Raw genomic sequence first — 72,089 nt, forward strand, 5'->3', positions numbered from 1 at the left:
ATGTAGCCTTGAAATAAATGTATATATACACAAAAATTAACTATTTAAAGAAATTTTTCATGGAAGTGGTTACCGTATTTCTGCATCAGGTAGGGCAGTAAGAGAATCAGATGCTCGTTGTAGGGTAGACTTGCAGGAGGTGTTATTCTTGGTTATGGTGAGGTTGTAAAGGTCTGCTGCTGAATCCTTGTAGAGGTTTTTGGGTATTGATTTTCTCAATTTTATCTTGTCTATTTCCATTTACAAGTAATTTTGGTGTTTTTCATCTTGCATGGGACATGAGTGCAAACAATACGTCAAAGCGTGCAAAGAGCCTAAAAACTAGTGGTAAGATTGTTCGTCAATTCTTTGCCAACTTGACTTTTTCATGTATCTCTATCAAGAGTTGTTTTCTCCTCACAATTTCTCAATATTAAGTTATATGGCACTCTCCAAAACTTTGGCCTTTAGAGGCTGTTAGTTAATATTGTAACTATATCAGGATCACCTCCGAGATCTTTAGTTTTTGCTCTAACTTATACTCTATTAAAAGGGAATAATGACCGCAACAGAACTTCTTATTGTATTTTTGTTCTCTTAAGCACCACTAACTAAATAAAAATCCACAACTTTATTTACTGGCCCAAAGTGGCAAGCCCACCAAAAACAAAATTATAGAACTTTAAAAGGGCAAGTCTACTAGGAAAGCTCCAAACAACCCTCTTTTTCTGCAAATTTGGGAAGTCTCCATCAAATTCATCTGAGACCAGACCGAACAAATGGTAAGATTTAGTCCATCTAAACCTTGTTTGCTCTTCTTATCTCCTTTATCTAACATTCCGTCTTCCTTGAGGTGCAAAGGTTTGTGCGATTGTTTCCATGATCTCAACCATTCAAGAATTTTTTTCCGTAACGTCTTGCTGCGGTACCTTCCTTTGAAAGTTCTAAGCCGACTTTTTCTATAGTCTTCTTGTACTGATAAATTTTTTATCTCTTTACTGTATTGTAAAGCTCTGCCACTAGATCTGTAAAGTTCTATAATATTTGTTGATGAAATTGTAAATTGAGATCAACTTCATTGAAAATCAACACTTGTGACTCATTTGAGTATCTTGGATTTTACTATTCTCGATGTTTGGTATGTTTCTGAAAATTCTAGTAGTTCTCATGTGATTAATGTCACTGCATTTTCTTGTCCCCCATCCCGTTCTTGATCTATTTTCTTTGTTCTGATTCTTAACGTAGGAAATTATTTCTTTTCTAGGTTTAAGATTTTCCTACCCGGTCTTGGTTATTATATAAAAGAATTATAAACAAGTCTACCGCCAAATTAGCTAATAATCAGCAAAAGTATTACCTTCTCTGTTCAAATGTTGAATCCAAACTTGACAATCTTGAGAAAATCCCCATATGTCATCAATTATAACCGCTAAATTCCAATGCACTTTCCATACCCTTGTGAGAAATTTGATTAGCACTTGTGAGTTTGTTTCTAGATGTGCTTGTGCATTTCCTTTTGTAATACAATGTGCCAAAGCCTCTCTAATTAATATTGCTTGTGCTGCTAGATAAGTCCCTTCTTGTATCTCTTCCCGTTGTGCATAAATTAGATCGCCAATAGAATTTCTAATGTTAAATCAATAAGTAATTCTTCCTGGATTACCTCTAGATGCACCATCAGTACTGCATTTAAGAATTCCTTCTATTGGTTTTAAAAGATACTGGTGTAGAAAATGTAGTTTTGGCTTATACTTCTCCAAATATGAAACCATTTAGGCCAGCATGGTGGTAAATCCTGTAGCTTAGGGTAGACACATCTCCACAGTGTCCACAAATCAGAATTGAGCTTGTAAACCAAGTTGTCGTAGGATGATGGATGCCATATTTTAGACTATTTCTCCTCTTCCATAGGTTCCATATCATCAACAATCACTTGTCTACCATTTAATCACCACTTGTGATACCTGCAACCCTTCAATGTGATTACCTACAACATTACAAGACATTCTCCCCAACTTTGCAGATGTATCGGAGGTTAGAAAAAGGTGAGACATCGTCTCAAATTTAGGATGTGCGCAACACTAGTATCTTAATACAATAAATGCCCATGCTTTACACCATTTTTCAACAGGAACCCTGGACTTCCACATTCTCCATAAGAAAAAAGATTGTTTAAATGGAAGCTTTTAAATTCACATATTTTTGAAAATATCTTCCTCCTGATCTTTGTGCCTTATGTAGAATCCTTACAGAGAAATCACCACTAGCCTCAAGCATCCAAAATGGCTTATCTAGCCTATTTGTTTGCTTTTGTAGTGGAATTGCCACTAGCCTCAAGCATCCAAAATGGCTTATCTAGTTCAATTTCATACTCTGTTTCCTCTAGAAAAATGCGATAAAATGTGATAGAGCATGGAACGATATCCAAGCTAAAACCGTGCTTGTTTATCCCTCTGCATTAAACCATGGTTCACACATGAGGAGTCTCATATGATAAAAACATTCCTTTGCTTGAATAAAATATGGAGGTTTTGCATTACTTGGACATAATATTCAAAAGTTGTGAGCGGAATCAAAACGTGCCTATCCCGTAAAAACCAATCTTGCATTTTGCCTTTGGATTTCCTCCATTTTAGGCCATCCATAAGATAATTTGCCGATGATAGCAAACTGTAAGTCCTCTTGTATAATCATATTATTCTCTTCTTCTTCCTCCCATAAAATAGTTGGCTCGCAATGTATGTTGTGTTTTAATAGGTTTAGGCTTGACTATATGAGAACTTCAGAACTAAGCGACTTCAAATAAGATGCTTTCAATGGAATTGGTGGGATTTCACCACCAGGGAGTGGTAGCCAACCATTATTGGCAGTGTCAATAGCGCTAGGCGGCGTTGCTAGGCAAGCTAGGGTTTTGTTAGTAAAAAATAGGGATCCTAATTTTTTCGAAATCCATTACGTGTGGTCTTGTGTACATATGCCAAAAATAATCTCGAACTATTAAAAATCAAACTAAAGTATCGTTTAAGTCGTACTTTATCTTGATCCTTTCTTCTAATGTACTTATCTCTAAAGTAAATCTAACTTATTATGATCAAATCTAGAATTTTTCATTAAAAACGCTAGTGGTAATTCTCTTATTCTACACTCCATCATTTGAAATTGCATTTGTTTGTTTTATTCTAATAAGTTCTTTCGTCGCTTGCCGGATTGGTCTTTGAATGGCATTCAATTTCAAGTCATCATTGGGTACAATGGAAGGCTATACTAATTAGTTGGGATTAAGTTTAACTCATGTTAGTGTGTTTACTTTAGCTCTTATGCTCTCTAGTAGTTTGTTAGTCTTGTTAAACTTACATGTTAATAGAAAATGAAGAAAGAAGTTTTAGTTCTATAGAAACTGAAAACATTATAATATTGGATTCTGGAAGTTGCAAAGGGATGGGGTATCCACTTTTGTATACAATGCCACTAATAGTTTGTTTTATTGGAGCAAGGGTGTATCTATTCTTTTGGGTTGCATGTTACAAGCAATAAAAATTAACATCCTTAAAATGCAATCCGACAATCATTGGGATTAGTAACTGTCGGGCTGAGGACATCGCTCACATGCATTCTCTAACTTTTGATCTCTGTAGGATTATTATTCTTCTCAAGACTAACTTCATAGTGAATAGGCTTACTACAAGATAAAAACTAGAAAAGGCATACTATTGTTAGAAAATGGATCGATATCTTGTACAACGGCAGTTTTTACAACCCAAAAGAAAAAGAGTACTAGGAACTACACTAGTATTTTTATACCTCTCTCTGTTTATGGTTCTTCCTTTTCTGATGTAAAGACAAATTTCTTTCCATCTTCCAGGTTGGATGTCCAAGTTGTTGATGTTGGACCCCCCGCTGATTGGGTGAAAATCAATGTTCGTGCAACAGTAAGTTCCTCTAAGAAGTAAAAGAATTAAGAACCTCTAGATTATGCATTTCCATTTCTCTCATGTGATTTGTAATGATTTTATTTATACAGAATGATTCCTTTGAGGTCTATGCATTGGTGCCTGGGCTTTTACGAGATGAGGTATAATACAAATTGTGCTACTTGTTTCCACTGAAGTGCTTTCAATTTGTTGTCTTGTGTGCACTCTTATGAATTGTTTATGTGTTTTTATTATTGCTTAGAATGATATAGTTTCTGATTTTTGCAATTGGTTTTGGGTCAATGTTAAGTTAACAGTTTTAGCTTCATCTAGTTAAAAGGAAAAACAACCTTCTAATAGATGGTGTTAATATTTTATTTTTTATAAATTAATTACGCAACCTTTATAAAAAGATATGCATCTCCAGAAAATCTTGTGCATATATTTTATTTTTTATATTACACTATAGTAACTTCTGATTGAGACTTAGATAATCTGCTAGCTTTTACAAACTTGTATTTTACTATTTAACTGATTCACTTAAGTTTTACTGTAAAAAAATTTCGCAAAGGTAATAATTTAACATCATAAGACCACAAAAGTTTAGCTGGATAATTGTTTCAACTTGTGTTGCCTTTTGTTTCCATCAAGTGCATTCAATTTGTTTTCGTCTTTTTACACCATCTCAAAGATCTAATGCCCATATATCTTAGTAAACATAGCTACGAGTTCAATCTGATCCAACTGGTCGCCTGGTCATTACCGGTCATCCACACCAACTTGATAATCCTTGGGGTGTTACTTCCTTCAAGAAGGTACTCACAATGCTATTTATTTAACTAATTTTGACTTTGCTAGAGTAATACAATCTTTGCCTTACCTGCATATTTTTGGACTAGTAATTTTCTCTGCCAAAGAGAAACAGTCATGCAGAAAACTTGATATTCCTTTAATGGATCTGCAAACTATATCATTGTTACGTTTCTATTTTTTTATCACAACACTTTAAGAAGTGAATGACATTCAAAAGGTTCTCCATTTGTAAGTTGGGTGACATAATTTTTCTTTCAGGTAGTCATCTTACCTTCTAGAATTGATCACTTTCGGACCAACGCTATTCTCACCTTTCATGGGTGTCTTCATGTTCATGTGCCCTTTGCGCAACAAAATCTATGAGTTAACATATTAGGAGTATTGGTAGTTGCCCAACATTGTGAATGCTTGGCCATAGTTGTTTAGTTCTTGTTGATGATATTGTGCGTCAAAAACTTTGAATGGACAAGGAAGGAAAGGAGGTATTTCGGCTAAAGCCGCCCCAGTAGAAACTTAAATTGCTTTTCAAAGACCGATGGATATGTGATGAACATAGATTTGAGTAGCATGTTGTTTTGATACTGAAACCTATCTCTCATTTTATAATTTGACAATTATATTATAATCTCTAAACACATACTTTCTTGAAGTAGTCTTTCCGAAACACTATTTGAGTTTGCACACTAACCAAAATATGCAGGTTTTGAAAGTTTAGCGAATCAGGCTCAAGATGTTTATCAAAATATTAGTAACAACATCTTCATTGTTGGGGACTGGTATAGCATCGCTAAGTACCTAGCATGGAGTTCCTCTCCTTATACGCTCCTTGCATGTGGTTTGATTTTGCGATTTGTTAGGGGGTCTCAACTCCCATCCGATCTCCCCATCCTCCCTCCAAATCTTTTTTATTTCTAAATTAAGCCTAGCCTACTGTTTCTTCTAAGCATTAGGAAGATGATAATGGAGAAGATTTGCTTGATAATGGAGAAAAAATGTAGAGTTTTGCTGGATGAAAATTGCTTATTAGGTAGCAGGAAAAGAAGAAATTTAGGGAATAGTGTTACTTTTTGGAGTTGTCTGGAGAAAAATTGGGTTCTATCAATGGGGAATATAATGTTTAAAACGAATAGGAAAGAAAGAGAAACTAGTTTGGAGAAAGTCCTGTTGGGAGCGTTACCCAAGAATAGGAGTACACCTTTCGAATTTGGGGCACTGGGTGGGAAACAAAAAAAATAAAGAAAAAAATTAGCAAGGACATGAATGCACTTTGTAGGCTAGCCTATACGACTCTATCTAAATGTAGGGTGTTTCGTGTACTGAGCTGTTTGTTAGCGTAAACGTATATTAAAGAACAAGGAAGAACAATAATATTTAACGTGGTTCGGATAAAGATGACCTACGTCAAACATAGAAAAACTTCTCCAATATTTATTTCACTCTATAAAGAATACAAGTGAAATACTACAACAGAGAGAACACAAATATCTACAAGGCAAGTGAGAGGATGATATGAAAATGAATTAAGAGCTACCTATTTATAAGAATAAATTCATCATATTGATGTCATCCATGACATCACTATGTGTCAAAAATGTCAAGGTTAAGAAAATGAAACCATTTTTGGTTTACCGAAATTTCACCTACAAAGATACCAACTTTATTTTGTACTAATTATATTCCTACCAAATATTCATGTTAATTCATCTTCCATTTAGTTTCTTCCACAAGAACCAAACCAACTTTTTCAATCTCCACCATGGTTTGTGTTCCAAGCATGCATATAAACAACTCCGGCCAAAACTTCTAAGCTTACAGGACAATCCCGTTGTAACAAACAAGAAGAATCAAAACTTGTGATGAACATACCAGCTCCACCTAGCAGTTGCTCTCTTAGAGTTGCATCAATAGATGCATACTCCCACCAAGTCCTTGAAGTGTGCAAACTTGGAAAGCGGGACTATTTTGGTCAACATGTCTGTAGCGTTATCGTCTGTTTCTCAACCTTGATATCTCCCTCTTTTACGACATCTTGAGTAAAATCAAATCTCTCATCATTGTGTTTGGTGTGATCATAAAATATTTGATTTTTAATCGAATGAATAGAACTTTGACTATCACATCTTAGAATTGATTCCAGCTGAACCGAACTCAACTCTGCCACCAAACCTTTCAAGCAGATAGCTTCTTTCAATACCTCCATTGCTTCCATAAATTTTGACTCTATTGTAGACAAAGCAACAATCGATTGTAAAGTCGATTTCAAACTAACGGCACTACCAACGAGAGTAAACATGTGTCCAGTTTTGGACCTTCTTCTATTAAGACCCCTTGCATAGTCAGAATCTACATAATCAAAAAATTGAAATAACTTCACTTTTCCAGAAGGTTAGGCCAACGTAAGGAGCTTCTTTGAGATATCTCAATATCCACTTGACAACCTTCCAGTGCCTTTTTCCTGGATTTGCCATGTATCTGCTTACCACACTTACAGATTGAGCAATATCTGGACGTGTGCACACCATAGAATACATTATTCTACCAATTGTGCTCTCATAAGGAGCCTTTGACATATGCTCCACCTCATCCATAGGCTAAGGATTTTTAACTCTGATTGCTTGAAATGACAAGATAATAGTGTACTTACAGGCTTCTTCATATGAATATTGAATCTTTCAAGAAATTTTTTGATGTACCTCTTTGAAGAAATATGTACAACACCATTTTCTCTTGAAATCTCCATTCCAAGGATTTTCTTTGCAACTCCCAATTCCTTCATGTCAAATTCCTTGCTGAACAGTTTCATTAAAGTATATATCTATGTGATGCTATTAGTAGGAATAAGCATATCATCAACAGATAATAATATATAAATCATATAGTTACCAGACATCTTCTTGTGATCCACACAACTGTCAAATGCACTTTTTAAAAATCCATGTTTAGTCATGAATACATCAAACCTCTTGTACATTTATAGGGGATTTCTTCAAACCATAAAAAGACTTCTTCAGTTAGCATATACTGTCTTCTTTTCCTTCAACTAAGAAACCTTCATGCTTATCCATATACATTGTCTATTCAAGATCACCACGTAAGAAAGTATTTTTGACATCAAGCTATTGAAACTCTAAATCAAATTGTGCATCCAATGATAGTAGCACGCGAATTGAGCTATGTTTCACGATAGTAGAGAAGACCTCATTGTAGTCATTTCCCTCCGTCTGGATGAAACCCTTTGCGACCAATCTCGCCTTGAACCTAGCATCTTCCACTTCTGTAATACTTTCTTTGTTTCTGTAGAACCATTTGCATCCAGCTATCCTTATCCCCTTTGGCTATTTAACTAAGACCTATGTCTCATTTTTGTGAAGAGACTCCATATCTTCCATCATGTGTATCTTTCATTGTGCAGCATCTTTGCAAGAAGTTGCTTTAATATACGAAGAGGGCTTGAGATGCTTAGTCTCTTCTTCTGCAGCTATGAACGCATGTGCAATAAGATTTTCTTGATCAATAAGATGTTCCTATTTCCGTATCTGCCTTTTGTCCCTTCTCTTAGAAATTGTGTATTGTTCATTGGCAACAAGTTCTGTATGATCTGAATCTTTTGACTCATCAATTTGAGTCTATTGATCTCAATCCTTGGTAACCTCCACCGGTAGCTCCACATGCACGTTGTTCTCGTCTCTTGGTAACTCCACATAAACTTTACGAGGATCAAGTATAAAGGATTCATCCAAGGTAACATCTCTACTAGCTAAAAATTTTAGTAAAGACAAGCACCAAATTTATTACCATTTTACTCCATCTACATATCCTACGAATATGGATTTTTTATCCCTTCGTTCAAGCTTTCATTCATTAACATGATAATAAGCTGGACCCCAAAATATTTATAGGTATGAATAGTTATAGGGTTCACTTGACCAGACCTCATTCGGAGTCTTAAAGTCAATCGCTGATGTTGAAGACCAATTGACAAATGAGAAGTAGTATGAACTCCTTCAGTCTAAAATACTTTGGACATACTGGCTTGTAAGAGTATACAACGAAACTTCTCAAGAAGAGTTCTGTTGATTCTCTTGGCAACTCCATTTTGTAGTGGTGTGTGCCTGACCGTATTATGCCTTGCAATCCCATGAACCTTAAAAAAATCATTGAACTCTTCACTGCAAAACTCCAAGCCATTTTTTGTGCGAAGATACTTGATTTTCCTCTCTTTTGATTTTCAACCAAAATCTTCTACTCATTAAATGCTTCAAAAGCATCACCTTTTGTCTTCAGGAAATGCACCCAAAACTTTTGTGAAAAAATCATCAATGAATGTGAGAAGATACCTCTTTCCTCCCTTCGATGGAAGCTTAGAGGGACCCCATAGATCTGAATGGATGTAGTCTAGCACCCCTCTGGTCTTGTGTTTGCCAGTGCTGAAACTGACCTTTTTCTACTTCCCTAAGATGTAGTGCTCACAAAGTTCATGTGTGCTGATCTTTTCACCATTCAAAAGTTAGTGGTTGCTCATCATCTCCAATCCTCGCACGCTCATATGTCCTAGTCTCATGTGCCATAATTTTGCCTTGTCATTATTAGATAACTGCACTGTAGATGTATTTACAGAGCCAATAATGGTACTTCTCGCAAGTGTGTAAAGTTCATCCTCTAGCTTGGCCTTCAACATGACTCAATACCCTTTAGTTACTTTCATATTTCCTCCTTCAAACATGTACTTATAGCCTTGTTTATCAAAAGTAACCAGGGAGATCAAATTCTTCTTCTCATCAGGAATATGACGGACTTCTGTAATAGTCCTCACAATTCCATCATGGCATCGAACACGAACTGAACCAATGCCAACTATTTTACAAATTGCAATATTGCCAATTAGTACGATTCCTCCACTTGACTCAATACCCTTTAGTTACATAATCATTATTGTTATCATGTACTAGCTCAACAATGGATACACTCGCCTTTTCTTGGACTTCAAAATAGGGCAATCTCATTCAAAGTGCCCCTTCTAGTGACAGCCCCAAAACTCCGCATTCCTTTTTTTCACACGAGACATTGATCTGTACTTTAATTTTCTCCTTTCCTGTTGGCTAGTACGACCTATTACAAAGATTACACTGTCTTCATACTTTTGTCTCTTTCAAAATGCATTTTTGAACATCACAAGTGTTAAATGTTTGCCGCATCATGGAATTCTCAATATCACGATATTTTCAAGTCAATGAAAATAGCAAAGAACATATAAGCGTCTCCTCATCCTGTTAATTCCAACAGTTTATAAGTCCATCACTAATTTATTGAGCGCATCTATATGGTCTTGCAATAAAGTACCTGAATGCATCTTAATTGTATGAAGACACCAATGTAATAACATTCTTGATGTTTGTGACTTGTCCTAGTAAGGTCGTTCTAGCTTTTTCCATAACTCCTTGGTCGTCTCTTCAGTATTTTTACTCACTTCACAAAGTACGTTATGTGCAAGGTACAATTGTATTACACTCTATGCATCTCCTTCAATCTTCTCCTTGTCGGAATCCGATATCTTATCAAGGTATTTTCCTCCAATAGCATGGATTGAACCTTCCCTCTGCAGTAACGCCATCATCTGGATCTTCCATATATTGAAGTTGGTGCGCCTACTAAATCTATCAATATTGAAATTCATAGAACTCATCTTTACTAGTTCTTCCTTTTCTACTACAATGTATTTGGAACTACAAAAAACCAAAGTAATTCTTTTTTGATGTGGAAGTTTAGACTGTGCTACAACCACTGAGCATACTCAAATAAAACCCTGGCTTTGATACCAATTGTTAACGGGAATGTGAAATTTAAGATCAAGGAAGAAAAACAATATTTAACGTGGTTCGGATCAAAATGATCCTACGTCCACCAAAGAACAACTGCCCCAATATTTTTTCACGCTATAAAGAATAAAAGTGAAATGCTACAAGAGAGAGAACACAAATACCTTAGAAGGTGAAAAGGCAAGTGAGAGTATGATATAAAAATTAATTAAGACCTACCTATTTATAGGAATAAATTCATCCTATTAATGTCATCCATGACATCACTGTGTCAAAAATGTCAATGTTAAGAATATGAAACCATTTTACGATTTACCTAAATTTCACCTACCAAGATACTATTTTTGACTTTTATTTTGTACTAACTATATTCCTACAAAATATTCATGTGGATTCATCTTCCATTTAGTTTGATTCCAGAAGAACCAAACCAGCTCTTTCACTGTCCTTTTGCAATATTGCATTTATTGCTTTCTACAGTTGAGGTCACTGCACTGAGGTGTGATCACTTAACTTGGTGATGTAACTCAATCTGAGATACTTAAAAGGTTTAGAAAGGAGATTGACGTGTATGTATAGGTAAACTGTGAAAATATATCTGTCAAGCTACAGATCATTTTGCAAAAATTGACAACTTCTTATTGTACATATACAGAGTTAGAAATGTGACGCAACTTGCTTCAACATATCATAGAAACCTCTTTAGTATTTCTCTATCTCTCCTTGTAGTAAAGATAGTAAAATACTTCTTTTGATCATGAAAATTTTACTTTTTTTTAGAGCTGACCTTCAAGAAAATGAGATCTAGTCATCGAATATCAAAATTCAATTCAACTTGACTTGAATTATTAAGAAAAAGTTGATGATGATGATGAAGTTACTGCTGCTGAAGGGTTTTATGTTTTGTCTTTTGCTCAATCTTTTTCAATTGGTGATGGTAGAGCTTTTTTGTACTGGTTCTATTGTGTGGTTAACTTCAATTTCATACCTGTGAAAGAGCTAAAGAAGCTCATATTCAGGGAATTCAAAGTTTTATCTTCTCATGGATGAACTTGCGTGAACAAAATCTTATAGTAAAGTAAAAGAATAGTTCCCGAAAGGTTCAACAAGATATTTGACATTCAAGCACTCACGAATGCAAAAATTCTGAGTTGGTGTGCACAAACTCAATAACAGATTATATATCTTTAATTTCATTGGATATTAATTTCTCTTAGTTGAAACTAAATCAATGGCATATGTTGTGCTGGTGTCATAAAGGTAGATGATTTCACTTGATTGATACTATATATATATATATATATATATATATATATATATATATATATACTACCTAAAAGCATGAACTCCCAAACATGAATTTTGAATGACTATAATACCCCCAATCAAAAATACTCAATTTATTCAATTATGTGATATTAAAAGTTAATAACTTTTCACATTAATGGATTGTGATTTTTATAATGAGTTGTAACTTTTCCAACGGGTTGTGACTTTTTTGACGGGTTCTGACATTTACAATGAGTTGCGACTTTTCCAAAGGTTTGTTGTTTTTTCAAAGGATTGGGACTTCACCAAAGGGTTGTGTCTTATTCGAATAGTTGTGACATTTCCAAAGGGTTATGTCTTTTCCGATAAGCAAAGACATTTTGAAGGGTTGTAACTTATCCAATATGACACAATCAGAACATATTTATACTATTATTTGTTACCTATGAATAAAGGAGCTCCCGCACTTTTAAAGTACAATTTTTTTAAGGTTATATACACTTTTTCTCAAGAAATCTCAACTTTTATTTGCTATAGATTATTACATTTGAAACCCAAGGAAATTCTATGTACCACATAAGAAAGAGTTGATGAAAAAATTGTAGCAAATCATTCAATAATTCACACTCATATTTTCTCCTGGTAATTTTTATCATATACATACATCAAGATTATTTATATTATTTTAGAATATTAATACTCTTTAATTAGCGTACATGTTTTATTCATTAAAAAGGACTGATTTCCTACGAATAGTCGGAACAATTCTGCCTTGATATTTTTTCAGTCATAAATTACAACCATTCACTCCTTACAAATTCTTGGGGATTTTTTTTTGGTGACAATTTGAGATAATTTAAAATTTTCAGAAATGATTCATCTCCTATCCACTTATATGTTTCCCCGAAGTTCTTAGCAATGGAATTTAGGTATAGACTTACTATTAAAGACGAAAAGATGAGAACAAAGAAATATGCAATTATCTATAAACTTTGCTTAAAACATAAATCTTTTATAGATAGTTCGCGAGTTTTCATTTATTTTCTTATTTTGTTTCTTGATTAATTTCTTTTGTGTTTTCGTTCGAGAGAGAATTTATATACACACATTGTTGATTTTTTTTCCGAATAAAATAAATAGATAAATATGTAGGAGAGACAAATACAGAAATGCTACATCATTGGGGTAAGATATTTCTTCTTTGTATTTCCATTTCTTATGTTTTTAACATCAATTTGAAGGAGTTTCTTCCTAATTTTTCTAAAATATCGGGCATCAACGTAGTCCATTGAATTAGTAGTTTGATGTTAAATCAATTGTTTCAAAATAGGTTTTCACTTTTACTTATAATATGATAATATAACCATGAAAATATTTATTTTTAATAGATATGTAAGTAAAAATGAACAGAGAAGTGAAGTGTTGGTTGAAGAGATTTCAATCAAATGAAACAACGGGGTGAATATACAATGAACATATATTTTCTCCTTCCTTCTTCATTAGTTATGAATTTATCCACTAATTTTTACTTTTTTATACTTATATTTGATATAAATTTCGTTTTATTTTGTATTCATTTTGATCTAAGAAAATGTTATATCACAAGCTACACTCTTTGCTAGCTATGTACAAATGATAAGTAAATAGTGATTGCTCATAAAATGATCTTAAACCAGATTAAAGATTTTATAAAACAATACTTTAATTTTTTTCATATTTTAATTTTTTAATTGAAAAAGAATGATTTATCTATCATGATAGAACATCTATAAAATACTAGATACACTCACAAGACAACATCTACATGATATGTATGTTCTCATTAGAACTAATTATTGATGTAATATACTTTTCTCTATAACATTCTACTTATAAAAGTATTAGCATTCACTATATAGCTACATTTTTTGTTTTTGTAAAATTACATCTATATCATAGCCTTTTTCAAATATTAATTGAATAATAATATTTTGTAAAAGATACATCATTTTTAAAGATAAAATATTTATGACAATCATTCTTAGTGTGATGCACATATTAAATTTCAAATATTAATATCTACAAGAATAATTGTACTTATATAGTGTCTATCATTTACAGAAATAACCTCAAGAGGAAAAGTTATTGTTGACCATTTTTTTTATTTGGACACTATTTTTCTGTTTTGTTGGATAAGTTTGTTTACCAAATTCGGTAAATTAAAGAACAATACTATTTAACAATTACCACTGTCTTCCCATATTTAAATTTTTGAAATGTTTCAATGATATCAGACAAATTTTGTCTAAAAATAATTAACTCTATGAAAATCTGTATTAATCATATAAAAGATCTTTTCCAATTCTTTCAGTTATAATTATTTATTCAATAACTTTAAATTAATATTAATTCTATTTTACAAGTTCGTATTCAATATGATGTGAAAGACACCGTGAAACTAGTATATACATACATATATACATACATACATACATACATACATACATATATATATATATGTATGTATGTATGTATGTATGTATGTATATATATATATACATATATATATATATATATATATATACGTATGTTTAGAGGTAATTCGGAGTTGATCAAGATTGAATAGGCAATGTATATCTACTTCATACATAATTAAGCTATATTTGGTTTTTTTTGAGTATATCGTCATTTATCGGTACGCTATATTAAATAGTCATTACTCATTATATACTTTATATGACTTTTAACAAACTATAATATACATATCACTACATTAATTATCATTAGCGGCAAATATGTATTTTTAGTTGTAATTAGCACTTTTTTAATGGAACTCAACTAATGTCGATAAAGAATTTAACACTTTTTAATAATGTCAATATTTATAATTGCTAAAAGTTGTATTTGTTGTAGTAGTAACGACCCGCTAGGTCGTTTTGAGAACTTGGACTAGTTCGACTCCTTTTGAAAATTTAAGAGGTATTTTAAACTATTTGATAACTAGGAGTACTTAGTTGATACATATATCTATATTATAATTAATATACTTGAATAATAATTGGGTCAAATTCTCTTTTTTAATAACCCTTACCATTTGACTATATAATTAAAACAAATCAGTTAGGTTATTTTAGAAGAAGAACAAAAAAATATAAAGGTTAGAAACTACCTGGAGACGAGAGGGACCAACGGCTGCGGAGAACATTAATCTCCAGGTAAATCAATCCAAATTTGTAAAGGTTTATGTGTAATTGTATGGTACACTTGCATTAATATAATAAAATAAGATTTTGAGGGGATTAAAGTGTAATGTATAGTCACTGTAATGTTTTTTTTTAAACTATAATTTGGCATAAGATTTATTTGATAATGGCGGCCAATGATTGCTTAATCATTGGATACAATTGGTTATCATGCAATTATATGCATATTCCTTTACAAGTTAGACATTTGACAGTACCATTTGAAGAAAACGAAAAAAAAGAACGTGGTCTGCATTATCGTTTTCCTTGATTTTCTTTATTAATTCTTATTTGTATTTATTTTATCAAATTATGATACTAGTTTTTGATATATTGAGATAGGAAATTAATTATTGGGTGTATATTATATGATTTAGCATTGAATCTAGGGTATTTGGAGAGGTTAAGGTTAAGTTCTTGGCTTGAAATTTGACGAATTGGCATATAAATTATACCAAGATTTGACGCTTGATTAGAGATATGAATGAGTTTAGGGTCTATGATATATATATAATAATATGAATGTCTACAAACTCGCTTATTTATGAATATTGCATCATTGGTAGATCGTGAACATTACAAAACTTTGCAAAAAGGGAAGGAACTATCTTGAAGATTCGTGACACGAATTTTGCACTTGAGGTATGTTAAGACTTTTTAGACTTGTTGAAGGACGTTTTACTAATTAAAGATTAAAAAAATGAAAATAGACAAGGGGTAAGGGGGAAAGATGGTGGTCTCGTATCAATGGTGTGACGGGCATTGGTACGAGTACCGGTGTTATAAAAAGGAAAATTTCTATTATAGAATGTGGATTAGAATTTGAGAATGCCAAAGCAGATGGGCATTAGCTGATATATTATTGATTTGGATTCCTTGTGTGATTGTGTTTTATTTAATTCACCCGTATAGTTGTGATAATTGAGGTGGTTATGTATTATGTTCATATTGATTGATTGAGATGCATCATCATCCCCTTTATTGAAATAATATTGTGCACATGCATAGACATGAGACTGAGTATAAGTTGGGCACGTGGAGATCGTCCGTGCTGGGGATGGTGAGATGTTAAGATTGTAATTTGGGCACGTGGAGACCGTCCGTACGAAAATTGTTTGATATTATGATAGTGTGTTGAGATCGTCCGCACAGACACGTGGAGATCGTCCGTGTCGGTATATGGACCTCGCGAGTCCCCCATGGGTCATGAACTCTCGATGTATTTCCGAGGAGTATCATGTATATACGGTTGAGTGAGTACTGGGTATTCTGAGACATATCATTAGATGGCATCATATTGCATTGCATTTCATCCCATCATTCTTTCTTGATGACTATAGGTTTCGTTTGGTGTTTGGAAAATATTAAATGTTGATTTCCTTTATTGATGAAACTTAAGTAGTAAGTGTAATATATATATATATATATATACTTGTACAATCTAAGAAATTATTTTCTTATATAACTCCCGTCACTACTTCTTCGTGGTCGGTCAATGAGACATACTGAGTACACGTGGTTTCGTACTCATACTACACTTGTTGCACTCTTTGTGGTGCAGATTCGATTCCAAGTAGGAGCACATCTCGAGGAGCAGTTTGAGTCCGAGTTTGGAGTGTCTTGGAGTTGTGGTGAGCTGCTTGGCTGTTCCGTGGCCCACACCTCCCTCTATCTTTTACTTATTCTGTTATTCAGTATTCAGACAGGATATCCCTTATGTTAGATTTGCCTTTTTGGTTTCAGACTTGCATCGTATTTTAGAAGCTCTTGTACTCATGACACCATTTCTTGGGTAGTATTTTTTTTTCAGTTTTCCGCATTCGTACTTATAAGAACTCAGTGTTGGAGATTTGGAAATTTTTGTCTTTTCACTTCTTGTTAGTTAAGTTTGTTAAAATATGTTGGTTGGCTTACCTATTGGTTGGGAATATAGGTGCCATCACGACTCGTGATTTTGGGTCGTGACAAATTTGGTATCAGAGCTCTAGGTTCATCGGTCTCAAGAGTACAAGAGCAATGTCTAGTAGAGTCTTGCGGATCGGTATGAAGACGTCCATACCTATCTTCGAGAGGCTATAGGACATTTAGGAAATATTCTGTTCTTTTATTCCTTATCGTGCACACTTGACCTTGTAGAAGTTCTAATCTTGATATCTCATTCTCTCTCAGATGGCGAGGAATCGTACGTCGACAAGTGGTGGTCAGGATCCTAATCCTGCGCCTGCTTCTGGGAACCCTATCCGAGGTAGAGGGAGGGGACGAGCTCGAGGTCGGGGTAGGGGCCGTGTTGCAGCACCTGTGGATGTTCAAGTACCAGTAGCTACCCAGGGTCGTGATAGGGCCGTACCTCCTGATGCAGAGGTTATTCATGGGGATGTGCAAGATCGTGTCGAGGGGGATGGGCCAGCTCACGCTCCAACCAGTACTATTGTTCCCCCAGTGCTTCAAGATACCCTGGCTCGTATGTTAGGAATCCTAGAGGGGATGGCCCAGGCAGGAGCCTTTCCTGTCACTTCTGATGGCTCACAGACCCGTGTTGGAGGTCAAACTCCAGATCCGATAGTTGCTCCAGATTCTCAGACTCCCAGGACTCAGCCATCTGCCGCTGTAGCTCCTCGTTTGGATAGTATGGAGTTTCCAGATATGACATCACATTTGGTGAACAGGCCTTCTATGACTATTGATGAGCAAAAGATGTTTGGGAGGTTCAGACTAATGAATCCTCCTACTTATACTGGTGACTTAGCTGAGGATGCTTATGAGTTTATAGTTAGTTGTCATGAGAGGTTGCATAATCTTGGATTAGTGGAGTCTCATGGAGTTGACTACACAGCGTTTCAGATGACTGGCTCTGCTAAGCAGTGGTGGAGGGATTATATTAGTAGTAGGCCAGCCGGATCTCATCCACTATCCTGGACTGAGTTTACTCAGGTATTTCTATCCAAATTTGTTCCACGCAGTGAGAGGGAGCGCAAGAGGGCCGAGTTTGAGGGTTTGCAGCAAAATGGTATGTCAGTTGCAGAGTATGAGGGTAAATTCCATGCCTTGGCTAGGCATGCTTCGATGATACTTCCCACAGAGGCTGAGAGAGTGAGGAGGTTTGTTAAGGGGCTGATTATTCCAATTCGTCTAGGAGTGTCTCAGGTTGCTGCTTCTGGTGTTCCATTCCAGAAAGTGGTAGATGCTGCTAAGGAGTTGGAGATGATTCGACGTGAGGGATTTGAGCAGCGAGAGGGCAAGAGGACTCGTTATTCAGGTGATTATGGTGGTGCTCCGTCTAGGAGTCGGGGTTACTCGGGCAGAGGTTATCACCCTCAGTCTAGCAGACCCATTCATGCTGCCATACCAGCGTCTGAGGCTGGTTACGCTGGGCATAACTCTTCGAGCTCGGTACATACTTCGTAGGGTTCATCTTCTAGACCTGTAGTTCGTGGAGGGCATTCTGGACATTCCGGTTCCTCTCATCAGCCGGCGTCTCGTAGGGGTTGCTTTGAGTGTGGTGATATGGGACACTTTGTGAGAGACTGCCCTAGGACCAGACGTGGTGGCTTACATCAGGGTTCTCAGGTTTCGACTTCCAGGGCTGCAAAACCTCCAGCTAGGGGTGGTGCACAGAATGGTAGAGGTGGTTCTCATTCAGGTAGAGGTGGTTCTCCTTCTGGTCGAGGTGGTGGTCGTGGAGGTCCACAATCTGATGGAAGTCGTTCTCACTGTTATGCTTTTCCAGGTAGGCCAGAGGCTGAAGCCTCAGACGCTGTTATCACAGGTATTATTCCGGTTTGTCATCGACCAGCTACTGTATTATTTGATCCAGGCTCTACTTATTCTTATGTGTCCACATATTTTGCTCCTAGTCTGGATATATTGTGTGAGTCTCTTGATTTGCCGATACGTGTTTCTACTCCTGTCGGGGATTCTGTAGTTGTAGATCAAGTGTATCGTTTATGTACTGTTACTTTGATGGGGTATGACACTCATGCAGATCTAAAGGTCTTAGAAATGATAGATTTTGATGTGATTCTTGGTATGGATTGGTTATCTTCTTACCACGCAATTTTAAATTGTCATGCCAAGACCATCACTTTAGCTATGCCTGGAATTCCTATAGTAGAATGGAGAGGTACTCTTAGTCATCCTTCTAAGGGTGTGATATCATTCCTTAAGGCTCGTCAGTTGGTACAGAGAGGATGTTTGGCTTACTTGGCCCATATTCGAGATACTAGTATTGAGACTCCTATGCTTGAGTCTATTCCAGTGGTGAGTGAATTTTCAGAGGTATTCCCGACCGATTTGTCAGGTCTTCCACCAGATCGTGATATTGATTTTTGTATCGATGTGGAGCCAGGCACTCGGCCTATTTCTATTCCTCCTTATCGTATGGCACCGGCTGAATTGAAAGAGTTGAAGGAGCAATTGCAGGATTTGTTGAGCAAAGGTTTTATTAGACCAAGTGTATCTCCTTGGGGTGCTCCAGTATTATTTGTGAAGAAAAAGGATGGATCTATGCGTATGTGTATTGACTATCGACAGTTGAACAAGGTAACCATTAGAAATAAGTATCCGATACCTCGTATTGATGATTTATTTGATCAATTACAGGGTGCTTCAGTTTTCTCCAAAATTGACTTGAGATCGGGCTATCATCAGCTGAAGGTTAGGGCGGAAGATATCCCTAAGACGGCTTTTCGAACACGTTATGGTCATTACGAGTTTTTGGTGATGTCTTTCGGATTGACTAATGCCCCAGCAGCTTTTATGGACTTGATGAATGGAGTGTTCAGACCATATTTTGATTCCTTTGTTATTGTCTTCATAGATGATATATTGATATACTCACGCAGTAAGGAGGAACACGAGCATCATTTGAGGATTGTTCTTGGGATTCTAAAGGAGAAGAAGCTTTATGCAAAGTTTTCAAAGTGTGAGTTTTGGCTTAGTTCGGTAGCATTCTTGGGACATGTAGTGTCCAAGGAGGGTATCATGGTGGATCCTAAGAAGATTGAGGCGGTTAGAGATTGGGTCAGACCTACTTCAGTTACTGAGATTCGGAGTTTCTTGGGCCTTGCAGGTTATTATCGACGGTTTGTTGAGGGTTTCTCATCCATTGCATCTCGATTAACTAGATTGACACAAAAGGAGGTGACTTTTCGGTGGTCTGACGAATGTGAGGTTAGTTTCCAAAAGCTCAAAACTTTATTGACTACTGCTCCAATTTTAACCCTACCCGTGGAGGGAGAGGGTTTTGTCGTATATTGTGATGCTTCTCGGGTTGGTCTTGGTTGTGTGTTGATGCAGAAGGGAAGGGTGATAGCTTATGCTTCGAGGCAGTTAAAGGTTCATGAGAAGAACTACCCTATTCATGATTTAGAGTTGGCGGCTGTGGTGTTTGCATTAAAGATTTGGAGGCATTATCTATATGGTGTGCATTGTGAGGTGTTCACGGATCATCGTAGTCTCCAGTATATATTCAATCAGAGGGATCTAAATTTGAGGCAGAGGAGATGGTTGGAGTTGCTCAAAGACTACGATATGACTATTCTTTATCACCCGGGCAAAGCAAATGTTGTAGCAGATGCCTTGAGTCGGAAGGCGGTGAGTATGGGTAGCCTAGCCATGTTACAATTTGGCGAGCGTCCCTTAGCTAGGGATGTCCAATCCCTGGCCAATAGCTTTGTGAGACTTGATATTTCGGAATCTGGTAAGGTGTTGGCTTATATGGAGGCTAGGTCATCCTTGTTGGAGCAGATTCGGGCTCAACAGTTTGATGATGGTGATTTATGTAAGATTAGGGACAAGGTTTTAAAAGGAGAAGCCAAGGCTGCAATTCTTGATAGTGAGGGAGTCTTGAGGATTAAAGGTCGTATAGGTGTTCCTCGTACAGGTGATTTGACTAGATTGATCATGGAGGAGGCTCATAGTTCGAGGTACTCCATTCATCCGGGGGCTACTAAAATGTATCGTGACTTGAAGCAACACTATTGGTGGTGCCGTATGAAGAGGGACATAGTAGATTTTGTATCTCGATGTTTAAATTGTCAGCAAGTGAAGTATGAACACCAAAAGCCTGGAGGTATGACTCAGAGGATGCCCATACCTGAGTGGAAGTGGGAGCGAATTGCTATGGACTTTGTGGTAGGGTTGCCACGTACCTTGGGTAAGTTTGATGCTATATGGGTCATTGTGGATCGACTGACTAAGTCTGCACACTTTGTACCAGTTCAGACTACCTATAACTCAGAAAGGTTAGCCAAGATTTATATTCGGGAGATAGTTCGGTTGCATGGGGTTCCTATATCTATTATTTCGGATCGTGGCACCCAATTTACATCTCATTTCTGGCGGTCTATGCAGAAAGAGTTGGGCACTCGGGTGGATCTTAGTACAGCCTTTCACCCTCAGACTGATGGTCAGCCTGAGCGGACTATTCAGGTTCTTGAGGACATGTTGCGGGCGTGTGTGATTGACTTTGGTGGTCAGTGGGATCAATTCTTGCCATTAGCGGAGTTTGCTTACAATAATAGTTATCATTCGAGCATTGAGATGGCACCATTTGAGGCTTTGTATGGTAGGAGATGTCGATCTCCAATTGGTTGGTTTGACGCATTTGAGGTTAGACCATGGGGTACAGATTTGTTAAGGGAGTCCTTGGACAAGGTTAAGTTGATCCAAGATAGACTTCTCATGGCTCAGAGCAGGCAAAAGAGTTACGCAGATAGGAAGGTTCGTGATTTGGAGTTTATGGTTGGAGAAAGGGTTTTACTTAAGGTTTCACCCATGAAGGGTGTTATGAGATTTGGAAAGAAGGGCAAGTTGAGTCCAAGGTACATTGGTCCTTTCGAGGTTGTGGAGCGTATTGGTGAGGTGGCATATCAGTTGGCTTTGCCACCTGGGTTGTCAGGTGTCCATCCTGTATTTCATATTTCAATGCTTAAGAAGTATCATCAGGGTGGTGATCATGTGATTCAATGGGATTCGGTGTTACTTGATCAGAATTTGACTTTTGAGGAGGAGCCGATCACCATTTTGGATAGGAAAATTCGGAAGCTATGGTCCAAGGAGATTGCTTCGGTAAAGGTTCAGTGGAAGCATCGTCCAGTGGAGGAGGCTACATGGGAGACAGAGGCAGACATGAGGAGTAAATATCCTCATCTTTTTGAGCGTTCAGGTTAGCTCTTTTCTTTTCCGTTCGAGGACGAACGTTTGTTTTAGTGGTAGGTGATGTAACGACCCGCTAGGTCGTTTTGAGAACTAGGACTAGTTCGACTCCTTTTGAAAATTTAAGAGGTATTTTAAACTATTTGATAACTAGGAGTACTTAGTTGATACATATATCTATATTATAATTAATATACTTGAATAATAATTGGGTCAAATTCTCTTTTTTAATAACCCTTACCATTTGACTATATAATTAAAACAAATCAGTTAGGTTATTTTAGAAGAAGAACAAAAAAATATAAAGGTTAGAAACTACCTGGAGACGAGAGGGACCAACGGCTGCGGAGAACATTAATCTCCAGGTAAATCAATCCAAATTTGTAAAGGTTTATGTGTAATTGTATGGTACACTTGCATTAATATAATAAAATAAGATTTTGAGGGGATTAAAGTGTAATGTATAGTCACTATAATGTTTTTTTTTAAACTATAATTTGGCATAGGATTTATTTGATAATGGCGGCCAATGATTGCTTAATCATTGGATACAATTGGTTATCATGCACTTATATGCATATTCCTTTACAAGTTAGACATTTGACAGTACCATTTGAAGATAACGAAAAAAAAGAACGTGGTCTGCATTATCGTTTTCCTTGATTTTCTTTATTAATTCTTATTTGTATTTATTTTATCAAATTATGATACTAGTTTTTGATATATTGAGATAGGAAATTAATTATTGGGTGTATATTATATGATTTAGCATTGAATCTAGGGTATTTGGAGAGGTTAAGGTTAAGTTCTTGGCTTGAAATTTGACGAATTGGCATATAAATTATACCAAGATTTGACGCTTGATTAGAGATATGAATGAGTTTAGGGTCTATGATATATATATAATAATATGAATGTCTACAAACTCGCTTATTTATGAATATTGCATCATTGGTAGATCGTGAACATTACAAAACTTTGCAAAAAGGGAAGGAACTATCTTGAAGATTCGTGACACGAATTTTGCACTTGAGGTATGTTAAGACTTTTTAGACTTGTTGAAGGACGTTTTCCTAATTAAAGATTAAAAAAATGAAAATAGACAAGGGGTAAGGGGGAAAGATGGTGGTCTTGTATCAATGGTGTGACGGGCATTGGTACGAGTACCGGTGTTATAAAAAGGAAAATTTCTATTATAGAATGTGGATTAGAATTTGAGAATGCCAAAGCAGATGGGCATTAGCTGATATATTATTGATTTGGATTCCTTGTGTGATTGTGTTTTATTTAATTCACCCGTATAGTTGTGATAATTGAGGTGGTTATGTATTATGTTCATATTGATTGATTGAGATGCATCATCATCCCCTTTATTGAAATAATATTGTGCACATGCATAGACATGAGACTGAGTATAAGTTGGGCACGTGGAGATCGTCCGTGCTGGGGATGGTGAGATGTTAAGATTGTAATTTGGGCACGTGGAGACCGTCCGTGCGAAAATTGTTTGATATTATGACAGTGTGTTGAGATCGTCCGCACAGACACGTGGAGATCGTCCGTGTCGGTATATGGACCTCGCGAGTCCCCCATGGGTCATGAACTCTCGATGTATTTCCGAGGAGTATCATGTATATACGGTTGAGTGAGTACTGGGTATTCTGAGACATATCATTAGATGGCATCATATTGCATTGCATTTCATCCCATCATTCTTTCTTGATGACTATAGGTTTCGTTTGGTGTTTGGAAAATATTAAATGTTGATTTCCTTTATTGATGAAACTTAAGTAGTAAGTGTAATATATATATATATATATATATATATATATACTTGTACAATCTAAGAAATTATTTTCTTATATAACTCCCGTCACTACTTCTTCGTGGTCGGTCAATGAGACATACTGAGTACACGTGGTTTCGTACTCATACTACACTTGTTGCACTCTTTGTGGTGCAGATTCGATTCCAAGTAGGAGCACATCTCGAGGAGCAGTTTGAGTCCGAGTTTGGAGTGTCTTGGAGTTGTGGTGAGCTGCTTGGCTGTTCCGTGGCCCACACCTCCCTCTATCTTTTACTTATTCTGTTATTCAGTATTCAGACAGGATATCCCTTATGTTAGATTTGCCTTTTTGGTTTCAGACTTGCATCGTATTTTAGAAGCTCTTGTACTCATGACACCATTTCTTGGGTAGTATTTTTTTTCAGTTTTCCGCATTCGTACTTATAAGAACTCAGTGTTGGAGATTTGGAAATTTTTGTCTTTTCACTTCTTGTTAGTTAAGTTTGTTAAAATATGTTGGTTGGCTTACCTATTGGTTGGGAATATAGGTGCCATCACGACTCGTGATTTTGGGTCGTGACAAAGTCAATGTATCTTTCCAACGTTTTTTAATTATATGACTACATTTATTGTAAACTAATCACTAATCTTATCTTATCATATATTATTATAAGGCGAAAAGATCTTAACTTCGAAGTTGGATAATTTTAACCTTTACTAAATATAAATATTATTTAAAATGATAATTAATAAAATATTAAAAATAATTAATATATGGTATTAATTCATTATATTTCTATATAGAATTAATTTAGAGAATTCTAAAACGGAGTTTGGTAGAGTAAGTGTTATTTTTTAAAAAAATTAATTAATAAAATATTAAATAATAATATTAAGGTATTAATCCATTAAACTAAAATATCCGTAAACATTTAACAACAAAATGTCCTTTGAATTACTAGGCATGTTAATTTATGTCACATATATTTAGATTTTAGTCAAAAACACTACATATCCTAACTTTAACCAATCTGATTCTCATAACTAAATTTTTTGTATATCATCATTTTTTAAATGACTTTGCAATTCCTGACTTATAATTTTCTATATCAAAAAGTTGTTTTCATTATCACTTTATATATGCGCACACTTTGTTATTCCAATGTATAATTGTTGATGGATGATTATTGGTGGGTGTTTGCTCATAAAAGTCACTTTATGTTAATGCATACACTTAGTTATTCTAATGTATAATTGTTGATGATGGGTGTTATTGTTCATAACATATGCAACAAGAAAGATATTGAGATTTTAATCTTGAGGAAGTTCCTCCATTCTTTTAACTAGAATTCTTCTCCCTTGAAATTTTATTAATTAAAACTTGCAGAATTCATTAGCCATTTTATTGTTTTTAATCTAGTTTTCGAATTTATTTGGGATGAACATAATGTACATCTGTAGTTGTATAATTTATTGAGATGCTATAATAATGTAAAAAAATATAATAGATATTGATAAATTTTTATATAGTGTCTCTTCAAACATTATATGACATTTTTCTAATAATAGTTCATGTGAAATCTATGTAACAAAATGATAGAATTTCATAAAACTATTTGATATTTTATATGATTGTCAATTTTTTAAGTTTTAATTTAGTGTTATACTCTTTCTCTTTTTATTACTTAATTTTATGAATAATTATTTATACATATTGTAATTGTATTTAAATAATTTTCAATTATTTATACTATGTAGCGTGAAAACACACATATTTTTAATTATGTAGAAATCTTGTACTTATTAAAAGGGGCAAACGTGCAACACACGTTATCGAAAACTAGTATATGTATAAAAGAGAAATCTAGGCCCGTCTACGTAGCACAACCACAAACCATGATTTCCGTTTAATTTATTTATTTCCAAAACTAGCCTTCCCTTTCAATGAAAACATTTTACTTTTACGAAAAGTTGTGACTTTTTTGAAGAGTTGCGACTTCTATGAAAAGTTGTGAGTTTCAAGAGAAGTTTTGACTTTTATGAAAGATAGTTACTTCCCGTAGGGTTGTAACTTTTTTAAAGATTTGTGAACTTTTAGATAAGGTACTATAAACATTTCTTTCGCTCTACCCTTTGTTGTCTATAAATTAATGGATGTCCTCTCTTTTTCAAACAGCGAAAATTCTGAACTTCTCCTTCTTCTTCTTCTTCTGCACTAAGACATAGATAACTATACACTAAAATTAATTGTTCGTATTCAATATGTAGTAAGGATAGATTCTCAAGTTTAATGCAAGTTGTAAATACTTTTCTTAAAGTAAAAGATGTGTTTCTCGACACTGCGATTGGAATCAATGTATAGTTTCAGATTAAACTCGATCACTCTAGTATGTTGATTTTTTCCTTTCAAGCATATAATTAATAAGTTCAACTATTGTTCAATATAATATATTTTCCTTTAATTTTCCATTAAATAATTATTTATGATATATTTGAATGGGGAACTTTTAAATGATATATGTAATGCAAAAGATAGGGCTGAACTTTCTACATATTAGAATTAGAAATTTGTTCACTTTTTTCAGCCTTTTAAAATTTATTTATCCCTTCACCAACAATTATTTATTTATCATTTGATTCCCCAAGAATATGAAAGAGTAATACTTCCTGGAATCAAAAGGATATATGATATTTTCAAGTTAAAGATGATTAATTGAAGGATAAACGATAAGATGATATAATTATCATTCTCCTTTACATTATTATCGTTTGTCACTACCTAATTTTGTATGTAAAATAATATAATGTTTAAATTTAATAACTAATAGGTTGAATATTATCTTATAACTCTACAATATTGAAATCCCGCATGAGGCATGGGTAAATTTACTAGTTTATTATATGCAATTGAAGTTAATCCAAAAATATATTAACAAGACCAAAAGAAAACATTACTAGTAAATTAAGTACAATTTAGTCATTTTCTCAAATAGTCTCACAAAAGACAAAAGAATTAACCCATATCCTACTTTGACTCTTTAGTTACTTAGTGCCAAATATATTTGAGGAAGCAAAAGCCGCTATTGGAGGGTTAAGCTCAGGATCATTTTCTTCTTTGTTAAGCTACTTTTCTTTATCACCCTCCGATCTTGATTGTAGATTTCTATGTGTTGCAATATTTATTGGATTGCGGTAATATTTTTTACTCTCTGACATTACTTTTTTATATTTCGAGCGTTGCTATTTTTTTGAAAAAAAATGAAAAAACTAAACACACTTGAGATTTGGATGAAGTTTTATTATTTTTTTCTGATGAATTGATTGGCGGGAGGACATTTGTTTTTAGTTTTTATTTTGTTTAGAGTTAATATACAAGGATGAAAAACATGATCTTTTCTCAGTTTGTTTTTGTATCATGATCTCTGTTTTGATGAAACTAGGGTTAACGCTATTTTTGATGTGTTTGTGTGGAGCAATGCATGCTCTTGCAAATAGATTTTATGTGTAAGGGAGTTTGGCCATGAAAATTGAGATAATTTGAAAAAAGTACTTTTTCACTCTAAATCACTCGCAAAAACTCTAAAACAATTATATTCACAACCTTTAAAATGAAGTTATAGAATTAATTAGATATAAAGTCTCTTTTCTTGTTAAAAAATGAATTCGAAATAGAGGAATGAAATTTGATGAGGATCATATTGGAATATGCAAAAGAATATTTTGTTCATTCACATTACAAGTGTGCATTCATTTTTTCGGATTGGTTTTACACTATTCGGCTTGGATTTTTCGATTTTCGATTTTGTAAAAGAGTAATCCAATCCGATCCAAAATAAATTTGATTTTGTTTGATTTTATTCTATTCGGTTTCTCTTTTTCCGATTTGGTTATTCGATTATATTAATAATTTATCACATCAGCAAAGTAAAAATTATTTAATCGCGTAAGTATACTTTCTGATATAAATAAGAAATAAAACTTAAATCACAATATTTATGCGTATACCTATTATAGATGTAATTCAAACATAAAATATAAACATAATCATCATGAAAGCTAATAACCAAAAAGGGACAAAAGTGATCAACTACAACTTATTTCTAAACTAAACTATTACACACACGCACGCACGCACGCACGCATACACACACGCACGAATGCACGCACGCACGCACGCACACACGCACACGCACACACACACATACGCACGCACCCACCCACCCACACACACACATATATGTATATATATATATATGTATGTATGTATGTATAGATATATATATATATATATATATATATATATATATATATAATTCAGTTTTTTTTGAAACCTGAAACCAAACAAAAAAATCAAGCATCGGAACTTATTAATCCAAAAAATCAAAAAACCAATCCAAATAAATTTCAAATTTGATTTGGTTATTTGGTTTAATCCGAATAGTGCACACCCCTAATTCACAATCTTATCATCATATTTTATATTAAGTGCTAAGAACTAAGTGTATCATATAATACTAAAAGTAGTACGCTCCATAGTTGAAAATTGAATTACAAAAATATCCCTAATCATATTTAAAATAACCAGTAACTAATGTATCAAACTTTTTCTATTACAGCATTTATATATTTTGTCTTTTAAACTTCAATCAGTTATATAATTAGTCATTCTATTTAAAAAGGATGAATTTTTTTTTAGTAAATTACATAGATTTAAAGTTGATAAAATATGTAATATGCATCACAAAATTTATATTAAGTATTTTCGAATAAAAGCATGTTTCCAAATCTAGTATATATTTAAGTGAGAACAAAAAAAGTTAAAGATCTCGTGCATCTGATTAATATATCAACACCAATATTATTGTATCAGTTTAAGGGATTTCTGTAACTATAAACTTATAAGGGACAAATGATAATTTTACCTTAAAGTATGTGATTTATGACTTTTTCCCGTATTTTTTCATTCTAATTCTTTGTGATTATCAGGTGAGGCCAGTAAGGTCTTTCTATTTTTTTCTCGTGTACTTATCAAGAAATTTGTTGTATTATAACTATTATTATTATCTATGGCTCGAACTTTGCTTAATTTAATATAATTATTATATGAAAATCACGTGGTGAAAAAAACTTATACTATTTAATTACTCATCATAACTATATTTTGCAATAATTATCACTCATGACTAACGTTATACATTAATTACATGCGCTAACTTCGATTTGGTATAATTAGTCATGTTTGTATATGTATAATTCGTCAGAATATACAAATACATATTATGATATACAATTATCTAACCGATATACTGTCACGACCCAAAACCGGGCCGGGACTGGCACCCACACTTACCCTCCTATGTGAGCTAACCAACCAATCTAAACATTAACATTTCAATAACTTCTAAAAACTCAACAACTATTATTATCCCCAAAATCTGGAAGTCATCACCACAAGAACATCTATGATAAAATTACTAAACTAAGAGTATTCTAAGAAGCTAAAACAAATAAAAACTAGTCCATGCCGGAACTTCAAGACATCAAGATATGAGGAAGAAGATCCAGTCCAAGCTAGAAACATTAGCTCACCTTGAAGATCCGATGTGACGAAGACTGGCTAGAATTGCGGTTGAGTTGAAGACGACAGCACATTTGCTGGACTCCACAAATAACAAGAAGAAAACAATAAAAGTAGGGGTCAGTACAAAACACGGTTACTGAGTAGATATCATCGGCCAACTCAAAATAGAAAACAGTATATACCAAGTAATATCATAAAATCTACTATGATACTCAACATGTAGCAACAACAAGTACTATCTCATTAACAATTACCGTCAAGTTCACACATGAGGACTCAAGCCTCAATACCATACTCATTTGGGAATTAGATTCATTAGATTGAGTATATTAACATCTTTCAAGATTTATTATCTTTATTTCTCTTGTGTCAATACGTGACACTCCGCTCCCTCATATTCATTATTCCTCTTGTGTCGGTACATGACACTCCGATTCCCTAAATCTACGTGTCGGTTCGTGACACCCGATTCCCTAAATCTACGTGTCGGTTCGTGACACCCAATCCCCTAATTCTACGTGTCGGTTCGTGACACCCGATCACCTAATTCTACGTGTCGGTTCGTGACACCCGATCCCCTAATTCTACGTGTCGGTTCGTGACACCCGATCCTCTAATTCTACGTGTCGGTTCGTGACACCTGATCCCCTAATTCTACGTGTCGGTTCGTGACACTCGATCCCCTAATCTCATTCTATCAACTCATCAAGCCTTCTCCCTTACCAAGGCATCATCAATCTCATTACTTTAGTTCATCAAGCCTTCTCCCTTACCAAGGCATCATCATCAAAAAGAGATTAGGTTTTTATCAAGATTTGGGATTCAATAACTTCATCATGCTTAATATAATCACAATTATATAATCACGTTCATGCATGCATACAATTAAGCACATAGCAGGGTTTACAATACTATCAATACATATCACTCTCTATTAAGAGTTTACTATGAAAGCATGAAAACCATAACCTACCTCCACCGAATACTAGTGATTAAGCAAGAATTTCCCAAAGCCTTTGGTTTTTCCTCTTCGTTCGTCTCTCTCTATCAATTCTCCTTCTCTCTGTTTCTGCTCTTTTCTTTTTCTTTATTCAAACCCTCTTTCTTTTACCCTAATTAGTATATAATTAAGAATAAAAGATGGCAATAATAACCCACTAATTAACTTAAGGTTACCTCTTTTAACCTCCAAGTAATTAGACTTATTAGAATTAACCCACTAACTTTATAATTAAAGTAGGAATAGTCAAAAACGTCCCTTAAAACGTGTAAAGAAATCCGACCCAGACTGGGATTACGCAACCTGCGATGGCCCGTCGTGCCTGCGATGGTCCGTCCTGCAGGTCACCACAAGGTTCAGAGAATGAATTTTCACTGAAGGCTCTGTGACGGTCCGTCCTGCCATTCCGTCACGAAGTTCAGATAGTCAATTTTCAATACCCAATTTCAGAATTTCTAAGTGTTTTGAAACGAGACCCCTCGGCGGTCCGTCGTGCCCATGACGGTCCGTCGTGGGTTCCGTCATCTCAGCCTGTTTTTCCTGAAGTAAAATCTGCTGCTCAAAACGACTAAACAGGTCGTTACATATACATATCATTTCACTTCTCTCCCACTCTCTGCTCTCTCTTGCTCGCCTCTCTCCTCCCTCTCCCAATATCTCTTGCCATATATACAAATGCATATGTATGCTATACAATTATATACGTATACGATTCACGATCTCTCCCAATCTATGACCTCTCTCGCTCGCCTTTTGCAGTCTCTCTTTCCATATACATATTCAAATACATATGTATAATATACAATTATCTAATTAATATATATAGGAAATTCAACTTTCTGCCACTTATTTCCCTTTCTCTCGTCTCTCTCCCTGTCTCGCTCGCTTCACACCTTCATATAATATGTAGCTACAAATTATAATTATACAAACTATAACTATTGAGAGTAATTAGGCAATTTTTTTGTGGCTATATAGGAATGTTCTCCTATAATTAAGGCTTGTATATTGTAGGGTGTAAAGAGTATATATATAATTTCTGTTTTAGATTAACCAATATAAACTAGCTATAAACCTAAAGTCAAAAACTAAATTTTAAAATTTGAAATAGAAACTAAAAAATTTCAGTTCGATCATTTTTTTCGGTTAAACCATATCACGCCCAACCCTAAGTATATGTTTGTAATAATTTACATGTATGTGGCATTTACTTAGTCTCCAATTTAAGGATGCTTCAATCAATTTAGCAGAAGAAAATTATTAAACTCTTCTTTATCGCATGTTTATTCTCACTCTTAGCACTTCTATGCATATACAAAGTTGTGTAATGGTAAATTCAGCTCAATAAATTATCACAAAAATTTACTCAAATTCACCTTAACCTAAATAATCTCTAAAACGACATTATAAGTAACATACTCAAACAACTAGCAAAATTAAGAACGAAAAAGCACATTGATGATTCTTCAACACACATATTCATCTATTGAATGGCATATATCACGCTTAACGGGAAACAATGTGAGATCATTTGGGTGCGCACAGAGTGAAATTCCCTGCTCCTATGCAAAACCTCGCAAACCACATAGGAGAGGTAACCCGCACTATGCAATCCTGGTGCGACGAGCTCGACCCAGAAGCAAAACCCCTTTCTTTCACTGGCAAGGGGTTTCGAACTTGAGACCTCCAACATGGAAGTCCCAAGATCAAACCACTGGACCACCCCAAAGGGTAGCGGCTGCGGGTTTCCATTGTCATAAAAAAGTGAGATCATATAGAAATAAAAAATAATCTTCAAATAAATGTATTCAACATAAAAACAAAGAACAGATTCGAGGAACAACTTGGAAATGAAGAAAGGGGGGAACAGAGTGGGAAGTGACCTCCAAGGTCTACTACTATGTCCCTCCAATTTAAGAGGTAAGGTCTTCTTACGTTCTTCCCTCTGATACCCCACCTACGCCATAAATTTTGGAATCGCAATGGGTCTGTTGTTTATGGAAGACTCAGCAGATAAGTAAGCTTAGCACTGCCCTTCCAGGAAATAAGTGAGCGAGAAAATTACAAGTTAAAATCAAAATTCTTAAGTCGTGATGCTAGAAAAGTATTGTAATAAATATCTTGTTAAATTCTCAAAACTTAAAATTGACGAACCGAACATATTCATATACATGGTATATTGTTGCAAACCTCATTGAAGAAAAGTTTGTGATTAAATACATGGAGTATTACACTTATGATTTCACATGATAGAAAACTTTTGGGACCTGATTAGCAAAACATGACTTCAAATGACAAGATACCACTTGAGAGATGCATAAAAACTAAAAACGTAAAAATGTCAAAACAAAACTATCAGGTCAACAATGACTTTGAATGACAATATATTACACCATAGATGCCTAGCAGATAAAAATAAAAATGTCATGGATCCAATAGGTCCTAGTCCTTTCATTAGATTTCCAAGAGATAATTATGAAATGGAAGAAACACTGGACTACTACGTCAAAATCACTTCTATCTTACAACTCAACATACATCTCATAGCATGAAGAAGTTTTATTCGGGACATGCACAATTTCATTGCACCTTCAACGACTAAATATATATAATATCCAGAAAGCAGAATCTCCAGTACTGGAGCTACAATGTAATTGCACAAAGAAAGAGCAATATGTACCCTGAAATCAATTTTTTCAACAGCTCCATCACTAGACACATGGAATCAAGTGCTTCATCAAAATTTCGAGATGCTTCATCATGTGCTTCTTCCAGAGTAAAAACATTCATTAGTCCATGTTTTGAGAAAAAGTATCTCCTTTTTTTCCCTAAACTTAAGCTTTACTGAATCGAAGATACTAATTCCAAATCAAAAGTTACCAAATAAGCATATGACTCATCATCACAACCCATAACATAAAACTACTTCACACCTACACTTTTTAGAATAGTACCTATATACCACTTATATTCAGTAACTCCATTACATACATGTGAGACAGTGAGAGGAGATAATTATTCGTAGAACATCAAATTCTTACACATAGTTCAAACTCTATAACCGACACTCCCAATCTAATAAAATACTCATCCTGCAAGGTGATCATAGATTAATAATTACTAAACATTGTAGGAGAAAGCACATAAGATAGTACTAAGCATAAGAACACTCAAGTGCAATTGAACACCCACCCCCACAAAATAAAAAGAGGAACTTGTAATGTCAATCCAAAAACAAATATTCAAATACTTTCCAACATGCAAAAATGACTAGAATAGGTCAATGTAAAAAAGGAATCCAAGTGATCATACCAGGACATTTATCTTTTTAACACGCTCCACATCATACAAGGTCTTTTTCTATTTAACATGCTCCACAACAACCGATATACAATCCTCCTGACTTCTCCACACTTTTGTAGATCAATTCCACTTATACTAAATTGAATTTGTGTATTTTAGCTGGAAAAAAATTCCTTTTAATTCTAATGCTATCAAATTAGATAGAAGCGCTTAAGATAAAAGAGGAACAAAGCTTGACCAACAGTTACTCCAACACAACATCTTGAGGATGATAACTCTTAGCTAGAAAATTTAGACAACTGGAGCTTTAAAGAACAGTAGTACCCTATTTAGACTTTTCTGGAAATTGAATTACTGGAGCTTAAAAAATACAAATACCCAACACATGTAATCTCAAGAATTTTAACTTGAACTCAAAGAAACCAGAAATACCCCATTCAATGGACATATTTAGCAAAAAGAAAAACCACGACCAACGGAAGCCAAACAATCCTAGCTACTTCAAGATGCTAATACCTTCCTCAATTCCAAAAAATAGTGTACACACATCTTATATATAAGAGACCAAATGAGTAAATACAACTAACTCTATAAAAACAGGAGTCTTAACCATTATATAAGACTATAACTGATAGCTTCGTAGACACTCGTTAATCTCACATAGAGAGCAACATATAATAGGAAATGACTTTTACTGAATAGTGTTCTTAAAGATAAGATAAAAGGAAAGATGATCTGTTGTAGGTACCAAAGACGAGGTTTACATCATTACAAAGATTTTTCATATCCAACAATGGAAACTGCATGGTCTACCTTTACCATCATTTCCTCGGTTGGAACCTGAAAGAGATTGGCATAACCTAACAAGTCCTTGTATGCCTTGAGAAACCAACAAAAGTGAGAATTTACGGCAAATTAAATGTTCAAAACAAAATTGCAACATTAAAAAGTGATCCCCTGCGCCATAAGCTCATCCTTCAGATCTAACTTCCTCAAAAAAGGACGCCAAGCATTCTGCAAACGTTCTTTTCTGCAACTCACAGATCTTCTCATACTCCACATCTACATAGTAAAATCAGGAAACTTACTGATACAACTGCACCGACAAATCCAGACTTACAAAATTCTTCATATAACTAAAAATCATCAACCGTCTCTAAAATTGAGTTTGGGTACTTCTCAGGTGTAAATGAAAACCAGAGGTCTTGTTATTTTGATTACTAGATATGCTGTGAGAAACATATGGGAAGAATATTATTCAATTATGTATTTACATTGTTACATTGAGACCCTATTTATAGGCACTACTTTGGAACCCTTTTCCGACTAGGATTCCTATTCCTATTCTAAGTAGGAAATACTTGTTCCTATTCAAACATTACCCCTCAAGCTGGTGCATAGAAATCATATGTACGTAGCTTGTTGCAGATGTAATTTATATGAGGACATGTGAGAAACTTGGTGAACATATCTCCAAGCTGATCATTTGACTTCACAAATTTTATAACAATATCTCCCGATAGTATCTTTTCTCTGACTAAGTGACATTCAATCTCAATGAACTTAGTTATTTCATGAAACGCTAGATTTCATGCGATATGAAGAGTCGCTTGAAAATCACACACAAGTTCCACCTTATCTATTTTGCCAAATTTTAGTTCTCCCAGCAACTGCTTGAGCCAAACTAGCATCCAAGTTGTTGTCGACATTGCTCGATATTATAATTCTACACTAGATTGAGCAACCAAATTCTGTTTCTTACTCTTTCATGAATCAAATTACCTCCAAATAAAATACAATATCCATAAGTGGAACGTCTGTCAGAGGGTGATACTGCCTAATCAGTGTGTGTATATCCAATGATATGTTCATGGCCCTCATCCTGAAAGAGCAGTCTTTTACCGAGAGTTGACATTATATATCGAAGCATACGAACAACTACTTTTCAATGACTATCACAAGGGGAAGTCATAAACTGACTTACAACAGTTACGGGAAAAGAGATGTCAAGTCTAATCACTGTGAGATAATTTAACTTTCCAACAAGCCATCTATACCTTTTAGGAATACTAAGTGGCTCCCCCTGTCCCAGATGAAGTTTAACATTCGGATCCATAGGAGTGTAAATAGGTCTACATCCCATCATTCCTTGCTCCTCAAGAATGTCTAAGGAATACATACCTTTGAAATAATGATACCTGATCTGGATTGAGCAACCTCAATACCTAGAAAATACTTCAATTTTCCAAGGTCTTTAGTTTTAAAGTGCGTAAAAAGATGTTGCTTTAAATCAGTGATACCATCTTGATCATTACCAGTTATAACAATATCAACGTAAACAACCAAGTAGATACATCTACTTAATGCACAATGTTGATAAAACACAGATTGATCAGCTCCACTGCAAATCATGCCTAACTCCATAATTACTGTGCTGAACTTCCCAAACCAAGCTCGAGCAGACTCTTTCAAAGCATACAGTGACCTACGCAATCGACAAACAAGGCTACTAAAATCCCCTGAGCAACAAAACTATGTTGTTGCTCCATATAGACTTCTTCCTCAAAATCAGCATGCAGAAAAGCATTCTTAATTTCAAACTGATAAAGAGGACAATGACGAACGAAAACCATAGATAGAAAAAGACGAACAAATGCTATTTTAACCATAGGAGCGAAAGTGTCACTATAATTTAGCTAAAATATCTAAGTATACCCTTTGGCAATAAGGCGAGCCTTAAAACGATTAACCTGAATGTCTTTACCAATTTTGACTACATAAACCCAAAGGCAACCAACAGTAGATTTACCTACTGGAAGTGACACAGGTTCCCAAGTACCACTCTTATTTAAAGCAGACATCTCATATACCATAGCATAGATCCATCTAGAATGAGAAAGTTCTTCACCTGTAGTCTTAAGAATGGAAACAGAGGACAAAGGCGACACAAAGGCAAAATAGGGTGATGATAGACAATGATGACTTAAGAAGGTATTATGTGGGTTAGTATTTCGAGTGGATTGTGTAACTTTTGGAAGTGCAAATGGTGGGATAGGTGGAGGCAACTCCTTAGTAGGAGCATGGTGTGGCGCGGGACATAAAGCATCTTGGACTAGAGTTGTACATGTAAGGCGATGATAATTTAGTAGTGGTGACACTAAAACTGGAGATGTATAAGTAACTTTAGATTCCTCAAAGTTTGGCACATGTAAATCTTAAGGTATGGTTAAGAACATAGATACATCACGATGATTAGAAGATGCACAGAAAGACTGAGATTTAAAAAATGTAACATCAGTGGACATAACGTATCGATGAAGATCATGTGGATAACATTGATACCCTTTTTGGACTCGAGAGTACCCAACAGAGATACATTTGAGGGAACGAGGAGCTAGTTTGTCTTTTTTTGGGCTAAGCTATGAACAAAGCATGTGCTCCCAAAGACACAGTGGGGGGGGGGGAAGGATAGAGATGTGACTGAGGAAACAGTATGGAATGTGGAACCTAATTCTGAATAGAAGAAGAAGAAATTCTATTTACCAAATAACAAGATGTAAGAACTGCATCTCCCCAAAAATGTAGTGGAACATTGGATTCAAGGAGAAGAGTATGAGCGGTCTCAAAAAGATGTTGGTTTTCTCTTTCAGCTACACCATTTTGTTCAGGGGTGTATGGACAAGTAGTCTTGTGAATAATGGCTTGTCGAGTCATAAACTCTTGAAATTGAGAGGATAAGTATTCTAAGGCATTATCACTATGAAAAGTACAAATAAAAACCTCAAACTTATTCTGTATTTCACTAAAGAAACTTTTGAAAATAGAAAATAACTCAGAATCATCTCTCATTAAAAAACCCCTAGTACGTTTGGAATAATCATCAATGAAAATAACAAAATAACAAAATCCTAAGGTGAAACTGACTCTACTAGGACCCGAAATATCATAATGAACTAATAAAAAATAAAGTATGAACGACCCTCAGTACTATAAGAAAATGCACCACGAGTGTATTTTTCGAGTTGAGACGACTCACAATCTATTGTAGAAAACTAGACAAAACCGACACCATCTTTTGTTGCTTGAATAGACTAGGATGCCCTAAACGTTTGTGAATTAGATCTAGGGAATCTAGAACGGAGCATGCTGTTAAGGAATTTTAAGAGGTAAGATAGTAAAGGTCTTGTGATTCATGTCCTGTTCCAATCATCTGTTCCGTACTGCGATCCTACATGTGGAAAAAATCATTGAAAAAAATTATGCAACAATGTAGGGCTTTCGTCCAATGACTAACATATGCTAGATTAAAAGGAAAACTAAGGACATAAAATACCGAGTATAGGGTAACATAAGATAGGCGTTAGTCTTTTCCAACTCCTTTTGGTTTTGTCTGGATCCCATTAGCTAAAGTAATACCCGAAAGAGATTGTGAATAAACAATATCAGATAAAAGTGATTTATCACAAGAGATATAATCAGAAGACCCTAAGTCCATGACCCATGTTCCAAGAGTAATAGATTGTGACACACAAGCAAATGAATTACCCGCAACAAACAACAGGTTGTGCAACCGAAACCACTTGTGGAGAGGTTTGCATGTTTGCACGATACAAAAAGAAACTCATCATATTCTGTCTGAGAAATATGAGCACTATTGGATGGTTGGTTAAGTTTAGCACCATATTCTACTAGTGGAGATGTATGTTTACTTGCGCGATTTCGAAGGAACTCATTATATTCCTTTAGAACATAGGCTCATAACTGGGTGGTGGACCATGCAAAATATAACAAATGTCACGAGTGTATCCAGGTTTATGTCAATGACTACACTTTGATTGAGGTTTCCCACAATGCCCTCCCCCTTACCGATTCTCCATAGACTGGTATGTACGCTTTTCTGTTGTTTGAGATGCGAGAATAGAAGAGTCAACAATGGGTGATGAAACATCTTTGTGAATGAGAGGTGCAACAACATGAAGAAGACGAGAGAATAATACATGAATTGAGGGAATTGTAGGACTGGCTAGAATCAGGTCATGTACAAAGTTCTGGTCAGGGAAGAAGTCCAACAAGTGTAAGAACTAGCAACAATGTATGCATTTGCTCTTGTTTATTTTCTACGTTTGTATTGATGGGCATCAATGTTTATGTAGACATATTGGATTCCTGTTTCCTAAAGTTGGTCATCCGAGATATCACATCATAGAATTGAGATATGTCATTATTGTGGAAAGCACGTGTCTTTTCCCAAACTAAATAACATGTCTTGAATTGGTGAAACAAGTGCATCAACTTTAGAACCAATAGAGCGCCAAAGAGGACTATGTAATTGTGCATCTACTTTCTCCCGTTGTTCTTCAACTTTTGCACCATCGTCACTAGACTTTGTCTTTTCATCTACAACACAATGATTGTTTGCTAAGTGATATTAAAAACCTTAACCATTGCACCACAACTCAATTGAAGAAGCCCAAGCTAAATAGTTTGAACTTTCCATTGGTTCTAAAGTGATTTTAAGGCTTTAACTTCCAATCCATGTATTTTTGGTGCCAAAAAGAACACACCCCAAAGACATTTTTCGAAATTTTGTTGGAATAGAGTAAGAAACTTGCTGGAAACTGCCGGAATCCACCTACAGTAGCCTGAAGAATCTGAATTCACTAGAAACTAGTTGAAAATTGCTTGAAAAATCACCGGAAGCCTAATTCGAGTGATCAAATCTTGAAAAAACTGCCCAGGTTCTGGTTGGAAATACTGGGCGACCTAATGGAAGAAAATTGCTCAAAAAAAATTACCAGAGCAGCACTCACGTGTGAACAGATTTCGCAGGAAAATTTCCAACTCCGATTGGGGTGTGGGGGCGCTTAGAGGTTATTTTCAGATGAGTCTTGTTGGGGTTTTGTCTCATAAGCTTCCTGATCCTCCTGACGGTGTAGTCTTTTGTACAAAACCTTCAAAACAAAAGATGACACAAATCAGTCCCAATGTTGTCACCGAAATTTGAACGCGGTGACTTGAAGTTCTCCCAATGCTGTGATACCATGTGAGAAATATATGGGAAGAGTATTATTCAATTGTATTTTTACATTGTTACATTGAGACCTTATTTATAGACACTTCATTGGAATCCTTTTCCACCTAGGATTCATATTTCTATTCTTCTTCAATTCCTATTCTAACTAGGAAAAACTTGTTCTTATTCTAACATATGCAAAACAAGATAAAATTGCAAAACACCTTTTTCTTGCTACCTAGTGATATCCAATATGCAGATTGTAATGCAAGCAACACAATGGTAAGAAACATGGTCCACAGGTATTCACACTAACTATCCAATTGTTGTCCTCTTACTACTACCATGTGGCCTACATACATTCATCCAACAAAACTAAATCAATCAGTAGGATAAACAAAACAAGAGAAGGTAAGTAGCAATATCACGAAAAGAATAGGAGTGCTTTACAGGGCCTTCAAAAGAACACAGTTGAATTTCAATAAACTTATCATGTCTTGTCCATAACCATGGAGATCCTCACCAGTTGGATAACCAAAGAACATAAGTAGCATCAAGATTATAACATAACAAATGTGGAAACAAAAAAACACACTAAAAAGTGTTTCTACAAGTGAGAAGGGAGCCACTCTGATTATATGTAACCCCACAAACAATTATATTAAATAAAAAGAACAGACAACTAATTTCATACCTACACACCTTCCCTCTTCCATAATCTAGGCTTGGGACTGCCTGATTTAACAATCGGAGTTACAGGGGTTCCCTAAACAGAAATGTAGCATCAAATAAACCAACACAACTTCAAAATCAATTCTATCATACATCTCATACCATGAAGAAGTTGCATTTGCGAACTCCACAATTGCATAGCAACTTCAACAATTAAAAGTATATATAATATCCAAAAAATAGATTCTCCAGTTCAGGAGCAACAAAGTGTTTTCACAAAGAGAGAATAATATGTACCCTCATATAATGTTTTTGGACCAGTAACTACTACTCTTATATATCAGGTTGGGTTTTATTTGCCCTAAATTTCTTACCATAAATAGGTTTTCCTTGTAGGAAAAGGTTATGGATTGACTAATCCTTTTCTTGTAGCAAAAGGTTAAGGACTCTATAAATAGAGGCATGTTCCTTCTAACTTAATCAACATTCAAAATTTAGTCTTAAGGTCTTTAAGAGTTTTGGTTAGAGGGAAAATTTGTGGGTCACAAGCTTGATACGTTATCACTTGTGTGAACCTCCCATGTATTCTGAGTGAATTGGTTGAGGTTGTTTCCCTGTGTATTTTGTACTCTCATATTTATGGTGGATTGCTCATCTCCTTTGTTGACGTAGGTAGATTGACCGAACCACGTTAAATCTTTGTGTCTTTTGGTATATTTGTCATTGTCTTCTTACTTGTGGTCTTTCGATATTTGCATTGCTAGCTTCCGCATTTACACCTGCTTATTTACGATCCTAACAAGTGGTATCAGAGCTAGATTCAATGATGGAGTAAAGTTCAGTGGTTCGATAATCGATGATTGAACCAGGTTAGAAAGATGTGTTCATCTTGGCGGTGTAGTTCTAGTAGTAACCTTTTTGACAGTAATGAAGATTTTGTTGGAGAAATTGTTTTAGAGAGATTCTTTGTGTTGAGACATAAATTTTGCAAAGGAGATTATGGAGAGGAGAAGCAAGTTGTTGAAGATTATGTCAAAAATGTGGACAAATTTATTTTGTCAGAAATTCAGGCCAAGGGGGAGGTTTGTTGGGTTTTATTTGCCCTAAATTTCTTACCATAGATAGGTTTTCCTTTTAGGAAAAGGTTTTGGATTGACTAAAACTTTTCTTGTAGGAAAAGGTTTAGGACTCTATAAATAGAGACATGTTCCTTCTAACTTAATCAGCATTCACAATTTAGTCTTAAGGGCTTTGAGAATTTTGGTTAGAGGGAAAATTTGTGGGTCACAAGCTTGATACGTTATCACTTGTGTGAACCTCCATGTATTCTGAGTGAATTGGTTGAGGTTGTTTCCCTCTGTATTTTGTACTCTCATATTTATGATGGATTGCTCATCTCCTTTGTGGACATAGGTCGATTGACCGAACCACTTTAAATCTATGTGTCTTTTGGTATATTTCTTGTTGTCTTCTTACTTATGGTCTTTCGATGTTTGCATTGCTAGCTTCTGCGTTTACACCTGCTTATTTCTAATCCTAACATCTTGGACTTTTCCTGTTCTCGCATCTTCCAAATTTCAAGGTGCTTTATCAAGTGTTTCTTCGGGAATTAAACTTCCATAAGTCCATGTTTTTAGAAAAATAATGTCCTCGCTTCCTGAAACATGAGCTTTATCACATCCAAGATACTAATCCGCAAATTCCAATCCCAAACCAAAACAGAACAAATAAGTATGTGAGATAAGAAAAAGAAAGAGAGACTCAAATGATCATAACAACCCCAAACAGAAATCTACGTCACACTTATATTACCCATAGACCACCTACATTCAGTAACTGCATTTCATACATGTGAGAGGAGAAAATTATTTTGAGAACGTTCCGTTCTTATTATAATTAACACTCAATCACCTATACTCCCGCCTTAATAGAAGACTCATCCTCCCATATAGTGCAAGGTGCACATAGAATAATAAATTAATACACATTCTAGGATAAAGCACATTATACAGTAGAGAGTGACTAGAACACTCAAGCATAGTTGAACACCCACCCCCCCACTTAGAATAACCAGAAGAACTTCTAATGTTAATCCATTCTAGATGGTAAAATATTTTCAACATGCAAAGATGACTAGAATAGGTCAATGCAAAAATAGGAATGCACGTGATCACACCATGACCTTTACTGTTTAACATACTCCATATCATACTTCGACCTTTTCTATTTAACATGATCCACAAGAACCCGTTTATCATCCTCCGAACTTCCTCCCTTTAAGGAATGTAAATCCATTGAACTAACATTGTGTATTTTAGCCAATAAAGTCCTTTAGTCCTATCTCTATCAAAATAGCTACAAGAACTTGAGAGAAAAGAGGAAGAAAGCCGGACTCGCATGTTACTCCAAAGCAACATCTTTGAGCTGATAATTATTGAGCGTCTAATTCAAACAAAAAGATCTTAAGGGAAGTGCCGGATTCAAAGTTATCTGGTGATATTGGACAAGTAGTGCTTAAAGAGAAATACCCTACTCAAGTTATTTGGCACATTTAGGCAAAATTTGGACAACTGGAACCTAGAGAAAACAGAAATCCCACCGGATGAGATAAGACAAATGGAAGGAGGAAAGAACTCAAGGTGCTAACCCTCCTTATTCTGACCAAGAAGGGATGTTTATAGAGGGCAGTGGGATGAAGCAGTTGAGTACTACATGAAGTAGAAATATCAACTCTACACCCACAAAAGACAATTACAACTTTGTGAAACCCCTAAGATCATGTAATCAAAATTTACAGAACATTCTTATTATCACAGTATGCAAGACCTAATAAAAATCAGACATACCTTGATCCACTATCAACATCCCTAACAATCTGGCGGAGGCAGCCAACTAACAACTCCTCATATGACGGGGAGGGAAGTAAGAAGACAGTTCTTACCGTAACATGATTACAAAAGAAATTTTAAAAGAACTCCTAAGAAGCTGAATGCCTGAAATTATAGTTGAATCCCTCTTTACTAAACAATAGTTTTGACAAACACGAAACATTAGGGAATAAAACGAGAATCTCGATACTCATAAACTTCACTTAATAAACCTCAACACAAACGAACAAACACGAACACTACGTATTCACTGCCCTGCAGCCAATGGTTGTGTTCTGCAACAACAACAAAAAGAATAGTACACTTAAAAGCAAATATGGAAAACCCAAAACACCTAAGTAATCACTAGAGATTCCATAGACGAGACCGAAAAAAACCCTTTCATCGAAGCCCGGACAATATCCATATTGCATTAAAGACCAAAAAGTGGTAAAGGATCACATGTCGATTAACTAAATGTTTAAATTTACGAATCTGAACGCCCATGGTCAACCCAACCACAGAACCACAAAAAGTCTGATAACGAAGAAAATGGAAGCAGAGAATATTAGTAGCTAAAAAAAAAGATGTAAGAAGCATTTTACGCCACTCCCAAAAGATCTAGAGTTGGTCAAGTACTTATCAGCTGTCCATAGCATAAGAGAGTAAGAGACCTCATCATTGGATCATCAAAGAACACAAGTGTGTGTACTATGAACTTCATGGAAGAATAATACAAGACACATTAGTGAAAATATGTCCTAATTGAGAAACTTCCATACAATATTAGTTATTACAAAGACAAAGGAGTCATAAGGGAAAAAACTGAATTGAAAATTATCTATTCTCGATACGACTAAACTATCAGAACCCCAACACAAATGGAAAAATATAATAATTCCTAAGAACCTGAATGCCTGAAATCATAGTCGGATACCTCTTTGCCAAAGTATTGCCCTAATGATGCAACAGAGAAAATTAAAGCACAGGTAAACAGACTCATATATAATTCAAGGGAAAATGATAAAGATGGAAATTCGTCTATACCCATATGATAACTAAAGTATAACAACCATATGTAAAGATAGGTGAATGGAGAGCTTCAGTTGATGAATAAAGTCCAAGATAGTAGCACCACTTTTCAAAACTGTCTAAACTTGGTTTTGGTGGGGTTTCTTAGAAGATCTTGTTTTCACTTGTGCAACGTTCCTAATCACTCATCAATATAAGAAACCCAAGGAGCACGGAACGATTTCTGAAACAAGGAATTAATTATGTCTGGTAACAGAACTTGACGAGAACGGAGTGAAGAAACCACCAGTGATAGATATGTGAAGTGACATTAGTTGAATAAATTATCTGTTAAGACCATATCCAATCCCACGCTATTTTACTCTCCATTCTCTATATTTGGAGAGTAAAATAGAGAATTGGATCTCCAATCACTCTCTAAAAAGCTCTTTATTCTCTATTTATAGGGAGATGAATAGTAGTTCTCCTTGTTTGGAGAACTACTATTCACCTCTCTATTTCACTTTTTCAGTATTTTAATATTATTTCTACTATTTGTAACTAACATTTTATTTTTCATATAAGGCTATTAAATATATTTCTAATGTTCGTAATTCTTTTTAAATATGATATAACATTTTAAAAGGTATATTATTTAGTAGATACTACTTTAATCCTAAATGAAGATATTTAAATATATTTTTTATCAATTTTTTTCACTTTAAGAGATAATTTGATATTATTATCCTTATTGATTTTCACTATAAAGTATGTACAAAATTTAAATGATAAAATGTAATTTTTAATTTAACAATATAATACACGACACAATAATTTAAATATAAGATAACAATACAATACATAACATAATGATTTTTAAAATCACGATAATAATTTAGTAATCCGGTAGGTCATTTTAAAATTTAACTATATTCGAAAAAATAGTGTATGATCTAGGGAATTGTTGTGCTTGCGATTGCGGTTGTACTTGATTTCTTTTTTCAACTATTCGTAGTTCTTTAAAATTTAGAATAAAATATAATTTTATACTAAATAAAGACTTTATAAATAATAATTTATATTACACAAAAATAATATAGGGTGATTATTTTAAAAAATGAAAGAATGAAATTATATTATGAAATAAGAAATGAAATTGCAATAGAAATAATAATATAATATTGAGGAGAGAGAATAAATTTCTCTTTTTAGAGAGTAAAATGGAGAATTAGATTGGAATTGATTGTCTAAAAAAATAGAGAACTCTATATTTAGATAGTAAAATAGAGTGCACGGTTTGAGATGCCCTAAGCAACATTATAGGAAACATACAATCAGTGAAGTGACATTTGATTAAACATACATTAAGAACACGGAGAATGACAGAACAACAGTTTCCTATAATCATTGGCAATTTCAACCATATCAAGAAAATAGTACAAAGCTCATCCTAGAAGAGTATATAGAAGAACACATTTCAAACTTGCACAATGATCTGATATGCAATGGAATTACAAGGGTATCTCATGAAAAGATCTTCTACACAGAAAACAATAGTTACTTTTGTGATATAAATACATAAAGACTGTATATGATCTGTTCTGGATTCAATGAATTGGTGTCTTTGGTGCAAAGTCTGTTCAGAAGGAAATTCTTTACGGGGAAAAAAGTGTGCAAGAGTTCCCTTTTTATATTAAAGTTTTGCATAACAGCTAATACTTCGAAGCAGCTTGTCAAATGATTGAATGTCTGAACATAATGCACACATTTAAAAAAATTGATAGGGGAGACATCTTAAAAAAAGGCTTCATTTACCTAACAATAATAATTCTGAAATTTCAGTGAGTATGGTGCAGATGCTGCACCTAATAAAGAACCAGAAATTGAATGATGGCCATGTACAGTTCTCAATAGAGATGTAAAATTATAAGTTCAACTAATTACTTGAAGAGCACAACTTTGAAAAGAGTGGTGAGAAAAGATAAAATACTAATTAGAGAAGAAAATCGAACTGAAAACCAAACACTTACACAAGCTTAAACCAAATGAAACCTCAACATAATCAACAAAAGCTTCTCCACGAAAAGATGAAATTAGATCTTTAAGAACACAACTACAAGCACAGGAAAAACATTTAAGTGCAAACATTCAGAAACACCCATTTTTTCTCAAAGCCCTAAAGATATTCAAATTGCAGTTCAACCACATGAACGACCATATTTAACACTAAGCTTTAAAATTTCCAAATCTAATCCTCCAATACTATTGACTATGTATATACATCCTTCGAGTAGATAGAACTCAAACAGGCGTGATGAAGCTAAAACAAAATTGAAGAAGAGAAGATAAGAAGTAAGAGCACAAAAAGAGAGATGATGGAATAATCCAGAACATAGCGAGTACTTACCAGAAATCCACACCATAAGATAGCTCACCAGTTGAATCATCGCAAAACATAAGCATCTAGACTTAAAGATGAAAATGCACTTGTGGAGAGAGTTATCATAATTGGGAACTTCTTCTTAAAGACACTTCAGCCAGCGAGATAACGGGATCTATATGACTAGGGAAGAAAACTTAACTGACGAGCTAGGTACTAATACGAAGCCTGTACTAAAGAAAATTTCGATGCTAAGACAAACCAGGCTACTCCATGAAAGGAAGAATTCACTGGTCTTGTAAGACCCAATGACATAACGAACAAAAAGAAGGGAACAATTAGAGTTGAAGGTGCAAAATCCGTTCAACATAAGAGAGATCACTACAGGTGACAGACAAGATTGTGTAACTCCCTTGTCAGTGCCTAGTGATATCCAAATCTCAGTGCAAGCGCAAGCACCAAAATGGTAGATAAATAGGATGCACAAGGAAAGGACACATTGTGAGAAAACACTCCAAAATACCAAATCTGATCCCCTCATGGTCACCATGCGGTCTACAAACATGCAGCCAAACAACTAAAATCAAGTGGCAGGATAAACATAAGAAAATAGAACCGGGAGACCATGTAGCACGAGAACTGCAGTAGGAGTATATCCTCGGGCTATAAGAAGATACAAAATTGAGCTTGAGTACTTCTCACCTGTCTTTAAGAATAAGAGATATTATCATCATTTGGATAAATCCAAGAAGAAAAAGCATCTACTCTAGAAACATCATGGCAGCATAGTACAACACACACTAGTGAGAATATTATCTTTCTTGAGAACTTCCACACGACAAGAGAAATGGGACCTTCTTATTAGGAAGAAAATCTGAGTTGAAGCTCATGCTCTTGAAGACCAACAATTACCTACACAAGAAGAACATAATAGGTAAGTGTAAAAATACCACACAGGAGAGATCACTAGAGATGCCAAACAAAATATGATTGCAAAGTGAGTGCCCTGTTCATGATACCGGCTGATCTCTAACAATCAGATTGTAGTGCAAGCACTAAAATAGAAAAACATGGTCCACAGAGGGATGAACACCCAAGCCATACTATAAAATCTAAAAAGAAATCAGAGATTGTAAGTAGCTAGAACACGAGAAGTACATTAATGTGTTACAGCGATAAGAAGAACATGATTGAGTTTTGATACACTTTTCAAGTGTTGTCTATAATAATGGAGATTTCATCGGTTGGATCACAAAAGAACATAAGCATCTCGATAAAAACAAATATCGCAACAAAATCCACACTAGTAAAGAAGTGTTGACAAGAGTGAAGTGAACCGTTCTACTTAGGAAGAAAACTGAATTGAAGATCTCAACCGTTAGAGCATGAAACAATAAACCTCAACACTAAATTGACAGATCATGTTGCTCCATGAAAAGAAGTAGTTATCACTTTCTAAGAACTTACACAACAGCTGCAAGCACAGAAAGAATGGAACAGTTCAAGTGCGAATCTGGCGAAGACCATACCACCACGTAATTCACTACAATTTCTAGAAAAAATTGAGAACCACCTTCCTTTAAAGATTTGATAATCTTCAGATTGAAGTGAAAGCAACAATATGGCCAAGAAATAGGGTGCAGAGAAATGCACACAAGCCACCAACATTCAAATCTTCCATGTTTATTCCTCTCAACTGTCACAACACATCCACATTGACCAAACAAGATCAAACTAGCGTAATACAAGAAAAATAAAGCAGAGAAGATAAGCAACAAGAACACCAAAGTGAGTACTATGTTATAAGGTTTTCAAACGATCCAAAATTTAGTACATTGTAGGTGGAATCTATAACCATTAACCATCAGGAATCTCATCAATTGTATCATCGAAGAAAATAAGCATCCAGACTTAACACAAAAAATGGCAGTAGAATACAACACACAATAACAAAAAAATTATTTTCTTTGAAAATATCTGAAGTCATAAAATCCTGAACCACGGAAACCACGCTATAAATGGACAAAGAAAGACGCTCCATGAAAAGAATAATTCATTGCTTTGTAAGCCAAAATGTTGCAAGCACAAAATGAATGAATCAAGTCCAAAACAGACGAAACCCATTCCATCTAAGAAATCACTAGAGTTACCATACGAAAAATATTTAAGACTCCGTTTTTATTGAAGCCTTGACCAATAAATTAAAATTGCAGTGCGAAAACAAAAAAGACCAAGAGGGTACAAACATACCATACTGGATATTAACCTTTAAAATCTCAAAATCTTAACATCTATTAGTGTCACAATATTGTCTACACAACCACCAAACAAAAATAAATTGTGATAACCGAAAGATTTTTGTGTAGCTAGAAGACCAGATGTAGAGGAGCATTTATGGCACTGTCTAAGAAAAGATCCAAAATTGGCTGAGTACTTGTCAAGTATCCATATCTATAGGAGACAATATCATTTGGATCATCAAAAAAAGCAGAACAACAACACACACTAGTGTAAAATATTACGGAAAAGGGCCTAAAATATCCTTGAAGTATTGGAAATGTACACAATTAACCTTCATCCACCTATTGGCTACAAAATGCCCTTTTCACCCCCTATTGGCTCCAAAATACCCTTGACATCCACCTTTGAGTTCAAAATTGACCACTTATTAAACAGTTTTATATTTAAACTTTCTATTTTTTTAAGTAGTTGGCGTTCGACTATTAGATATAATTTAATTTATTAATATTATTTATAAGTGAACCCACTACCGACCCATTATTAATCAAACCTCACCCCATTAATAAACAAATTATAATATCAAAATCTTTCTAAACACTACTAAAACACGTGAAATTACAGTTTCTTGAAAATGACATCCAAAATTATTTAGTCCAAATTAAATCCCCAATTAAATTTAGGTTGAGCCGCTTATTTAGGACACATTCAATAGAATTCTCTTTGAAGCTTTAATTCGAATTTTATAGTTAAAGGTAAAGAAATAGCACATCTTGAATTAATTTATGCACTTTTAAAATATAATTTTATAAATATTTATTATTTGTTTTAAATACTTTAATATATTCTTTTTTTAAAAAGTTATCCATTAAATAACATCACATAATTGAGAGGAATGAATAATTAAGATTAACATAGTCATACTTTTTTGTTTATCAGTAATTTTTTTAGACAATTGAATTATAATATGTTTTGATTGAGGAATTGAATGTATTATAATGTACTTCTATAAATATTTTTGCCTCAAATTTGTAGAAATACTCATTGGCAATAGTTTTCTATTGTTGGATTAGTAATGGCGCGGTTTTATTAATTGGGTGTGATTTAATTACTAATTGGTGGATAATAGATTGATTTATAAATTATATTAATAAATTATATTATAACAATATTTGAGCGCCATGTATTAAAAAAATTATTTAAATCATTTACATATATAATCGTTAAATAAGTGGTCAATTTTGTACCTAAAGGTTAATGAGAAGGGTACTTTGGAGCCAATAGGTGGATGAGAAGGGTATTTTGGAGCCAATAGTTGGATGGAGGGTAATTTTATACCATTTTTGATACTTCAAGGGTATTTTAGGCCCTTTTCCAAAAATATTATCTTAGTCAAACACGTCCACTACATTGAAAGAATAATTCAGTGCCCTGTAACCATGGCTGCATGAACAAAAAAAAAGGAAACAGTTCAGTGCAAATTTGACAAACCCGAAATCATGCAAGTAATTACTAGAGATGTCTTATATGAAACTGAGAAACCCCTTCTGTCAAAGCCGGAACAATATCCAGATTGTTGCGCAAGCACCAAAAGACCATAAGATGATAGAGGCTCACATATTGATAAACCAAGTTTTGATATTTGCAAATTTAAACATCCATAACAGTGTCACCACATGGTCTACTACACATCAACCAACCAAAACAAACTTGTGTGGTAATGAAAAAATATGTGAAAGCAGAGAAAATAAGTAAGTAGCTAGAGAATAAAAGCAAAAAAATATTTTACTCCACTATTAAAATAATATTTAGAAATGGCCGAGTACTTATGAAAGGTTTATAAGCCATAAAAGACCTCACCAATTGGATGATCATAAAGTAAACTTCATGGCAGCAGAATACAACACAAATCGGTGAAATATAATGTCCTAGTTGAGAAACTTCCATACCACACTAATTTTGATAAAGTTAAAAGGCCACTATGGAATAAAATTGGATTGAGAATCTCTATACTCCTAAAAGACTAGACTAAAGAAACCTCAACATAAATCGACTATGCATGATCGCTACGTGAAAAGAAGGCAATGGCTGCAATAACATAAAGAAGGGAACCATTCAGAGCAAACCTCACAAACCCCAAACAACCTAGGTAAATTTTGTCGAAGACCATAAAATATCCAGATTGCAATGCAATCACCAAAAGACCAAAAAAGGAGGCAAAGTATCACGTGTAGGTAAGCTTTAAATTTCCAAATCTGAACGCCTATAATAGTGTCACCACATGATCTACACATCAAGACAACAAAAATAACTAGTGATATAACATAAAAATGAGAGCAGTTTGATATGTAACTAAAATAACAAAAGTTCAGAAGTATTTTATGCCACACTCTATAGATCTAGAGTTGGTCAATTAGTTATCATGTATCTATATCCATAAGAGTGAGAGACCTCTCATCACCATCAGAGACCTTATTGATTGTATTGCCAAAAGAACGTAAGCATTTGAACAAAGAACTCCATGGCAGCAAAATACAACAAACATTGGTGAAAATAATGTCCTAATTGAGAAACTACCATACAACAGTAGCTATGACAAAGACAAAGAGTATTGGGAAGAAAACATTGAAATTTATCGGCACTCATAGATGACTTAATCGCGAAACATCAACACGTATAAACAAATAAGTACCTCTTTGAAAAGAAGAATTCAGTGATTTGTAATACCAAATGGTTGCAAGCAAAGGAATGAAGGGAATAGTTACATGAAAACATGACAAAATCCAGTAGAAATGCCACACACAAGAATGAAGAAACCCTCTCTTGAAGCCTTATATTATAATGTTGCAATGGAAGCACAAAAATGGCAAAGTAACAAAAATGGACTCTGTAGAAGCCTGATGATACTCAAATTGCAATGCAATCACAAAATGGCAAGGAAATGGAATTGGACATCAACCTTCTAAAATTTTGAAATCTACTCCTCTGAAATGGCATCAATCCAAAAAAATAAATAAAGCTTGATGATGCAAGGAACAAAAACAATGCGAACACCAAAAGAGGGGTCTAACAAGAACCCACTTAATAAGGTTGTCAAGAGACGAATGATTGAGTTACGAGTATTTATAAGGTGTTGATAAGACCATATACCCATCAACCACTGGGAATCTCATCAATTGTATCAATGAGGAACATACACATCCAGAGTGAGTGCAGGACAAACTATCTTAGCTTGGCAAGTTACATAGAGCAACATCTTTTGACAATGATAGGAGGGACCACTCTAAGTTTAGAGAAAAACCGAAATGAGTATCTCACTACTAACAATTATCTTAGCTAAAGAAACCTCAACACAAATGTTCAAGAAGAGCCCTTCAATGAAAAAAAAATTCACAACTTGGTAAGACCCAACTGCAAGCACAAAAAGAAGGAATTAGTTAATTGCAATTCTGACAGAACCTGTATCACCCAGGAAATCACTCGACATGCAAGAGGACTAAGAACCTTATTTCAGTTGAAGCGTAACTACATCAATCTTGGAGTACAGGGGACTAAGAATACCAATAAAAAAGTTTTCAATGAATGCATACCGGTCACGATCCTTAGAAGTTATCCATATCATATAAGCAATCACTAGAGATGCAATAGACACGATTCAGAACTCCAATTTTTAATTGACGCCTTACAATATCCATCTTGGAGTGAAAGGTCCATGAAGACCAACAAGGAGTACAAGAATGCATACTGAATAAAATCCTTAGAACTTCCCAAAACTAGCAAACTGTTACTATAACCGGATGGCCTACATTCTTTCACCAATGAAAACAAATCATGTTGGCGTGATAACAAAGGGAAAATTGCCAGATGATAAGTAGAAGAAGAGAACTTTACATCACTTACAAACATCTAGAATTTACATTATCCAGTGCCTATAACATCATATAAGACACAAGGATCATCAAATAACATGAGCATTTGAACTAACAACTAAAACTAACACGCTGCTAATTACACTATACACACTCGTCAAAAGAATAATCACAGTTGAGTAACTTTAATTTTATACAAGTTTTGGGAAAAGCTTTGAAAGACCGACACTCCGAAACTTCCAGTCACAGACCTGGGAACTGCCGCATGTTTCTCAACCACAAACACCACAACAAGACACTTGTTCCTCAAGGACAACTTGCACCTAGATGCCCATCTATGTATTCTTGACCAAACCAAATAACAATGTAAAATAAGTTGATGCAAGGAGAAATATGAGGAGCATCATAATTAGGATGGAAGTGAAGATGTCAAGTCCAAACTGATAGCTCCACTAGAGTAGGAGATCCAAGTAGGGAATGCCTGCAAATTTCCAATTCTACTTGTTTTCTAATTCAACAAAAAGAAATTGCTATGATTCATAGTGTGACAAAACGTACAAATTCTCGCAAAAAAACTGCATGTAAGAGTAATACCAAGCGTTATCATTCGTACCTGATCAAAGAATCAAGAATAATGAATCAATAAACTAGTAAAAAGGTCAAGAACTCCCCAAACCTCTAATATTCTTTCTCTAAACAGATAATCAAAGAGTTAAAAAAAGATTCCAAAGTAAAGAACGTGAGATTTATATAATTCTGAGATGTCCAAGAAATGAAGAACCAAACACATGGGATACAACAAAGACATCAAAAAAGACTTCCAAAGTGAAAAAAACCTATAATGGAATCATTGCAGAAGCGATTACTCGCTACACGAAGGGATCAACTTATCTTCCGAAGAGAATCATATACAATAAGTACTCATTAGCTTGATCAAACGGTAATAACCAATATCTTAATAAAAAATAATTACCAATTATTTTTGATCAAACAGTAATTAACCATATCTTAATCAACAATAATTACCCATATCTTGAGCAAACTATAATTACCCATTATCTTGATCAAACAATAATTACCTGTTATCTTGACCATACCATAATTACCCACTATCTTAATCAACATAATTACCCAAAATCCTGATCATACAAATAATTACATGTATCTTAGTCATACAATAATTACCCAAAATCTTGATCATACATTAATTACCCAGAATCTTTTGATTAACAATAACAATAAATCCTCAAAATGTATATGAAATAACACCAAATCCCCAAACCCCACTATAGAGATGATAAAAGATTTCCAAAGATTGGGAAGTAGATAATGTGAGATTCTGGGATGACCAAGAAATCAAAAACCTCAAAGAAGACTTTTCGAAACACTAAATCAATGCACAAGAAAGTGCTCCACAAAGGGAGACATCAACTCATATTTTGAAGAGAATCATAAACAATAATTACCCGTTGTCTTGATCAAACATTATTATTAATAGCTTTATCCGACAATATCTACCATTATTCTGATCAAACAATATCTACCCGTTATAGTGATCGAACAATATCTATCCATTACCCTGATCAACAATAGTTACTCAAATAAAATGAGAATTTATGACCATCAACAATAACAATAAGGCAACAATAATGACCCACATCAACAATAATGATAAGGCACAATAATACCCAAAATTTTGATACGCAACAACTACCTAAATTTTGATCATACAGTAATTACTTGATACTGATCAACAATAAAAATAAGGGAAAAAACTTACACGGGATAGAAAAATTGCCTTCCTAGCAAGCCTATTTATAGGGCTGAAGGGAATAAGACATTATAGAGGCGGCCAAGTTGGCTCAGTGTCTAATTTATTAATTATTAATCAATACTTTTATTAGTTTTTGGCTAAAATATCCTACAATTATGACCTATATCTAAAGTACATCCTTATGTTTTAAAAGTGAACAAAAAATATGCTTGCACTATTCAAAAAGTTGCACGATTCAACCCTCTATCTTTTTTTGTTTAAGAAACTCAAGTCATTAGCAAAAAATGTGTCAAGTCGAATGAATGCACACAAGATTAAGCAAGTCAAGTTGAGTGTTTTTTTAATTTTAGAAATTGAGGATTAAAATATTCAGACAAAATATATTCAAATTCTAAATATTCTTTGTTAGAAATTGTCTAAATACAACTCCATTTTCAAAAATATTCAAATAAAGTAATTATTATTTAATTTCACAACAAAACGCCAACATAATTTCACTAAATTACCAATATTTTTATATATTGTATAAAATGTGAATTGCATTAGCTATGAAGTATATAAGTATTGTATTTTTATTATTAAAGAGATTATCTAAATATCTACACATAATATTTTTAAAATAATTTTTTTTCCATAATCTTTCACACCATTGGATCCTAATGTATAAATATTTCAAAACTTGTGCATTGTTGCAACCTAATTTACTTGATTATGCAAAAACAAACATATAAACTAACAACACACAAAATTTTTATGTGTTTAAGATATTCATTTTTATCCATATCCTTATTCTTTTTGGGTAACATTGATATTCTCGATGTAACTAAGACATGATCAAATTAATAAAAACTATTTTTTTATTTGTTCAGTTAGTTTCTTAACAAAAATAAACTGAAGGATGATCTTGTTATTTTTCGAACAGCATAAGGATATTTGTTTTGCTCATTTAGATAATATAAGGATGTACATTAGATTGCAATAATAATTGAGGGATGAATTTAGCCAAAAACTCGTAATTTAATATTCTTATACTGTATATTATTATTATTACCCTTCTATATAAGCCAACAAGAAAAGTGTTAATACTGCATTATCTAATTGTACAACATGTTATTAAGATTGTACTTTTATTTAAACTTATTGTATTAAAAAAAATGATCTATAGACACCTGGTGCACACTTATTTTTGCCAAATATAAGACAACGAGAGGGCTATAGGTGAGTGTACAAAAGTCTTTGATAGTTGTATACTTATAGCCAACAAGTTCACATTGCCACATGTAGCTTTAAGCTCTCTTCAAGTTCACTAAAAATTCATGGTTAATTTTTCTATTTTTTTCAAGCTTTGCTTTATACGGCTATCTCTGTTATTTGAATTGACCCATTCAAACTACTCCATAGGGTTCCTCTGGAAGTCTCGATAGATTTTATATTTTAGTTTTGCATGTGATTAAACTAGAATTTTCATGATTTTAGTAGAACGTCCAGCTACTTAGCGTATTATTTCTTAGTTTTAAATTAGGGTTTTTACGTTATCCCCCCCTTGGAACATTCATCCCCGAATGACACTATCACTACATATCGTAATGCCACTCAGATCATAACTTAATAACGATGCACAGTCACGCAATATCAATGAAGTATAGAGAGAAATGGAAACATAAACTTAAGAGTAGGAAATCTAAACTGAAGAGCTGAAAAGATGAGGGTAGGAGGATCTCATGTCTGCCTCATCCTCCCACGTAGCACCCTCAACAAGATGATTTCTCTACAATACCTTCACTTTGTCAATCTCCTTGTTCCTCAGAAGCTTGACCTGTCTGTCTAAGATCTCAACAGGTACCTCCTCATAAGACAAGTCTTCATAAACCCCCAAATATGCCACAGGTAGAATCGATGCTAGATCACCTAGGTACTTCTTCAACATAGAGACATGAAAGACTGGATGGACATAAGCTAGCTGCACATGCAATGCTAACTCATAGGCCACCTCACCCACACGTTGTAGGATTTCATATGGACCAACATACCTCGGAATCAGTTTCCCTTTTTACCAAATCTCATCACCCCTTTCACAGTTGATATCTTCAATTAAACCTGGTAAACAACCTCAAATTCAAAGGTCTTTTCTGTTGTCTTCATATGACTTCTGTCGGCTGTAAGCAGTATCCAACCTGTCCCTAATTACTCTAACCTTCTCTAAGGCCTCATGAATGATCTATAGACCCAAAATTGATGACTCTCAAACGTCGAACCACCCAATTGGAGATCTAGACCTCCTACCATATAGTGCCTCAAACGGTGCCATCCCAATGCTTCAGTGAAATCTATTATTATACGAGAACTCTATCAAAAGCAGATGGTCATCCAAGCTACCTCTCAAGTCAATTACACACGCTATCAACATGTCCTCCAATGTTTGAATGGTGCGCTCTGCTTTCCCATAAGTCTGAGGATGAAAGGCATTATTAAGCTTCACCTGCGTGCCCAAGATATTCTGATAAGATCTCCAAAAAGGTGAAGTAAGTTAAGCTCCTCTATCTGAAATGATAGACAAAAGAACCCCATGCTACATCATAATCTCATAAATATAAAGTCTCGCATAATCCTCGTCTCTGTAGGTAGACTTCATAGGGATAAAGTGAGTAGACTTAGTTAGTCTTTTCCATAATAACTCATATGGAGTCATGCTACCTCCTAGTCCTTGGAACACCAACCATGAAGTCCATACTAATGGCCTTCCACTTCCAAGTCGAAACCTCAATAATCTGAGTCAGACCACCATGCTTAAGATGCTCTGTCTTAACCTGCTGACAATAAGGATACTTAACCACATATTCTGCAATGTCCTTCTTCATGCCATCCCATCAATAGGTCTACTTAAGATCATGATACATTTTGGTGGAACCTAGATGTTTGGAATACCTTGAACCATGGGCCTCTGCCACAATAAAGGTCCATAAATCATCTACATCTGATACACACAGCCTGCCCTGGTATATAAGTATGCCATCACCTCCCAAAGCAAAAGACTGACTCATTCATTTTTAACAACACTGAGTCCTTCATCTCCATCAACACAGGATCAAGATGCTAACCCTTCTTGACTTCAACTACAAAGGATGATTCATTACTAGGATGAACTGAAACACTCCCACTAGTAGAGTCAACAAATCGCACACCTAGTTTGGCCAGTCTGTGTACCTCTTTTGCCAACTCCCTTTTCTCGTCCTCAACGTGGGATGTACTCCCTATGCTCATGCTGCTGAAAGCATCAGCCACAACATTAGCCTTACGTGGATGGTAGTGTACATTCATGTCGTAATCCTTCAACATCTCCAACCATCTCCACTGGCATAGATTCAAATCCCTCTGTGTGAATACGTACTGGAGACTCTTGTGGCCTGTGAACACATCTAGATGCACTCCATACAGCTAATGCCTCCACAGCGTCAATGCAAATACCACAGCTGCCAACTCTAGGTCATGAATGGGATAATTCTTCTCATGAACCCTGAGCTGTTTGGAAGCATAGTCTATCACCTTGCTTGTCTCCATAAGAACACAAACTAAACCAACCCTAGATGCATCACAATAGACAATGTAATTCTCACCACAGTTAGGCAAAGTAAGCACCGGGGCTAAAGTGAGCTTGTCCTTAAGCTCTTGGAAACCCTCTTCAAAAGTCTCCGTCCATCAAAACTTGGCTTTCTTCTTCATCAAAGCTGTCAGTGGGGCAACAATAGAAGAAAAGTCCTCCAGAAACCTACAATGGTAACCAGCCAATCCCAGAAAGCTATGAATGTTAGTAGGAGTAAGGGGTTTGGCAAGTTCATAATAGCTTCAGTCTTCCTGGGGTCCACCTCTACACCTTGGTCGGACACAACAAGACCGAGGAAGATCACTGATCTCAGCCAAAATTCACACTTGCTTAATGTGGCATAAAACTGATGTCGTCTAAGTACTTGCAAGGTTAGTATCAAATGTTGTTCATGCTTTTCCTTGGTCCTAGAGTAAATGAGAATGTCATCAATGTATACTATGACGAAAGAGTCAAGGTATTCACAGAAGACCCTGTTCATGAGATCCATTAATCCAACAGGTGCATTCGTGAGACCAAATGACATGACTAGAAACTCATATTGACCATAGCGGGTAACAAAGGTTGTCTTTGGAATATCTCCATCCCTAACCCTCACCTGATGTTACCAGTAAGAAGATCAATCTAAGAGAAGAAAATAGACCCTTAGAGTTGATCGAACAAATAATTTTTTCTAGGAAGTGGATACTTAATCTTTATAGTGACTTTGTTGAGCTGCCGATAATCAATACACATTCTAAGGGTCCCATCTTTCTTCTTTACAAACAAAACTGAAGCGCCCCACGGGGATATGCTCGGCTGAATGAAATCCTTATCAGTGAGATCTTTTAACTTCAGCTTCAACTCTTTGAGTGCTGCTGGAGCAATTCTATATAGAGGAATTGAGATTAGTTTAGTATCGGGTTCTATGTCGATACCAAAGTCAATTTCTCATAGGGAAGGGACTCCAGGCAAATCTTCAAGAAACACATCTAGGAACTCATTCACTACATGCACTAAGTCTATGGAAGGAATGTCTAAATGATTATCACTCACATTACGACATAGTAACCCCTTGGACATCATTTTATTGGCCTTAATATTTGAAATCAAAGGATTAGGACGACTCAAATTGTACCCCTCCCAGACTAACTCTTTTTCATTAGGAAAGCAAAATCTCAGCGCTCTAATACAACAGTCCAAGCAAGCATAACCAATGTGAAGCTAATCCATGCAAAGAATAACATCAAAATCATGCATGGGTAGTTCATCCAAGTCCTCACACATAGTCCTACCACATACAACTATTGCAAAATCCTTGTGTAATTTATCAGTTCTTACACATTATCCTAAAGGCTATTAATCACTACAGGATTATGCAAAACTTCAGCTAGTATTTCAAAATTAAGAGCAAGCATAGGAGTCACAAAGGAAAGCATAGACGCTGGATCAAGTAGAGCATAAACAAAATTTGAGAATACTTGTAGCATACCTGTGACCACATCAGCGGTGCTCCTCCCTGCCCTTCAGGGCATAGAATCTATTCTTTTGGGAGGCTCGTGTGCTACTGCACTCTATGTGTTAGGCCTAGGATGAGTATTACCTCTAGCCTGACTTTTTTTCTATGGATAGTCTCTGACCATGTGTCCACTCTTACCACAACCGAAGCAGGCATTAGTTCCCTGTTTGCACAATCTACTTTGAGCTCGGCCACACTTAGCATAGTTATTCTTGGGACGTTGCCTCTCACCTCCATTGCCCCTCTTCGGTTCAGGTCTGCCTTCTCTAGGTGTTGTAATCCTCTAAGAGTTAGAATTCCCCAAACTCTGTTGCCCCTTCTTGAACCTGGGATGCTCAAGGACGCCAAAATTGTTTCTATGGCTTCCATGGCTGGGACCTCCCTGATCTTGAGGCCTAGCCCTCCTAACATCACGAACACCTCTCTTATTGCGGGTATCCTCTACCTACTGTACATGCACCATTAACCTAGAAAGATCCAATTATCATGGAGCATCGCACAATGACACTCCTACTCCAGGTCTCCATTGGTTCCCATGAGGAACTTGCTCAACTCATCCCTACTCTTCAACACCAGGGAGGTAGCAGTGGATAATTTCAACAAGGCACAATACTCTCGTAATTCTTGCTATTAAAAACGAAGAAATATAACATACCTTGATAGCATAACAAATATCAGGGAATACTTCCTGACCGTCATAGATCCTTATTTAAGGTTCATGAACTCTTAAACCTTGGCTTTCCTCATCTCTCTTGGGAAGAACCTCTCCATAAATGTTGTATTGAACAGCTCCCATGTGACTGTCACTCCACCCAATACACAGCTATCTTGACACATCTTGCACCAAGTCTGTGCAACATCCTTGAGCAGATAGGAAGCTACATCATTCTTCTCAGTACCTATGGACCCCATAGCAATCAAAATCTTATGTAGTTCATCCTGAAACTCCTGAGGATCCTCTGATCTCCTAGACCCTTTGAAAATCGGAGGGTTCATCCTTGTGATGTCTCGTAGCTGTCAGCCATGCTGCGAAAAAGTTGCTTCTCTCTTAACATCCTTCGTGTTGACTTGGGCAGTCATAGCTTGAGCCTGCAACGTAATGGACAGTGCCATCTGAGCCAGAAATGCCCTCACCTCAGCATCAGTCAACCGACCTGGGTTAACTAGCATGGCCACTCCTTCAGCTAGGGCCTAGGGTGCATCATGATTACCCTCAACAATTGCTCCTCTTCTCCTCTGACTATTAGCTCACCTAGTGTTCATTCTCTGATAAACAACAAGGATTAATGTTAGACATACTAATAACACCAAGGACTCAGACATTAGAAAAAACATGATAAGATTAGAAGAAGGGAAATTTTCCTACACATCATGCAATCTCTAATCCAGGATAGTGGTGCACTACAATACCATGACACATAGAATACTCAATGTGGTTGATGTGAACTTATGATCCTATGAATTTAACCTATCACTCTGATACCAACTTTGTCACGACTTGAGTCCAAACCCCATACGAGACCGACGTCGTTGACCTCTCAGAGGTCACAGACAAGCCTACTTACGTCATTCTTACTTCGTCTAGGTTAATTTTAGCGAAAAATTTAAAACTTTTTTTTTATTAACATACTTATCGAAAGATTCTCATTATTACATGATTGTTTACAATCAACCATCTAACATTAAGAGGTAAGCAAGTGAAAGAAATAGTTCAATTCTTATTAAGTATTGATACGCTGAAACTTACTTCTCGAATAAGAAGTAAAACGATCGTGTCAAGTAAATAACCCAACTAGTGAGGTTGGGATCGTTCCCACGAGGAAAATAGTCTAGACTTAACTGCAACTTATTATTACTATGTTTTGGTCAATGACTTCCTTGGTAAGTAAAAACATAAAAAGGGGAGTTTCTATCTATAAATAAGTGAAAATAAATAACGAACTTGAAAGAGACACTTGACAACTTTTAATGTTGGGTTTTAATCAATTAATCAAAGTAACTAGGGTTTACGTGTTCCCCACAGGTTCATAACTTGACAACTCTAACTATAACAATTCTTTCCTAGTATCTTGCATGCAAAGTGATAAGTTATATATTTCTAAATCCTTGGTCCGACATCTAGAATATCTCACTTCGCACCTTGGTCCGGCTAGGTGTGTTGCTATCCTACCCCTTATCCTTATCTCATATTAAGCATCGTATTCGATATTTGACTAAGTTATTACCTCATAACAATAAATACTAGCCTATTAGATAGCATACACTAAATCTATGTTAATAATTCTTTTCCTATTTTCTACCTCCTTGGTCCGGCAAGTAGCTTTAAGACGAGTTCTAACATTGGCCATCCTTTAAAAAGACTTCTAAACAAAAGAATTATTAATACATGCAAGACACTAATCTAGAATTGTTATTTTAGTTAGGATTTATCTCATTATTTGCCAATGGTTCCCACAACCCTAGGTATGGAGTTTAGTTACTCATAGCCATAAACACAATATTAAAATATATTAAATACTAATTCATGTTCTTACTTCAATGCGAAAGAATAAAATCAAAAGCTTGCTTGATTAATATCCAAAAAATAACTTGCAAGAATCTCAAAATCCAACACTAATGCACAAAGACTAAAAATCTGATGTCTAATCTCACAGAGTCTAACAATACGGAGTCTAACCTCAAAAATGAGATTTTTCGAACTATTTATAAAAAAACAAAAAACTAATTAAACAAGGATTCTAATTGCTTGAAATATGCCAAAACGCGGCTGGGTCGACGGACAACACGATGGACCGTCATGGTCACGATGGACCGTCATGGACTCCGTCGTCCCATACTTGTGCAATTTCGTCTGCTGCTATCATCATTCCCCTAGACGGCAAGTATGATGGACCGTCATAGGCACAACCGTCCGCCGAGGGTCTTCGTTTCAAAACACTTCAACTCTTGGAATCTGGGTACTAGGATCACTTCTCTGAACTTCATGACGAACCTACAACACGGACTGTCATAGCCACGATAGACCATCATAAGCTACGTAACCCCACACTTGGGCAGACTTCCCTATCTTCGTTCAGCATCTTCTCTACGCTGCCACCTACGGACCGTCACAAGCACGACGGACCGTCATCAGCTCCGTAGGTGGTCTCCTCTGCAATTCTTCACTCATAATCTCCACATTCAACTTTGGACAGATTTCCTGCAAAACAAAGAGAAACTTATATAAAAATTAGCACAAAAAAGATTTTGGTCACACTAAACTTAAGGAAAAAGTATTAATAATACCGTGAAACCACGGTACATAAACACCCTCAACAGAAATTTGTTGTTTGTCCTCAAGCGACACACTATGACTCACTACACAATCTTTGTACAATAGTATCCATGTTTTATCCTTTGCAATCATTTGGCTATCAATCTCGATTAATTTCATCAAATCTATGCATGCTATCACTATTAGGCTTGAATTTTGTGGGATCAGAACATGACACAAACTCAACACGCACTAACACCTATCCTCTTGATTTTCTCACCGGGGTGCTAACAATTCTGGTATTGCAACTAGTATCCTCACATTAAAACAAAATCCTCCTTTTTCACACAATGATTTCAGTTTGAGTATAAGGATTACTTTTCAACACTAACTCTCAGAACAAAGTCACACTCATTCATACATTTTTCCATAAGCTTGCCCTTATTTTCACTGCCTTAAGTTCGCTATACGACCCTTAGGATCACGGCTAGGACTTTCTTATCGTCTAAACCTTCCACAGTCTCTCATTTTATCTCGCCAGTTTCACATATTCTTTCACCTTGCTATTTTCTCTTCTTTCTTCATTTGTGTAAGTGACTCTCTTTTTTTCTTGCTTGTATTTCTTGTGTATTTTTCTTTTTCTTTACTTTTCTTTTCATCTAATTCTTGAGTCACTTTACTTTTGTTCTTTCTCTCTCTTTGTTCTTTTAACCCCACTTTCCAGAGCATTACTCATAGTAGCCACCCTCAACACATGGATTTGCCATGAGTCAAGGTACACAATACCCAAAGTTGGGTCAGGGCCATAACAAAGGTTGTTTATACATTAGCCACCCTCAACTTTTGCTTTTGGAATAAGCTGAGGTGCACATGTCCAAGAAGGGACAAGGGCCAACATATTGTTCCCAGAAAAGATCGGTTGGGGCGAAAAACAAAGGTATAATTTTAAGCTCAGATTATTTGGATCAAAGAAGGATAAACTTCACTTTGTTTCTGTTATTTAGGCTAGAAATGGGGTATCTTGATTAAGGTACTAAGATCCTTTCCTAATTGTCTGTTACAGCTTAATTTTAGCAGGACTAACCAGGCAAGATCTAGCTCAGTACCAATAGTGGACTATTCAGATTTCCTCACACTCACTTGACATCTCATCACTATACAAGATTATTAGACACCTAGTTCGAATTGAAGACTTAGGGTAATTTAATGGTGTAACTCTATTTCATGGTTAGAGCCACATAGTTATCAGTTACTATGCCTAGTCATGCAACATTTTCCAGTTTTATAAGGATATCATTTTAGCCATCATGCTTCAAAGTTAAACTATATACAAAAGATATAAACATGCCGGTTCAACAGAAAAAGTACTCAGTCTTTTGGGGGAAAAGAACATAGGAAAGAAAACCTCAAAAGAGGATAGTCAGTTGGGCTACTCAGACTTCACCCTAACTCTCACTTTCCATTTACCCCACCCCCAACAAAAAGCATGCAATTTTCCCCAATGCATAAAAATATCTAAATATTAGAGTGGTAGGTGAAGCAATCCGGAGGCGCAAATGGCCGTCGATCAGCAAGCTGGTGGGTCCGGTTCCCCGAAACCCACGTCCTCTGCAATCTGGACACCCTCAGTGGTGTCCTCAGCAACAACTGCACCATCAGTAGTTCCTCCTGCTATCTCTGCAGTGCGGGAGCTAGACGCCCCATCCGCTAACTGTGATGCTCTGATCTGGTGTGCTTGCTCCTCAGCAAGTGAGGCTCGCCTCACAGCTTCCATCTCTCGGCGCTCCTTCTTCCTTGCTCGCGCCTCATCTTCTACTCGAACCCTAAACCTTTTGGCACTCTCTCGAGGGGGAGGTGGTGGAATTTCTGAAGTAGAAAACAGAGACGCCAATACAGTATCCTAGCAGGATTGACAGACTCTAGATCCGTTGCCTCTAGGATTGTGTCGATGTCAGCACGAAGACTATCGACTACAGCCTGAAGAGTAGACACATCCACCAGAGGGGCTGGTTAGGCTAACACTCTAAACTCAAAGGCGTCTAGACGCTGGTTAACCTCAGGAATCTTCGGCTCTGTAAACTGCTGCATTTTCCTCTTGAGACGCTCTTAAGACTCAGTGATCGACTTATGCATCCACGACTGGATATGATGCAGAAGAGTGGACATTTGTGGCCCAAGTTTTTGGACCCTAGAAAGGGGGACCAGTGCCGGTAGAGGGGCTGTGCGAGAGGAGCTCGGGGCTGTGCTACTACCCGGGATAGACTCGACCGGGGTAGTGTCAGTGGACGCGTGTGTAGTTATGCGGGCCTGGGCTACCGTATCCGCAAGATCATCGGCAAGTGGGGGCAGCTCTAGACGGGGCCCTCTGCGTGGAGCCAACTCATTGGCCTCTTCTCTGATGAGGTCGACGTCAACAGTGCCCTGCGGGGTCTTAAGCTGATCTACGTGCTATATGGGCACACCTCCAGTCCTGCAAAGGGCAAAGATCATACACGGGAAGGGGTAGGTTGTAGTGACCTTTAATGCCCTCTCGTGCATGAATTCCTGGAGAAGCCATGCGAAGTCCACCTCGAATCCGGCTATCATAACCGCCATCAACACTGCTTGATGCCAGGTCACGATGTTATCAGCAGCTGTGGGGGAAAGGTAGTGACGGACGAGCAGCCACAAGAACATTGCTATGAACGTGAGGTTGGGCTTCTTGATGGCCCCCTTCGGCTCTCTGACCTAATCGGCACCCTCTCCATCTACTGACAGGTGCAGGGCCATCCACCTCTTGGTGGTCTCTCTTAGTGCTGGCTCGTGCAAGAACTATCCATCCATTACTATCTGCCAGCGGTAGTCAAACTCGGCAATGATGGGGGTCCGAGTAGCATGTGCACTCTCGCTGTATAGAAACCGGCGGATGGCTGGCAGGGAAATGTCAACCTGCACCCCCTTGACTCAAACCTGCTCCAGTGGGGCCTGTTTAGCGGGAGCAGCCCGCCTATCGATCTGTGATCGGAGAGCTGCTATGTAGGATGCGTAGAACTCTTGGACCATTTCCTCGCTGTATCGTCCCAACGGATGTGCTGTCTACTCTAAGCAATGCCTGGTGAAGAGGTTGTGGATCTCCGGCTTCATTGGGAGATTCCCAGTAAGTACCCGCTGCTCCAAGGTGAGTGTCCGAGTCATTACACCTTTATCAGTCAGGAACATGGCGTCGAAGTAAACTTGAAAGTTGCCGTCGACACACCACCGGTTTTGCTGGTCAGAGGCTAGGGTGGGGACCTGAGCTGGTGCGCTGGATGTACAGTCGGAACTGTCAGCCTCATCAGACGAGGTCGATGCTGCAGTAGTGGCGGGTGCGGGAACCTCAGCAGAGCCAAAAGCTTCCTCGGTCCATGATACTCCTAAGGAGCCAGACGCTCCTTTTTCATTTGTGGCTGACCCAGAGGGTGTGCCGGTCAGTGTGCGCTCCTCATCAGACTAGGAGGCAGTGACTATGCTGGACGCCACCATCTTGGGTGTGGCTCTGAAAGCACGTGCAGTACGGCACGGTGTGGAAGTGCCTGGGGGCACATACTAAGGGTCCCACTCTTCATCAGAGCCGATGATCAAGCGTGCAGACAGGGCAATAGACTTTAATCGCCCACGTGCGTAGGATCGGTCTTGCTTGTGTTCCATAGAGGATAGTACCTGCAAAGGATCACTATTAGTACGATTAGTGGCAAACAAGACAAGCGAAACCATACAAAATAAAATAGTGAAAATAATATTTAATTGCTGTAGAAACAGTGACTCACGATGGGCCTGGTGACGGATCGTCGTGACTATGAAGGACCGTCGTGAGGTCCGTCGTGTTGTACTTGGACTCTGTATAAATAGAGAACCCTGAAGGAGAGTATCTGACTAGCATGACGGTCTGTGCAGGATGGACCATCACAGTTACGACAGTCCATTATAGATGTCCGTGGTAGGACACTTAGGAAAAAATATGGAGAGCCTTAGAAGAGGGGTCTCTGACTGTTATGATGGTGATGAAGGATGGACCGTCGTGGGTACGACGGTCCGTCACATGTGTCCGTTGGAGGACACTTGGAAAAAAATGAGAGACCCTTAGAAATAGGGTCTCTATCTAGCATGACGGTTGTGCAGGACGGACCATCGCGAGGACGAAGATTTGTCACATGTGTCCGGTAGGATAGGGGTGCTAGGGTTTGTGCAACGGACCCGATGACAGTCCATCGGGGCTACGACGGTCCGTCATTGGGGTCTCGTTCTGAATGACAATGATAGAACTAAAGGTACCCTAAGTAACCCCGATGAACCCACATAAACCTAGTAGTGTTTTGGGCCTACATGTGTCTAACCCAACTACCTATGAAACAAGCAATGAAAAAGCACCTATGTCTAGGGTGGTTAACATGATAATTTCAAACATTTGTAACTTAGGTCAGGCAGAATCGTATAAAGTAAACAAAATACTATGAGGAACTAAGCTTAATACTAACTAGTAACAAAAAAATGCAAGATAAATGAGTATAAATTAGAAACACATATCGTAGAAATTGAGAAAAACAGATGCAAAAGTACTCGGTGGCAAGGGAGACACTCACAACAGCAGTTTCCACTAATAGATAACACTTTAGGGCTTGGAGACTTGTGAGAGGGCAATGATTGGTGGTAGGGAATGGGGAAGTTGAAAAGAGAGAGTAATGGGATAAATAAGAAAGTAATGGGGTGAAATATGGAGGGGTGGGTAGTTTAAACGGTCTGATTTTGGAAAAGGGTCCAGCCGGGTCGGCTCGGGTATACCTCATGAATCTCGTGACGGTTCCCTAATGACGGTCCGTCGCAGTTTTTACGACCCGTCGTTGGTTCCATCGTGTGTGCCCTAGTTTCAAAACCACATAAAAACGTACCTGGTACGACAGATGAATACGACGGTCCGTCGCAGGCGCAACGATCCATTGATGTATTCGTCAGTGACTACTACAGAGTAATTTTCTGCAGAATTTCCTGGTGATGTGCCTGCAAATTTAAAAACTCATCAGTGGAAAAATGCTACCATTAATAAAAAGACTATAAGTATTGGGTTGCCTCCCAACAAGAACCTGATTTAATGTCGCGGCACGACTGGGGAACTTTGATTACTCAGACTTCATCAAGATGGTATGCCTCTATCACTTTATTCCCCGATGCTTTATGCCCAAAATAGAGTTTTATTCTATCTCTATTCCTCTTAATCCGCACTACTTCCTTGGCTTTTAACTCAACTGCTCCATGAGGAAATACTTGGGTAATCAAGTAGGGGCCAGTCAATTTAGAGTTGAGCTTGCCCGGAAGATAAGGCACCCCAGAATTGTGTACAAGCACCAAATCTCCAGTCATAAACTCTTGTTTTGTATTTTTTTGTTCAGTCTCCTTCTTCATCTTTTCTTTGTGGGATACGGCAGATACCGATTGGAGCTCACCACTCTGCCCCATGTTCCTACAAATGTTGAAAGTCGCTTCTTCATTATTCAGCTAAAATGTCATCTGTCCCTTCTCCATATCAACTAGTGCTCTACGTGTAGCAAGGAATGGCCTCCCAAGAATAATAGGCACTTCAAAATCGACCTCGCAATCAAGAATAACAAAATCAGCCAGAAAGATGAATGACTCCACTCTTACTAGCACATCATGGAGTATCCCTATGGGCCGTTTCACTGTCCGATCAGCCATCAGTAGCCGCATCGCAGTGGGTTTTGGATCCCCCAAACCCAATTTCTTGTAAATCGAGAGGGGCATTAGATTTATGCTTGCCCCCAATTCACATAATGCTTTCACAAAATGTAATGACCCAACTGTACAAGGAATAGTGAACGCACCCGGATTTTCATTCTTTTGTACTAGGGATCCTGTAGCAATAGCACTACTATGCTGTAGTCTATCATCATCTTTTAAAGTGACCGATCTTTTCTTGGTGACAAGATCTTTCATAAATTTGGCATAACCGGGTATTTGTTCTAGAGCTTCTACCAAAGGGACATTGATAAAGGGCTTCTTCAACATTGTTATGAAGTGCCGATATTTACCATCCTCGGTCTTTTTCACTAATCTCTAAGGGAAGGGTGGTGGTGGCCTAGGCATGGGAATTACCTTGATAGGTACTTCTGCATCTTTTCCATTACTTCCCTCTACTTCACCACTACTCTTTACCACATTCTCATTATCCTTTCTAACATTTTCCTCAGTAGATGGCATAGGTGTGTCAATGGTTTGCCTACAACTCCGAGTAGTGATTGCCATACAATGTGCATCATTCTTTTGGATTTTGTACAGTGTTGCTAGGAAGAGTGCTCGGTTGCCGTGTGTTCAGTGTTGCAGATAATTGGGCCATTTGCAACTCGATCTGCTTAATCAAAGTTGCATGTGTACCAATTTTTTTCCCAACACTTGCTAAATCACACCTCAACTCTTTAATGTGTTCATCACTAGCGTCGAACCTCCTCATAATTTTGTGCAACATATCCTCAACTCGCGCCATACTATCTCCAACATCCCTAGGAGTAACTTCACGATTTTGATGAGGGACATAGGGATCATTCCTATCATTTCTATTAGCATAGTTACCCCTGTTAAAGTTGTTGTCGTGGTTTTAGTTTCCATCTCGGACATAATGACCCTTACGGTTTTAGTTACCATAGTTCCGACCTTGGTTCCCTTGACCTTTGTGCCAATTATCCTGATTTGGGCCTTGGGCGCTTGGTCGGAAACCCCCCGTTTGCTCATTTACTACATAAGTGTCCTCCGCATAATAGCACTCATCATTAGGAGGTGGTGGTTTAGCCAAGTATTTGACTGCATTTACCTTTTCTGCACCCACTGATACATGTTTTAGTACCAACCCCACCTCAGTTCTCATCTGATCCATTTCTTCCCGAATCTATTTTGTGGATAGGTTGTGAGTGGACTGCACTGCGAAGGTGTTTCTCCCTGTATCAGACTTCCTAGTACTCCATGCTTTGTTATTTTGGGAGATTTTATCTAATTTTTCAGCAATCTCCGCATAAGGGCATTCTCCATAAGATCCACCAGCTATAGTGTCCAACACCGCTTTGTTGTTGTCATCCTGTCCCTGATAGAAGTATTCCTTGAGTGACTCATCATCTATACGGTGATTTTGAACACTTCTCTAGAATGAGGTGAATCTATCCCAAGAACTACTAACTGACACTCCTGGTAGTGCCATAATGTTGTTCACTCTGTCTTTGTGGTTTAGTTTCTTGGAGACCGGATAGTAGCGTGCTAAGAAGACATCTCTTAATTGGTTCCAGGTAAAGATTGAGTTGTATGGGAGCTCAGTGAACCATATAGCAGCCTCTCCTGCTAGTGAGAGAGGAAAAACTCTGAGACCTATTACATCTAGATCAAAATCAGGCCTCCACCAACAACTTTTACACACTGCCCTTACCTTTGCTATATGGGAATGTGGATCCTCAGAAGGTAGCCCTGAAAACAAACCTCTGGCAGTGAACATTTGCATCAGGTGACTAGTTACCACAAAAGTGTGGCCTGTGGGTAGAGGTGGCAAGACAAGTGGCCCATCCGAGTCTGCTATGTTATCATACCCTCTGTAGTATGCTTGGGGCCGTGGAACAGGATTTTGTCCCCTCTGTTGATGTTCACCCGGAGCATCGGGTAACATCTAACCATGAACATCAACCGGAGCTGGGATGTTCTTGTTCGGATCCTCATCAATTATTCCCAAGTTTCGATTCATATTGCGTAGTGTACGTTCCAACTCACGATCGTAGGGAAAAATGGTTCTCTTCCTCTCCGTGTATTTGGCATACAAGGAGGATAGTTCTGAAAAGAAATCAAAAACAATAAAACAAAGTAAAATCAAGAAAATATCAACTAGACTATAGTAATAAGTTCAAGTTAATCTAAAAGCTAAATTCCTCGTAAAAGGTGCCAAAATTTGATACACTCAAACTAACTTCTCGAATAAGAAGTAAAGCGGTCGTGTCAAGTAAAAAACCCAAACTAGTGAGGTTGGGATCGTTCCCAGGAGGAAAATAGTCTAGACTTAACTTCAACCTATTATTACTCTTTTTTGGTCAATGACTTCCTTGTAATGTAAAAACATAAAAAGGGGGGTTTCTATCTCTAAATAAGTGAAAATAAATAACGAACTTGAAAGAGACACTTGACAGCTTTTCATGTTGGGTTTAAATAAAATTAATCAAAGTAACTAGGGATTATGTGTTCCCCTCAGGTTCATAACTTGACAACTCTAACTCTAACAATTCTTTCCCAGTATCTTTCATGCAAAGTGATAAGTTATGTATTTCTAAATCCTTGGTCCGGCATCTAGAAAATCTCACTCTGCACCTTCGTCCGGCTACGTGTGTTGCTATCCTAACCCTTATCCTTACCTCATATTAAGCATCGTATTCGATATTTGACTATGTTATTACCTCGTACTAATCAATACTAGCCTATTAGATAGTATACACTAAATCTATGTTAATAATTCTTTTCTTATTATCTACCTCCTTGGTCCGGCAAGTAGCATTAAGATGAGTTCTAACGTTGGCCATCCATTAAAAAGACTTCTAAAAGAAAGAATTATTAATACATTCAAGACACTAATCTAGATTTGTTATTTTAGTTAGGGTTTATCTCATTATTTGCCTATGGTTCCCACAACCTAGTTATGGAATTTAGTTACTCATAGTCATAAACACAATATTCAAATATATTAAATATGAATTCATGTACTTACTTCAATGAGAAAGAATAAAATCCAAAGTTTGGTTGATTAATATCCAAAAAATCACTTGCAAGAATCTCAAACTCCAACACTTATACACAAAGTCTAAAAATCTGATGTTTAATCTCGTAGAGTCTAACAATATGGAGTCTAACCTCAAAAACGAGGTTTTTCGAACTATTTAAAAAAAACCTAATTAAACAAGATTCTAATTGCTGGAAATCCGCCAAAACCGGCTGGGTCAACGGACCACACGATGGACCGTCATGGTCACGACGAACCGTCATGGACTCCGTCGTCCCATACTTGTGCAATTTCTTCTACTGCTATCTCTTC

The 72,089-nt window shown here is 36.1% G+C and overlaps 1 protein-coding gene across 1 annotated transcript; it reads left to right on the top strand.

Moving 5' to 3' along the window:
• Positions 1-17,178: 17,178 nt before the first annotated feature.
• LOC112940716 (uncharacterized) lies at positions 17,179-24,422 on the top strand. The gene is made up of 2 exons (XM_069293530.1): positions 17,179-18,775; positions 24,128-24,422. The coding sequence occupies exon 1, from the start codon at positions 17,179-17,181 to the stop codon at positions 18,412-18,414; it is 1,236 nt and encodes a 411-aa protein (XP_069149631.1). The 3' UTR covers positions 18,415-18,775; positions 24,128-24,422.
• The last annotated feature ends 47,667 nt before the right edge of the window (positions 24,423-72,089 follow it).

This window comes from Solanum lycopersicum, chromosome 1 (genome assembly GCF_036512215.1).
Source record: "Solanum lycopersicum chromosome 1, SLM_r2.1".
NCBI lineage: Eukaryota > Viridiplantae > Streptophyta > Magnoliopsida > Solanales > Solanaceae > Solanum > Solanum lycopersicum.

What these genes read in the sequence shown, in the direction of transcription:
- LOC112940716 (XM_069293530.1), top strand. Translation starts at nt 17,179, where the DNA reads ATGGCGAGGAATCGTACGTCGACAAGTGGTGGTCAGGATCCTAATCCT.